The sequence below is a fragment of the Scyliorhinus canicula genome, unplaced genomic scaffold (genome assembly GCF_902713615.1).
Source record: "Scyliorhinus canicula unplaced genomic scaffold, sScyCan1.1, whole genome shotgun sequence".
Classification (NCBI taxonomy): Eukaryota; Metazoa; Chordata; class Chondrichthyes; order Carcharhiniformes; family Scyliorhinidae; genus Scyliorhinus; species Scyliorhinus canicula.
The window spans coordinates 4519997-4591883 of NW_024055500.1; the positions used below are offsets into that span (position 1 = coordinate 4519997).

General features: G+C 52.5%; 3 protein-coding genes across 4 annotated transcripts in view; all 3 read left to right on the forward strand.

The window, feature by feature from the left end:
- Positions 1 to 5477: 5477 nt before the first annotated feature.
- On the forward strand, positions 5478 to 39407 carry LOC119960430 (gastrula zinc finger protein XlCGF8.2DB-like). Of its 2 annotated transcripts, none has more exons than XM_038788152.1 (2): positions 5478 to 5583; positions 37296 to 39407. In XM_038788152.1, the coding sequence occupies exon 2, from the start codon at positions 37303 to 37305 to the stop codon at positions 38323 to 38325; it is 1023 nt and encodes a 340-aa protein (XP_038644080.1). In that variant the 5' UTR covers positions 5478 to 5583; positions 37296 to 37302; the 3' UTR covers positions 38326 to 39407. The 2 variants fall into 2 exon arrangements, with proteins under 2 accessions (XP_038644080.1, XP_038644079.1); XM_038788151.1 differs by lacking the exon at positions 5478 to 5583 and adding an exon at positions 20370 to 20583.
- Positions 39408 to 53957: 14550 nt separating this feature from the next.
- LOC119960432 (gastrula zinc finger protein XlCGF64.1-like) lies at positions 53958 to 56541 on the forward strand. Its single transcript, XM_038788153.1, has 2 exons — positions 53958 to 54098; positions 55431 to 56541. Exon 2 carries the CDS (start codon positions 55538 to 55540, stop codon positions 56522 to 56524), a length of 987 nt encoding a protein of 328 aa, XP_038644081.1. The 5' UTR covers positions 53958 to 54098; positions 55431 to 55537; the 3' UTR covers positions 56525 to 56541.
- Positions 56542 to 66651: 10110 nt separating this feature from the next.
- The window catches only part of LOC119960429 (zinc finger protein 239-like), a 15320-nt gene continuing 10084 nt past the window's right edge, over positions 66652 to 71887 (forward strand). The window contains exon 1 of the mRNA XM_038788150.1: positions 66652 to 66732. The gene's annotated coding sequence lies outside the window, so the exon portion shown is untranslated. The remainder of the gene's footprint in view (positions 66733 to 71887) is intronic.

Genomic DNA, 71887 nt, shown 5'->3' on the forward strand with positions numbered 1-71887 from the left:
CGACGTATCTGCTCCTCTCTCTCCCCCTGGTTGTTGGGAGGTCTGTAGTAAATCCCCCAACATTGTGACCGCCCCTTCCCATTCCTGAGCTCTACCCACAATGCCTCGCTGTATCCGCCCTCCGAGGTGTCCTCCCGCGGTACAGCTGTGATATTCTCTTCAACCAGTAGCACAACGCCACGAACACTAGCTAGATGGATAAAGAACTGGCTGGGCAACGGGAGACAGAGAGTAGTGGAGGAAGGGAGTGTCTCAAAATGGAGAAGGGTGACTAGTGGTGTTCCACAGGGATCCGTGCTCGGACCACTGCTGTTTGTGATCTACATAAATGACCTGGAGGAAGGTATAGGTGGTCTGATTAACAAGTTTGCAGATGATACTAAGATTGGTGGTTGCAGATAGCGAGGAGGACTGTCAGAGAATACAGCAAAATATAGATAGATTGGAGAGTTGGGCAGAGAAATGGCAGATGGAGTTCAATCCAGGCAAATGCGAGGTGATGCATTTTGGAAGATCAAATTCAAGAGTGGACTATATGGTCAATGGAAGGGTCTTGGGGAAAATTGATGTACAGAGAGATCTGGGAGTTCAGGTCCATTGTACCCTGAAGGTGGCAAAGCAGGTGGATAGAGTGGTCAAGAAGGCATACAGCATGCTTGCCTTCATCGGACGGGGTATTGAGTACAAGAGTCGGCAGGTCATGTTACAGTTGTATAGGACTTTGGTTCGGCCACATTTGGAATACTGCGTGCAGTTCTGGTCGCCACATTACCAGAAAGATGTGGATGCTTTGGAGAGGGTGCAGAGGAGGTTCACCAGGATGTTGCCTGGTATGGAGGGTGCTAGCTATGAAGAAAGGTTGAGTAGATTAGGATTGTTTTCGTTGGAAAGATGGAGGTTGAGGGGATCCTGATTGAGGTCTACAAAATTATGAGAGGTATGGACAGGGTGGATAGCAACAAGCTTTTCCCAAGAGTGGGGGTGTCAGTTACAAGGGGTCACGATTTCAAGGTGAGAGGGGGAAAGTTTAAGGGAGATGTGCGTGGAAAGTTTTTTACGCAGAGGGTGGTGGGTGCCTGGAACGCTTTGCCAGCGGAGGTGGTAGAGGCGGGCACGATAGCATCATTTAAGAGGCATCTAGACAGGTATATGAACGGGCGGGGAACAGAGGGAAGTAGACCTTGGAAAATAGGAGACAGGTTTAGATAAAGGATCTGGATCGGCGCAGGCTGGGAGGGCCGAAGGGCCTGTTCCTGTGCTGTAATTTTCTTTGTTCTTTGTTCTAACCCCTTTCACATCCCCGTCTATCCCGCCTGAAACATCTGGAACGTTAAGCTGCCAATCCTGTCCTCCCCTCAACCAGGTCTCTGCGATGGCAACAACATCGTAGCTCAAATGACTTGGACGAGGGAACTAAATGGAATAGCTCCAAATTTGCAGACGATTCAAAGCTGGGTGGGAGGGTGAGCTGTGGGGAGGATGCAGAGATCCTGCAGTGTGATTTGGACAAGTTGAGGTGGGTGGGCAAATGAACGGCAGATGCAGTTTAGTGCGGATGGATGCGAGGTTATCCACTTTGGAAGCAAAAACAGGAAGGCAGATTATTACCTGAGTGGCTATACAGAGAGTGGCGACTTGGGAATTTTCACAGTAACGTCATTGCAGTTTTCATGTCAGCCTACTTGTGACAATAATAAAGATTATTATTATAGATTAGGAGAGGGGAGTGTGCAGCGAGACCTGGGTGTCCTTGTACACCATTCGCTGAAGGTAAGCATGCAGGTGCAGCAGGCAGTAAAGAAGGCTAATGGGATGTTGGCCTTCATTGCGAGAGGTTTCGAGTATAGAAGCAGGGATGTGTTGCTGCAATTGTACAGGGCCTTGGTGAGGCCACACCTGGAGTATTGAGGGCAGTTTTGGTCTCCTTCTCTGAGGAAGGATGTCCTTGCTCTCGAGGGAGTGCAGCAAAGGTTTACCAGACTGATTCCAGGGGTGGCGGGGCTGTCATATGGGGAGAGGCTAAATTGGTTAGGATTACCTACAATGGAGTTTAGAAGAGCGAGAGGGGATCTCATAGAAACTTACAAAAGTCCAACAGGATTAAAGATTCAGAATGAATGTGACCGACGGTGGAGGAGTCGAGACGTCAGCCAGAGGGTGGGTGAATCTGTGGAACTCTTTGCCGCAGAAGGCTGTGGAGGCCAAATCACTGAGTGTCTTTAAGACAGAGATAGATAGGTTCTTGATTAATAAGGGGATCAGGGGAGAAGGCAGGAGAATGGGGATGAGAAACTATCAGCCATGATTGATTGGCGGAGCAGACTCGATGGGCCGAGTGGCCTAATTCTCCTCCTATGTCTTAAGGTTTTACCAGGGGTCATAGTTTGGGGATAAGCCACGCTTTGGAGTACAGTGTTCAATTCTGGTCGCCACACTACCAGAACATAGAAGATAGAACAGTACAGCACAGAACAGGCCCTTCGGCCCTCAATGCTGTGCCGAGCCATGATCACCCTACTCAAACCCACGTATCCACCCTATACCCGTAACCCAACAACCCCCCCCCCTTAACATTACTTTAATTAGGACACTACGGGCAATTTAGCATGGCCAATCCACCTAACCTGCACATCTTTGGACTGTGGGAGGAAACCGGAGCACCCGGAGGAAACCCACGCACACAGGGGGAGGACATGCAGACTCCACACAGACAGAAGGATGTGGAGGCTTTAGAGAGGGTGCAGAAGAGATTTACCAGGATGTTGCCGGGTATGGAGGGCATTAGCTATGAGGAGCGGTTGAATAAACTCGGTTTGTTCTCACTGGAACGACGGAGGTTGAGGGGCGACCTGATAGAGGTATACAAAATTATGAGGGGCAGAGACAGAGTGGATCGTCAGAGGCTTTTCCCCAGGGTAGAGGGGTCAATTACTAGGGGGCATAGGTTTAAGGTGCGAGGGGCAAGGATTAGAGGAGATGTACGAGGCAAGTTTGTTTACACAGAAGGTAGTGGGTGCCTGGAACTCGCTGCCGGAGGAGGTGGTGGAAGCCGGGACGATAGTGACGTTTAAGGGGCATCTTTACAAATACATGAATAGGATGGGAATAGAGGGATACGGACCCAGGAAGTGTAGATTTTAGTTTGGACAGGCAGCATGGTCGGCACGAGCTTGGAGGGCCGAAGGGCCTGTTCCTGCTCCTATTCTCTGTGTTTCTATTCTCAAGCCTGTGGGAGAAGAAATCCTTCCTCATCGCAGAGTCAAAAGGAAAAAATAAATGTTAGATGGAGCAGAAGCCATTTTGTCCTGTTATGGGCCAGGGTTTAGAGAGCCCCAAAGTGTATCATGGAGTTCACCTGACCCACAACTTTTACTAGATTGTGGTATGGGGAGCACACGGCCCACTCTACAGGTGTGGGACAGCAGAAATGGAAAAGTATTTTTTAAAGCAAAACAACGTTTATTCTATGAACTCAAGTTAACCTTTTCAAAACATAGTGAACATCTTAGCAACCATCAATTCAAATACAACCCTCAAAGAAAACAACACTAAGTAATGATTAAACTGTCCCTTAAACATCCGTAAGACTTCAAACACCTTTTACCAGAAGCACATCCGGTTAAAGTCACCACTGTTATTAGTTTGAAATCACCAGGATCGATTTACAGTCTTTCGATTACAGAGAGAGATTCCTACACTTTCTGGCTGTGACTGCAGCTACCCAGCTCCGAAAACGAAACTAAAACACACCCTGCAGCAAACAGCCTAAAACGAAAGTAAAAAGCTGACAGACAGCCCAGCTCCACCCACTCTCTGACATCACTGCAGTAGTAAACACACTTTTCTTAAAGGTACTCTCACTACAGATATTTATATACACACCATTCATAAACACCCATTTATTAAAGGTACTCTCACTAGATATTTATGTACGCATCCATTTATAAACACCCATTTCTTAAAGGTACTCTCACTACAGACATTTATATCCACACACATTTATCAACACCCATTTCTGAAAGGTACTCTCACATGACAGCCCTTCGAGCCTCCTCTGCCATTCAAGATCATCGAGGAAGCGAGCACCCGCACGATTTGAAATTTGCAATTCAGAAGAAGGCCATTCAGCCCATCGAGTCTGCACCGGCTCTTGGAAAGAGCACCCTACCCAAGGTCAACACCTCCACCCTATCCCCATAACCCAGTAACCCCACCCAACACTAAGGGCAATTTTGGACACTAAGGGCAATTTATCATGGCCAATCCACCTACACATCCTGCACATCTTTGGACTGTGGGAGGAAACCGGAGGAAACCCACCCAGACACGGGGAGAACGTGCAGACTCCGCACAGACAGTGACCCAAGCCAGGAATCGGACCCGGGACCCTGGGAGCTGTGAAGCAATTGTGCTATCCACCATGCTACCGTGCTGCCCTGAGAATTAGAATGGTAAGGGTCGCTACAGCGCAGAAAGAAGCCATTCAGCCCATCGAGCACCCCCCTTCCCCATTCAATTTGCAACCGCCCCCATATACTCACGTGAGGGAAGGAGTGATGGGAGGGCTACCTCCTTCCAGATTGGCTGCACACTCACACACACACCCCCAGGGGGAGGAGGGTGGGGATAGAAGAGACTACTGGTGGGTGGGGTGGGGGGCTTATTCTGTTGTCTTCCTCTGCAAAGTTAAAGAGAGAGACAGAGAGGTCAGTCAGTGTTGCTTTTGGGTGACTGCAATGCATGTCAATTGGGCAAAGCAGGCTGGTGCATGGGGTTGCAATGCTGGGGTTAGTTCCCCCTGCCCCATTGCAGGATTGCAAGAGCCTTACCCCTGCACCCCAGGCACCCCTCTGCTGCTTGCACCCACTCAGGGACAATGCAGGTTCTGCAAAGCAGGGGCCTCTGCAAAGCTGGCCTGCAAAACTGGGCTGCTTTGCTACACTGCTGTAGCCCCGCCCCCTCCAATGATTGGCTGGAGGACTACTCGGTCCTCCAGTGGCCCTAATTGGCGGAGACGCCTGTCAATCAGGCAGATGGGTGCTGTCGGGGTGAAGGGGGGAACAATGGGCTCGACGCTGATTGGCGGGAGGACCACCATCTATGCCGTTCCCATTGGTCGGTGGACAACAATCGGGAAGACGGCGGTTGGTGGGAGGACTGCGTGGTCCTCCAATCACGCTCCCTTACCCGCGTCCTCTCTCGCCTCTGATTGGTCGAGGCTCACGTCAGTCAGCTCGATGGGGGGGGACGGGGAAAACAATGGGCTGGACGCTGAATGCTGGGAGGACCCAATGGTCCTCCAATCCCGCCCCCTTCCGCCGGGTCCTCCCAGGCATCCGATTGGCCACGGTGGAACGTCAGTCACGTGGCTGGGGCGGAAGGGACAACAATACGCTGGACGCTGATTGGCAGGAGGACCCTGTGGTCCTCCAGGCCCGTCCCCTCAGCCGCGTCCTCCGAGATTGGTCAGCGTGCACGTCAATCAAATGCCCTCCATGACGGGCACACAACAACAATTTAGGCCAATGTTTGATGGTCGCGGAAACGAGCGCCCGCACGATTTGAAAAGTGCTTCACCGGCAGGTAACTTTATGAAGGGGGGGGGAAATAAAAAATCAGTGTATTCTTTCGAATGGAATTAAAAACCGTTAGGAGGGAGAGGCGCGCCTGCGCCCTCCCCTCCCCCGCTCATCAGGGCGCATGCGCCGGATCCGCTGCCTCAACGGTCAAGGGCGCGCGCGGCGGAGGCCCCACCCCTCCCATTGTCCGCTCCGCCAATCGCGGCGCGGCGGAGAGGCCGCCCACTGCGAGGGGGGGCACCGCGAGCCGCGCGCACGCGCGACGGGAGGACAATCGCCTGGGCGGCCTCCCCGCGGTAACCCGAGTCAATACCTGCACCCCCCCTCTAGCGGGCAATTGAGCAAGCCCCCCCTAGCGGTGGCGCAGCGGATTAGCGCCCCTACCCAGCAGCCCCCAAGGTGGCGGGTTCGAGTCCAGTCCCGGCCCCACCACCACATTGCACTAATTGGGTGTTTCTTCCCCTTTATTTGCAGCCAGTGGCAGGCAGTCACTATTGCACTAATTCACTATCACCCCCCTCCTCACTATGTCTGCCACATCTGTAATTAAGGCGTCGGAAAAGTGGTCTCATCTTTTTTTTTGTAAACCCATTTATTGGTTTGCAGAGCATGTCTTTTTTTTAAAATTATTTATTCATTCCCCTTTCATCAGGGCAGCGCGGTGAAAATGAAAATGGCTTATTGTCACGAGTCGGCTTCAAATGAAGTGACTGTGAAAAGCCCCTAGTCACCACATTCCGGCGCCTGTTCGGGGAGGCCTGTATGGGAATCAAACCTGTGCTGCTGGTCTGCCTTGGTCTGCTTTGAAAGCCAGCAATTTAGCCCAGTGTGCTAAACCAGCCCCTGCTAACAGTGGTTAGCATTGTTGCTTCATAGCGCCAGGGTCCCGGGTTACTTTTTAAGGCAGTACGGTAGCACAAGTGGACAGCACTATGGCTTCACAGCGCCAGGGTCCCAGGTTCAATTCCCCGCTGGGTCACTGTCTGTGAGGAGTCTGCACATTCTCCCCGTGTGTGTGTGCGTGGGTTTCCTCCGGTTACCTCCCACAGTCCAAAGATGTCCAGGTTAGGTGGACTGGCCATGATATATTGCCCTTAGTGACCAAAAAAGGTTAGGAGGGGTTATTGGGTTGCGGGGAATGGGGTGGAAGTGAGGGCTTAAGTGGGTCGGTGCAGACTCGATGGGCCAAATGGCCTCCTTCTGCACTATATGTTCTATGTTTTCACATTTTCTCCCAAATTTACACCCACCAACAGTAAACAATAATCAGTAACAAATATGTCAATCCCCAGATCAATAACAACGATCCCATCCTCCTACCAAACCCCAAACATTCGCCCGCATGGTCACACGAACAAATGACAAAAAGGAATCAGGAATCACCCATAGTCACCATTAACATACACCGCCCCCCCCTCCCCCCAACCCTCCCACCCACCCCCCCCCAACTAATGTTCGATGTGATCCAGTTCTTGAAAGTGCATGATGAATAATGCCCATGAATTGTAGAACCCCTCCATCCTTTCCCTCAGTTCAAACTTAACCTTCTCAAGAGTCAAGAATTCCAACAGGCCCCCCCGCCACGCCAGGGCACAGGGTGGAGAGGCTGATCTCCATCCCATCGGGATCCGCCTTCGGGCGATCAATGAGGCGAAGGCTACGACATCTGCCTCCGCCACCGTTTCCAACCCTGGCTGGTCCGACACCCCAAATATGGCCTCCCGGGGGCCCAGGTCCAGTTTCACATGCACCACGTTAGAAATTACCTTAAAAAACCTCCTTCCAGTAATCCTCCAGCTTTGGACAGGACCAAAACATATGAAGGTGATTAGCGGGGCCCCCCCTGCAGAGAGGGGCAATTTAACGTGGCAAATCCACCTCACCCTCACATCTTTTTACTTGTGGGAGGAAATGGCTTGGGTCACTGTGCGGAGTCTGCACGTTCTCCCCGTGTCTGCGTGGGTTTCCTCCGGGTGCTCCGGTTTCCTACCACAAGTCCTGAAAGACGTGGTGTTGGGTGAATTGGACATTCTGAATTCTCCCTCTCTATACCCGAACAGGCGCCGGAGTGTGGCGACTAGGGGTTTTTCATAGTAACTTCATTGCAGCGTTAATGTAAGCCTACTTGTGACAATAATAAAGATTATCATTCTATTGTTAATGGAAAGGAAGTTCACCGGAAGTCGCTAATTAATGAAGGATGGTGTTTCGTCGTGGCTGAGCGGGTTAAGGGACACCTTAGTGGGATACAGATGATTATTGGGGGGGAGCCAGGTCTGTCTGTACGTTTTGGCAGTTTTGCCATAGACAAGACAGGCGGATTTTCAGATTATTTCTGAATGGGTTTCTCTCTGCAAAGTGGACGCCAAGTAACCCCGATTGCTAACTTTATTCTTGAGTGCATTTTGAACGGTATCGGGGGTTGCTTAGTTGGAATGTTTACTCTGGTACGTTGATAGATCTACCACACGGTTTCAGCAGCACTTTGCAATTACTGGAATTCATTTTTTAAAAAAATATTTTTATTCTCCTTTTCCACAATTTTTCTCCCGAATTTACACCCACCAACAACAACCAATAACCAACAACAAATCCCTCAAACCCCATAACAGTAACAGCGATCCCATCCTCCCACCATGCCCAGTCATCAGCCCGCATGTTAACATAAACAAAGGACAAAAAAGGAGTCAGGGATTACCCATAGCCATCTCTAACATACACAGCCCCCCTCCCCCTGCACCCCACCCACCCTACCCCCCCATCGCACACCCCACCCACCCTCCCCCCCCCCCACCCCGCCCCGCAACGTTCACACGCATCTTCTACCCCTTCAAAGAATCGGCTCATCCTCTCCCTCGTGAGATATGCTCTGTACACCACCTTCAGCTGAATCAGCCCCAACCTCGCACACGAGGTGGAGGCATTCACTCTCCGGAGCACCTCACACCAGACCCCCTCCTCTATAACCTCTCCCAACTCTTCCTCCCACTTCGCTTTGATCCCCTCCAGGGGTGCCTTATCCTTTTCCCACATAGCTCCGTGCGCCGCTGCCCCGGTCCCCTTCTCCAGTCCACTTGCCGCCAGCACCTCCTCCAACAACGTAGAGGCCGGTTCCTCCGGGAAGCTCTGTATCTCCTTCCTGGAACTCAGTAGGAATTCAAGTTGAAACTTCTCGGGTGGAAATAGGAATTGTTTTATTTGTCTCCTATTGATTACGCTTGAAAGTCATTTAAAAGACAACTCGTAGACAGTTTGAAGCTTTCAAAGAATCACAGAAATGATCTTCTTGCTTCGGCAAACAGTTCGCAAAAACTTTAGAAGTCAAAGTCTGAAAATGAAATATGAAGACAGGGAGACAGTGAATAGTTCAGATCAAAGTATAGATGATTCATCAAAGAGAGAGAGCGAGAAATCTAGCTAATGATCCAGCTCCAGCTCAAAATGGCCGACCGAAACTTCACAGCTATCCTGTTTCATATCTGTCTTCAGCCATCTAATCACACCCCAATATAATCCTAATTGGTTTGGGTTAGATTCAAACACATTTAACGGCAAGCTGTCAATCTTTAATATGCAACATTAGTTCTAATTGTTTTGTGTCTGCATACTTGTGTATGTTAAAGAATGCGCTATTGTGCTATTTTGGCCAGTTGGATAACGAACTAGCTAACCGATAGAAGTCAGGGAGTGGTGGTGGATGGCAAATATTCAGCCTGGAGCCCAGTTACCAGTGGCGTACCGCAGGGATCAGTTCTGGGTCCTCTGCCGTTTGTGATTTTCATCAATGACTTGGATGAGGGAGTTGAAGGGTGGGTCAGTAAATTTGCAGACGATACGAAGATTGGTGGAGTTGTGGATAGTGAGGAGGGCTGTTGTCGGCTGCAAAGAGACATTGATGGGATGCAGAGCTGGGCTGAGAAGTGGCAGATGGAGTTTAACCCTGAAAAGTGTGAGGTTGTCCATTTTGGAAGGACAGATATGAATGCGGAATACAGGGTTAACGGTAGGGTTCTTGGCAATGTGGAGGAGCAGAGAGATCTTGGGGTCTATGTTCATAGATCTTTGAAAGTTGCCACTCAAGTGGATAGAGCTGTGAAGAAGGCCTATGGTGTGCTAGCGTTCATTAGCAGAGGGATTGAATTTAAGAGCCGTGAGGTGATGATGCAGCTGTACAAAACCTTGGTCAGGCCACATTTGGAGTACTGTGTGCAGTTCTGGTCGCCTCATTTTAGGAAGGATGTGAAAGCTTTGGAAAAGGTGCAAAGGAGATTTACCAGGATGTTGCCTGGAATGGAGAGTAGGTCTTACGAGGAAAGGTTGAGGGTGCTAGGCCTTTTCTCATTAGAACGGAGAAGGATGAGGTGACTTGATAGAGGTTTATAAGATGATCAGGGGAATAGATAGAGTAGACAGTCAGAGACTTTTTCCCCGGGTGGAACAAACAAGGGGACATAAATTTAAGGTGAATGGTGGAAGATATAGAGGGGATGTCAGAGGTAGGTTCTTTACCCAGAGAGTAGTGGGGGCATGGAATGCACTGCCTGTGGAAGTAGTTGAGTCGGAAACGTTAGGGACCTTCAAGCGGCTATTGGATAGGTACATAGAGTACGGTAGAATAATGGAGTGTAGATTAATTTCTTCTTAAGGGCTGCACGGTAGCATTGTGGATAGCACAATTGCTTCACAGCTCCAGGGTCCCAGGCTCGATTCCGGCGGATTCTGCACATCCTCCCCGTGTGTGCGTGTGTGTTCCCTCCGGGTGCTCCGGTTTCCTCCCACAGTCCAAAAATGTGTAGGTAAGGTGGATTGGCCACGATAAATTGCCCTTAGTGTCCAGAATTGCCTTTAGTGTTACTGGGTTACGGGGATAGGGTGGAGGTGTTGACCTTGGGTAGGATGCTTGAGCCGGTACAGACTCGATGGGCCGAATGGCCTCCTTCTGCACTGTAAATTCTATGATAATCTATGATTAATCTAGGACAACGTTTCGGCACAACATCATGGGCCGAAGGGCCTGTTCTGTGCTGTATTTTTCTATGTTCTATTGTGCTGTTATCAAGTCCAGTTTGAACTGGTCTTTTGCTGACTTAGCTGTTATAACAGTAGAGCCTTCATGTTGTGTCGTTGCTATGCTGTTGCTATGGAGCCTGCCCCGCCCTTGGATACTGTCTTGAAAAATGTATTCATTAGTCCAGTTGAAGTGTTTGTTTTAACCTCTACTACTTTTGCATGTATCAGGTTGTCTTGTGTTTCTATCGTTTTTATGTTATCATAGATTATCATGGAATTTACAGTGCAGAAGGAGGCCATTCGGCCCATCGAGTCTGCACCGGCTCTTGGAAAGAGCACCCTACCCAAGGTCAACACCTCCACCCTATCCCCATAACCCAGTAACCCCACCCAATTTTAGACACTAAGGGCAATTTTAGACACTAAGGGAAATGTATCATGGCCAGTCCACCTAACCTGCACATCTTTGGACTGTGGGAGGAAACCGGAGCACCCGGAGGAAACCCACGCACACATGGGGAGGACGTGCAGACTCCGCACAGACAGTGACCCAAGCCGGGAATCGAACCTGGGACCCTGGAGCTGTGAAGCAATTGTGCTATCCACAATGCTACCGTGCTGCCCTTGTTGTACTGTCTTGCTAGAATACTGGAGCTCAGTAAAGTGAATTACGCTGGTGTTATGCTGTTTTGTAAACCGTATGTTTTGAGATGACCTGAGGATCTGAGAGTGTTGAAATCCTGAATTTAAAATGGGTAAAACTGGGGCTAAATATTTATCCTAAATCGCTATCTTTTACCGATCAGGTGTATGAGGAAATAGTTGACTTCTACATACGTGTAAACAGTGAGATAAAGTTTATCCTTTTCTCTTTGAGAGCTTGTTTACTGTCAATTGGAAGGTGGTTCACAGGAGGTTTACTGGATCGATACCGCGGGGTGTCTCACGAAGAAAGGTTGGACAGACGAGCTTGTTTAAGTGAAGGTTAAGTGAATGGGCTAGGGTCTGGCAGATGGAATACAATGTTGACAAATGTGAGGTTATCCATTTTGGTAGGAACAACAGCAAACTGGATTATTATTTAAACAATAAAATATTAAAGCATGCTGCTGTGCAGAGAGACCTGGGTGTGCTAGTACATGAGTCACAGAAAGTTGGTTTACAGGTGCAGCAGGTAGTTAAGGTGGCAAATGGAATTTTGTCCTTCATTGCTAGAGGGATGGAGTTTAAGACTAGGGAGGGTATGCTGCAATTGTATAAGGTGTTAGTGAGGCCACACCTGGAGTATTGTGTTCAGTTTTGGTCTCCTTACCTGAGAAAGGACGTACTGGCGCTGGAGGGTGTGCAGAGGAGATTCACTAGGTTAATCCCAGAGCTGAAGGGGTTGGATTATGAGGAGAGGTTGAGTAGACTGGGACTGTAATCGTTGGAATTTAGAAGGATGAGGGGGGATCTTATAGAAACATTTAAAATTATGAAGGGAATAGATAGGATAGATGCGGGCAGGTTGTTTCCACTGGCGGGTGACAGCAGAACTCGGGGGCATAGCCTCAAAATAAGGGGAAGTAGATTTAGGACTGAGTTTAGGAGGAACTTCTTCACCCAAAGGGTTGTGAATCTATGGAATTCCTTGCCCAGTGAAGCAGTTGAGGCTCCTTCATTACATGTTTTCAAGGTAAAGACAGATAGTTTTTTTGAAGAATCAAGGGATTAAGGGTTATGGTGTTCGGGCCGGAAAGTGGAGCTGAGTCCACAAAAGATCAGCCATGATCTCATTGAATGGCGGAGCAGGCTCGAGGGGCCAGATGGCCGACTCCTGCTCCTAGTTCTTCTTTCACAAGTGGGCTTCAAATGAAGTTACTGTGAAAAGCCCCTAGTCACCACATTCCGGCGCCTGTTGGGGGAGGCCGGTGCGGGAATCGAACCGTGCTGCTGGCCTGCCTTCAAAGCCAGCGATTTAGCCCAGTGTGCTAAACCAGCCCCTTTAACTTTAACTCTGTTGCACTACACCTGTAGAGTGGGCCGTGTGCTCCCCATAACCACCATCTATTAAAAGTCGTGGATCAGGTGAACTCCGTGGATACACTTTGGGGTTCTCTAAACCCTGGCCCAGAACATTATGAACAAGAACGGCCTTTGTTCATCAGCGTGACCAGGTCCCAAGCTCTCAGCGTTTAATGATCCAATCCCCTCTCCCTCAAATACATCAACTTCATTCTTAATCTCAGTCACCCACTGTGGTCGGGAGTTCCACAACCTCCCCGGATTTTGTTTATTGTCACATGTACCGAGGTACAGTGAAAAGTATTTTTCTGTGAGCAGCTCAACAGATCATTCAGTACATGGGAAGAAAAGGGGATAAAAGAAAATACATAATAGGGCAACACAAGGTACACAATGTAACTACATAAGCACCGGCATCGGATGAAGCATACAGGGTGTAGTGTTAATGAGGTCAGTCCATAAGAGGGTCGTTTAGGAGTCTGGTAACAGCGGGGAAGAAGCTGTTTTTGAGTCTGTTCGTGCGTGTTCTCAGACTCCTGTATCTCCTGCCCGATGGAAGAAGTTGGAAGAGTGAGTAAGCCGGGTGGGAGGGGGGGTCTTTGATTATGCTGCCCGCTTTCCCCAGGCAGCGGGAGGTGTAGATGGAATCAATGGATGGGATGACCAAAAAGTATTTCACATATTCTGTTCATTTACCCGAGCAGGTCAGAGGCTGGGAATCCTGCGGAGAGTAACTCACCTCCTGACCCCCCCCCCCCCTCCCAAAGCCTGTCCACCATCTACAAGGACACAAGTCAGGAGGGCGATGGGAGACTCTCCGCTTGCCTGGATGAGCGCGGCTCCCAACCGCACTCGAGAAGCTGGACACCATCCAGGACAAAGCAGCCCCGCTCGATCGACACGCTGACCACCGACATTCACTCCCTCCACCCCCCCCCCCCCCCCCCCCCGACGCACAGCGGCAGCCGTGTGCACCGTCTACAAGACGCCCCGCGGGAACTCACCGACCACAACACATAGGGGCAGAAGTAGGTCATTCGGCCCATCGAGTCCCGCCCCGCCTCATTTCCCCCCCCCCCATTGCGGTAAAATGGTCAACAGCCTGAATCCTAGGCCCGATACCGAATCGGACATTTTAAATTGAGAAGTGGAGGTTTAAAATTAAAACCGCAGGCAGGTCTGAGGGGGAAGTCAAGCAGCCGAATCGAAATCCAGTGGACAGAGAAGAAGACCGCCCCCACCCAGCGAGAACTCGATGGCGGACCAGAGGCCAAAGACGTGCGAGACCCAGCTTCGCGAAAGAGGGCCCTGGGACAACTCAGGTTCAGTGGATTGGACACAGATCACGTTTATCGGCAAGGCTGGGTTGAGAATCTTGGGCAGAGAATATTGGGGAGAATAACAGTTTCATTGTCTTTGTCAAGAAATTTTGGGTTGAATTTGTCCTGGGTAAAATGTTTTAAAAATAACCTGGTCGAACCGCCTGATGATTTACAGACACCAGGGCCGGGATTCTCCCCTGCCCGGCGGGGCGGGGGGTCCCGGCGTAGCGGAGTGGCACCAACCACTCCGGCGTCGAGCCTCCCCAAAGGTGTGGAATTCTCTGCACCTTTAGGGGCTAGGCCCGCGACGGAGTGGTTACCGCTACGCCGACTGGCGCCAAAACCGGCGCCAACAGCCTTTGGCACTACGCTGCTGATGTCACGACCGGCGCATGCGTGGTAGGGGGGGGGGTCTCTTTCGCATCCGCTATGGTGGAGGCTGTGGCGGCGGGGATCGGGGCCCGGGGTCCGATCTCCCCGCGCCCCCCCCCCCCCCCAGGACCCCGGGGGCCCGCTCGCGCCGCCAATCCCGCCTCCCGCCGGCACCAGAGGTGGTTTAAACCACGTTGCCGGGAGAGGCCTGTCAGCGGCGGGACTTCGGCCAATCGCGGGCCGGAGAATCGCCGCCGGGGGGGGGGGGGGGGGGGGGGCACGCCGATCGGAGGGCCGTGATTCCCGCTCCTGCCGATTCCCGGGTGGCGGAGAATCCCGGCCACGGCGGGGCCGGGATTTAAGCCGGCCCCGGGCGATCCGCCGACCCTACGGGGGGGGGTCGGAGAATTCAGCCCCATGACCGGCGACTCCCGCACTGACTAAACATCTGTCTCTCTCAACCGTGAACAGAGTTAAAGGCCCGGCCTCCACTGCTCTCTGCGGTAATGAATTCCACAGATTCATTACCCTCGGGGAGAAGAAATTCCTCCGCATGTGTGTGTGTGAACTGGGTGACTCCTTACTCTGAGATTACGCCCTCTGGCCCGCAACTGTCCCACAAGAGGAAACAACCACTCAGCATTGACACTGTCAACCCCCCCTGAGAGTCCGACGTGTCTCAGAATCTGATGGAGCGCCGCACTGTCAGAGGGTCAGTACTGAGGGAGTGCCACACTGTCAGAGGGTCAGTACTGAGGGAGGGCCGCACTGTCAGAGGGTCAGTACTGAGGGAGTGCCGCACTGTCGGAGGGTCAGTACTGAGGGAGTGCTGCACTGTCAGAGGGTCAGTACTGAGGGAGTGCCGCACTGTCGGAGGGTCAGTACTGAGGGAGTGCCGCACTGTCAGAGGGTCAGTACTGAGGGAGTGCCGCACTGTCAGAGGGTCAGTACTGAGGGAGTGCCGCACTGTCAGAGGGTCAGTACTGAGGGAGTGCCGCACTGTCAGAGGGTCAGTACTGAGGGAGTGCTGCACTGTCAGAGGGTCAGTACTGAGGGAGTGCTGCACTGTCAGAGGGTCAGTACTGAGAGAGTGCCGCACTGTCAGAGGGTCAGTACTGAGGGAGTGCCGCACTGTCAGAGGGTCAGTACTGAGGGAGTGCCGCACTGTCAGAGGGGTCTATACTGAGGGAGTGCCGCACTGTCAGAGGGTCAGTGCTGAGGGAGTGCCGCACTGTCAGAGGATCAGTACTGAGGGAGTGCTGCACTGTCAGAGGGTCAGTACTGAGGGAGCGCCGCACTGTCAGAGGGTCAGTACTGAGGGAGTGCCGCACTGTCAGAGGGTCAGTACTGAGGGAGTGCTGCACTGTCAGAGGGTCAGTACTGAGGGAGTGCCGCACTGTCAGGGGGTCAGTACTGAGGGAGTGCCGCACTGTCAGAGGGTCAGTACTGAGGGAGTGCCGCACTGTCAGAGGGTCAGTACTGAGGGAGTGCCGCACTGTCGGAGGGTCAGTACTGAGGGAGTGCTGCACTGTCAGAGGGTCAGTACTGAGGGAGTGCCGCACTGTCGGAGGGTCAGTACTGAGGGAGTGCCGCACTGTCAGAGGGTCAGTACTGAGGGAGTGCCGCACTGTCAGAGGGTCAGTACTGAGGGAGTGCCGCACTGTCAGAGGGTCAGTACTGAGGGAGTGCCGCACTGTCAGAGGGTCAGTACTGAGGGAGTGCCGCACTGTCAGAGGGTCAGTACTGAGGGAGTGCTGCACTGTCAGAGGGTCAGTACTGAGGGAGTGCTGCACTGTCAGAGGGTCAGTACTGAGAGAGTGCCGCACTGTCAGAGGGTCAGTACTGAGGGAGTGCCGCACTGTCAGAGGGTCAGTACTGAGGGAGTGCCGCACTGTCAGAGGGTCTATACTGAGGGAGTGCCGCACTGTCAGAGGGTCAGTGCTGAGGGAGTGCCGCACTGTCAGAGGATCAGTACTGAGGGAGTGCTGCACTGTCAGAGGGTCAGTACTGAGGGAGCGCCGCACTGTCAGAGGGTCAGTACTGAGGGAGTGCCGCACTGTCAGAGGGTCAGTACTGAGGGAGTGCTGCACTGTCAGAGGGTCAGTACTGAGGGAGTGCCGCACTGTCAGGGGGTCAGTACTGAGGGAGTGCCGCACTGTCAGAGGGTCAGTACTGAGGGAGTGCCGCACTGTCAGAGGGTCAGTACTGAGGGAGTGCCGCACTGTCAGGGGGTCAGTACTGAGGGAGTGCCGCACTGTCAGGGGGTCAGTACTGAGGGAGTGCCGCACTGTCAGAGGGTCAGTACTGAGGGAGCCATACTGTCAGAGGGTCAGTACTGAGGGAGTGCTGAGGGAGCACCACATTATCAGCTGGGAAAGTCCCTCCCCCACACACCCAGGGCCCCTGCAGAGAAATCTCCTCCCCCCCCCCCCCCCCCACACACACACACCCAGGGCCCCTGAAGGGAAATCTCTACCCCCCCCCACACACCCAGGGCCCCTGCAGGGAAATCTCTACCCCCCCACACACCCAGTACTCCTGCTGGGAAAGTCCTCCCCTTCCCCCACACACCCTGTACCCCTGCTGGGAAAATCCTCCCCTCCCCCCCCACACACCCAGTACCCCTGCTGGGAAAGTCCTACCCTTCCCCTACACACCCCCTGTACCCCGACTGGGAATGTGCTCCCCTCCTCCCACACACCCAGTACCCCTGTTGGGAAATCCTCCACTCACCCAGAACCCCTGCTGGGAAATCCTCCCCCTCACCCCACACACCCAGTACCCCTGCTGGGAAATCTTTCCCACTCCCACACACCCAGTACCCCTGCTGGGAAATCTTCCCCCTCCCCCCAAACACAGTAACCCAGATGGGAAATCTCTCCCCCCCCACCCCCCCACACCCTGCTGCCCCTCCCCTGCACATACCCAGTACCACTGCTGGGAAATCCTCCCCTCGCCCCACACACCCAGTACCCCTACTGGGAAATTCTCCCCTCGCCCCACACACCCAGTACCCCTGCTGGGAAACCTCCCCCCTCCCCCACACACCCAGTACCACTGCTGGGAAATTCCTCCCCTCCCCCACATACCCAGTACCCCTGCTGGGAAATCCTCCCCTCCTCCACATACACCCAGTACCCCTGCTGGGAAACCCCACTCCCCACACACACCCAGCACCCCTGCTGGGAAAGTCCTCCTGTCCCGCACATACCCAGACCCCTGCTGCGAAAGTCCTCCCCGCCCCCACACACCCAGTACCCCTGCTGGGAAATCCTCCCCCACACACCCAGTACCCCTGGTGGGAAATCTCCCCCTACCCCCATACACCCAGTACCCCTGCTGGGAAAGTCCTCCCCTCCCCCACACACTCAGTACCCCTGCTGGGAAATCCTCCCCCACACACCCAGTACCCCTGGTGGGAAATCTCCCCCTCCCCCACACACCCAGTACCCCTGGTGGGAAATCTCCCCCTACCCCCATACACCCAGTACCCCTGCTGGGAAATTTCCCCCTCCCCCACACACCCAGCACCCCTGCTGGGAAAGTCCTCCTGTCCCGCACATACCCAGACCCCAGCTGCAAAAGTCCTCCCCGCCCCCACACACCCAGTACCCCTGCTGGGAAATCCTCCCCCACACACCCAGTACCCCTGGTGGGAAATCTCCCCCTACCCCCATACACCCAGTACCCCTGCTGGGAAAGTCCTCCCCTCCCCCACACACCCAGTACCCCTGCTGGGAAATCCTCCCCCACACACCCAGTACCCCTGGTGGGAAATCTCCCCCTCCCCCACACATCCAGTACCCCTGGTGGGAAATCTCCCCCTACCCCCATACACCCAGTACCCCTGCTGGGAAATTTCCCCCTCCCCCACACACCCAGTACCCCTGCTGGGAAATTTCCCCCTCCCCCACACACCCAGTACGCCTGCTGGGAAATCCTCCCCTCCTCCACATACACCCGGTACCCCTGCTGGGAAATTTCCCCCTCCCCCACACACCCAGCACCCCTGCTGGGAAAGTCCTGTCCCGCACATACCCAGACCCCTGCTGCAAAAGTCCTCCCCGCCCCCACACACCCAGTACCCCTGCTGGGAAATCCTCCCCCACACACCCAGTACCCTTGGTGGAAAATCTCCCCCTACCCCCATACACCCAGTACCCCTGCTGGGAAAGTCCTCCCCTCCCCCACACACCCAGTACCCCTGCTGAGAAATCCTCCCCCACACACCCAGTACCCCTGGTGGGAAATCTCCCCCTCCCCCACACACCCAGTACCCCTGGTGGGAAATCTCCCCCTACCCCCATACACCCAGTACCCCTGCTGGGAAATTTCCCCCTCCCCCACACACCCAGTACCCCTGCTGGGAAATTTCCCCCTCCCCCACACACCCAGTACGCCTGCTGGGAAATCCTCCCCTCCTCCACATACACCCAGTACCCCTGCTGGGAAATTTCCCCCTCCCCCACACACCCAGCACCCCTGCTGGGAAAGTCCTCCTGTCCCGCACATACCCAGACCCCTGCTGCAAAAGTCCTCCCCGCCCCCACACACCCAGTACCCCTGCTGGGAAATCCTCCCGCACACACCCAGTACCCCTGCTGGGAAATCCTCCCCCACACACTCAGTACCCCTGGTGGGAAATCTCCCCCTACCCCCATACACCCAGTACCCCAGCTGGGAAAGTCCTCCCCTCCCCCACACACCCAGTACCCCTGCTGGGAAATCCTCCCCCACACACCCAGTACCCCTGCTGGGAAATCCTCCCCCTCCCCCACACACCCAGTACCCCTGGTGGGAAATCTCCCCCTACCCCCATACACCCAGTACCCCTGCTGGGAAATTTCCCCCTCTTCCACACACCCAGTACGCCTGCTGGGAAATTTCCCCCTCCCCCACACACCCAGTACGCCTGCTGGGAAATCCTCCCCTCCTCCACATACACCCGGTACCCCTGCTGGGAAATTTCCCCCTCCCCCACACACCCAGCACCCCTGCTGGGAAAGTCCTCCTGCCCCGCACATACCCAGACCCCTGCTGCAAATGTCCTCCCCGCCCCCACACACCCAGTACCCCTGCTGGGAAATCCTCCCGCACACACCCAGTACCCCTGGTGGGAAATCTCCCCCTACCTCCATACACCCAGTACCCCTGCTGGGAAAGTCCTCCCCTCCCCCACACACCCAGTACCCCTGCTGGGAAATCCTCCCCCACACACCCAGTACCCCTGGTGGGAAATCTCCCCCTCCCCCACACACCCAGTACCCCTGGTGGGAAATCTCCCCCTACCCCCATACACCCAGTACCCCTGCTGGGAAATTTCCCCCTCCCCCACACACCCAGTACCCCTGCTGGGAAATTTCCCCCTCCCCCACACACCCAGTACGCCTGCTGGGAAATCCTCCCCTCCTCCACATACACCCGGTACCCCTGCTGGGAAATTTCCCCCTCCCCCACACACCCAGCACCCCTGCTGGGAAAGTCCTGTCCCGCACATACCCAGACCCCTGCTGCAAAAGTCCTCCCCGCCCCCACACACCCAGTACCCCTGCTGGGAAATCCTCCCCCACACACCCAGTACCCTTGGTGGGAAATCTCCCCCTACCCCCATACACCCAGTACCCCTGCTGGGAAAGTCCTCCCCTCCCCCACACACCCAGTACCCCTGCTGAGAAATCCTCCCCCACACACCCAGTACCCCTGGTGGGAAATCTCCCCCTCCCCCACACACCCAGTACCCCTGGTGGGAAATCTCCCCCTACCCCCATACTCCCAGTACGCCTGCTGGGAAACGCCCCTGTCAAGCACAGCCGCGGCCCCGCCCTCCCCATTGTCCTCCGATGACGCGTCTCGCCCGGCCGCTCGGCCCCGCTCCCCTGTCAGTCACACAGCCCCGGGCCCCGCCCCATTCTCCTGACTGGGGCAGCGCTCGAATGACGCGTCTCGCCGAGCCGCGCAGCCTCGCCCCCCAACCCCTGTCTGTCACCCAGCCGCGGCCCCGCCCCCCCATTGTCCTCCGATGACGCGTACCGCTCAGCCCCGCCCCCCCAATCGACCGTCACCCAGCCGCGGCCCCGCCCCATATTGTCCTCGGAAGACGCGTGCCGCCGAACCCGCTCCGGGCCCGCCACCCTTTGTCCTGCGATGACGTATCCCAGCGGCCCGCCCCCTCCCGCTCAGGTCACGTGTGTTGCCGAAGCGGGTGGCCGGCCTCCGATGAGCGGAATCCGCCCGGGCCGCCGGGCCTTATTTTTTTTTTAACAATAACTCTTCCTACGCCGGGACACCACTGGCAGGTTGGTCATTTTTAATTTATCCTATTTGGCATCTCTCCAAACACTCACTTCCCGTCCACCGTTACCGGCGGACGACCGTTATCGGGGCCCAAGCGGTGACTGCGCATGCGCACCGGCGCTGGCATCCCGGGCATGCGCATTTGGCAGCTGGTCTCCCTCGGGCATGCGCTCTTGGCAGCTGGTCTCCCTCGGGCATGCGCTCTTGGAAGCTGGTCACCCTCGGGCATGCGCAGTGGTAGCCGGCACCCCGGGCATGCGCAGTGGCAGCTGGCAACCCGAGCATGCGCAGTTTCTATCCCAGGCAGTGTTGACCCAGGGGGCAATAAGACAGGATGTTTTGTTGGCCCCTTTTTTTTTACAAACAGCTCAGAATTTCATAGCATTTACAGTGCAGAAGGAGACCATTCGGCCCATCGAGTCTGCACCGGCCCTTGGAAAGAGCACCCTACTCCCTACCCAAGTTCCACACCTCACCTTATCCCCATAACCCAGTAACCCCACCCAACACTAAGGTCAATTTTGGACCCTAAGGGCAATTGATCACGGCCAATCCACCTAACCTGCACATCTTTGGACTGTGGGAGGAAACCGGAGCACCCGGAGGAAACCCACGCACACACGGGGAGAACGTGCAGACTCCGCACAGACAGTGACCCAAGCCGGAATCAAACCTGGGACCCTGGAGCTGTGAAGCGATTGTGCTATCCACAATGCTACCGTGCTGCCCTTAAATGTGGCGACTAGGGGCTTTTCACAGTCACTTCATTTGAAGCCTACTTGCGACAATAAGCGATTTTCATTTTTTTCACATGTTCGTTTCGAACACTAGCTTTCGGAGCACTGCTCCTTCCTCGGGTGAATCAGGAGCTGCGTTCCGAAAGCTGGAGTTTGTAAACAAACCTGTTGGACTTTAACCTGGTGTTGTAAGACTGCTCACCCCAGTCCAACGCCGGCATAAGGGTCTGTTTAGCACACTGGGCTAAATCGCTGGCTTTGAAAGCAGGCCAGCAGCACGGTTCAATTCCTGTACCAGCCTCCCCGAACAGGCGCCGGAATGTGGCGACTAGGAGCTTTTGACTGTAACTTAATTTGAAGCCTATTTAGAACATAGAACAGTACAGCACAGAACAGGCCCTTCGGCCCTCGATGTTGTGCCGAGCAATGATCACCCTACTCAAACCCACGTAACCCGTATACCCGTAACCCAACAATCCCCCCATTAACCTTACACTACGGGCAATTTAGCATGGCCAATCCACCTAACCCGCACATCTTTGGACTGTGGGAGGAAACCGGAGCACCCGGAGGAAACCCACGCACACACGGGGAGGACGTGCAGACTCCACACAGACAGTGACCCAGCCGGGAATCGAACCTGGGACCCTGGAGCTGTGAAGCATTGATGCTAACCACCATGCTACAGTGAGGCCCTATTTGTGTCAATAAGCGATTTTCATTTCATTTTCATTCATCTCCACATCACCCCTCCAATTCAGCTGACCCCGAATCTTAAATCCATGCTCTCCAGATTACCGACCCCTCCATCCCCGGCAACATCCTGGTGAATCTCCTCTGCACCCCCTCCGGTGCAAACCCCTCCTTTCTATAATGTGGCGACGAGAACGTCACTCAGTACGCTAGCTGTGGCCTAACCAGCGTTTTATACAGCTCCATCGTAACCTCCCTGTACTGATACCTCGGCTAATAAAGACCACAAGCCTTCTCAGCCACCTTATCTCCCTGTCCTGCCGTCTTCAGGGAGCTATTGTTATGGGCCAGGGTTCAGAGAACCCCAAAGTGAATCATGAAGTTCACGTGATCCACAACTTTGAATAGATTGTGGTATGGGGAGCACACGGCCCACTCTACAGGTGTGGTAGAGCAGAAATGGAAAAGTATTTTTTAAAGCAAAACAATGTTTATTCTATGAACTCAAGTTAACCTTTTTAAAACACACAGTGAACATCTTAGCAACCCTCAATTCAAATACAACCCCCAAAGAATACAACACTAAGTAATCCTTTAAGCTTTCCTTTTAACACCCAGCAGACTTAAAAAACAAAACCTTTTTTACACCTTACAGATTACACCAGCTCCTCCTCCCTCCCCCGGCACCAGCGGGTTCACACCGGGGAGAGGCTGTACACTTGCACCGAGTGTGGCAAGGACTGTACCCGCTCCGCCTCGCCTCTCCGGCACCAGCGCAGTCACACAGCGGAGTAGCTGCCGTGCCTGGGCTCGCCCCCCGGCGCCCACCCACCATCCCCCAGCGCGCTGCCACACTGCGCAGAGGACACCCAGACTGAATCGGGTTGCAATCTAGGTCCAATCGCCATTTCCAGACATGCCAACCTCTGATCTAATCTCCCCCTCAATCTCCTTCCCTCACTCCAACAACCTTATCCTCGTGGCTAAAATCCCACTCACCTCCATTCCGAATCACCCTCTCAAGGACTGTCTGCAAATCCTGCGGAGAGTAACTCACCTCCTGACCCCCCCCCCCCCCTCCCAAAGCCTGTCCACCATCTACAAGGACACAAGTCAGGAGAGCGATGGGAGACTCTCCACTTGCCTGGATGAGCGCGGCTCCCAACCGCACTCGAGAAGCTGGACACCATCCAGGACAAAGCAGCCCCGCTCGATCGAGACGCTGACCACCAACATTCACCCCCCCCCCCCCCCCGACGCACAGCGGCAGCCGTGTGCACCGTCTAGAAGACGCCCCGCGGGAACTCCTCCTCCGACAGCACCATCCAAACCCACGGCCCGTTACTGTCTAGAAGGACGAGGGGGGGGCAGCAGACACCCGGGGAAACCCCCTCACCACCTGGAGGTTCCCCTTCGAGTCACTCCCCACCCCGACTGGGGAATATATCGGCCGTTCCTTCACTGGGGCTGGGGTCAGAATCCCGGAGCTCCCTCCCTAACAGCACGGTGGGTGTATCCACCTCACACGGGTTCAAGGCCCCTCGTAACTACAGTTTTCAAGCCAATCGATCAGACAGGTCAGATGTGAAACTGCACGATACATACCACAATATGAAGGGAACCATTCGGCCCCTCTCGAGCCTGCTGCGCGAGGCATTAAGCTCACGGCTGATCCCTTTGCGTGCCGAATTCTTCATTCCCCATCGACCCCGATATCCTTTCAACCCTCGTCTGACGAGAATCTAACTCCCCTCCCTCAAACTATTCCGTGACTCCCTCTCTGTCCTCCCATCCTCCTCCTGGGGCGAGTTTTCTAAAGTTACACCCCCCTCGTGTCCCTCCTCTACACTGTCCCCATCAAACACTCCCCGGACAGGTACAGCACGGGGTTAGATACAGAGTAAAGCTCCCTCTACACTGTCCCCATCAAACACTCCCAGGACAGGTACAGCACGGGGTTAGATACAGAGTAAAGCTCCCTCTACACTGTCCCCATCAAACACTCCCAGGACAGGTGCAGCACGGGGTTAGATACAGAGTAAAGCTCCCTCTACACTGTCCCCATCAAACACTCCCAGGACAGGTACAGCACGGGGTTAGATACAGAGTAAAGCTCCCTCTACACTGTCCCCATCAAACACTCCCAGGACAGGTACAGCACGGGGTTAGATACAGAGTAAAGCTCCCTCCACATTGTCCCGATCAAACACTCCCAGGACAGGTACAGCACGGGGTTAGATACAGAGTAAAGCTCCCTCTACACTGTCCCCATCAAACACTCCCAGGACAGGTACAGCACGGGGTTAGATGCAGAGTAAAGCTCCCTCTACACTGTCCCCATCAAACACTCCCAGGACAGGTACAGCACGGGGTTAGATACAGAGTAAAGCTCCCTCTGCACTGTCCCCATCAAACACTCCCAGGACAGGTACAGCACGGGATTAGATACAGAGTAAAGCTCCCTCTACACTGTCCCCATCAAACACTCCCAGGACAGGTACAGCACGGGGTTAGATACAGAGTAAAGCTTCCTCTACACTGTCCCCATCAAACACTCCCAGGGCAGGTACAGCACGGGGTTAGATACAGAGTAAATCTCCCCTACACTGTCCCCATCAAACACTCCCAGGACAGGTACAGCACGGGGTTAGATACAGAGTAAAGCTCCCTCTACACTGTCCCCATCAAACACTCCCAGGACAGGTACAGCACGGGGTTAGATACAGAGTAAAGCTCCCTCTACACTGTCCCCATCAAACACTCCCAGGACAGGTGCAGCACGGGGTTAGATACAGAGTAAAGCTCCCTCCACACTGTCCCCATCAAACACTCCCAGGACAGGTACAGCACGGGGTTAGATACAGAGTAAAGCTCCCTCTACACTGTCCCCATCAAACACTCCCAGGACAGGTACAGCACGGGGTTAGATGCAGAGTAAAGCTCCCTCTACACTGTCCCCATCAAACACTCCCAGGACAGGTACAGCACGGGGTTAGATACAGAGTAAAGCTCCCTCTACACTGTCCCCATCAAACACTCCCAGGACAGGTACAGCACGGGGTTAGATACAGAGTAAAGCTTCCTCTACACTGTCCCCATCAAACACTCCCAGGGCAGGTACAGCACGGGGTTAGATACAGAGTAAAGCTCCCTCTCGAGTAGGGATTACGGGGATTATGGCTGCAGGGTGACCAGGGTTGGGAACTGAATGTCTCGGGATATTCAGTATTTAGGAGGGACAGACAATAAGAAAAAGGTTGTGCAGAAGCATTGCTGGTTAAAGGAAAATTAATGCTTTAGTGAGGAAGGGTATTCGCTCCGAAAATGTGGGATATACATGGGTCGAGCTGAGAAACACCATTCCGTCCAGATTGTCGGAGATAAAGATTAGGAGGTCATTCAGCCCTTCAGTACCTCTCCTGTCCACTCAGATCGTGGCTTTATTTGTACCTCACCATTTACCCACCTTCGCTGTGCCACACTTCACATCTTGGGCTGGGAAACATACCAGCTAGCATATTTCAAATGATTCACCGAGCTGGTACCTGCTGCATCTATTGTACCCCAGAGACCGCGTGATGTAGGGACAGGAGATCACCTTCCATTCTTCTATATTCCAACGGGTAGAGTCCCGACCCTGTTTAACCTTTGCTCCTAAGACAATCCCTCCCGACTGGGGTCATCCTCGGGCGCCTACTCTGAACCCCCTCCAATCCAACAATACCTTTCTGGAAATAAGGAGACCAAAACTGCTCCCAGTGCTCCAGATTTGATCTCACCAGTACCTTGTACAGTTGCAGCAAACCTCCCGATTTATACTCCAACCCCCTTGAAATAACGTTCCATTACCCTTCCCGATTACCTGCTGTCCCTGGGTGCGAGCCTCCTGTTTTGTGCACACGTCCCAGCTTTCTGCTGTTTTTCTCCATTTCAATAATTCCCTGTTCTGTTCTCTCCTCCAAATGGGAACAACCCCAGTCGCCCACATTTCTGCCCGCTTCACCGATCGGTACCTCTTTGCCGTTTTGTCTGTACCCCTCTCGCAACTTGCCCTCCCACCTCTCTCTGTCTGCAAATGTGTCCTTCCCAAGACCTGAAACCTGACCGTCTGCTGCCGCCCGCCCCCGAATTGCCCTCGAGAAGGTGGGGGGTGATGGGGGTTGGGGGTGGGGGGGGGGGGGGGGCGTTGGAGAGGGTGCAGTGTCTAACACAGCAGCACATTCCCGAGCGAATCGGGCGCCATTCGTCCTCCCCTTGGTGGACGGGAGGGCTCAGCCGCTCTGGGACCCGCTCCAGGTTCATGTTTGAGGAACTGCGTCGACTTTTATTTCCTTCCGACAAACCCCCCCCCCCCCCCCCCCCCCCCCCGGCACCCCCTTGCCAGCAGCACCGTTAGCTGAGCTGCAGGATGTCGCGATTCCTGGCTGCGTGTCTGCGAACGCTTGTCAGCATGTCTCAGGACAATGGGCCCAAAATAGCGAGGGGAAGTAAAGCAGAGAGGGACACAGGAAACAGGGTCAGGAGGAGAGTGCTCCGCCGTTCGTCACCATCATGGCTGATCAACTCAATCCCGCTTCTCCCCCGCCCCCCCCTCCCCAATTTCCTCTCATCCCCTAAGTGCTTTATCTCACTGCTTCCTGAAAACTTTCGACTCGGCTACTTCCTGTGGTAATGAATTCCACAGGCCGACCACTCACTGGGTGTAGAAATGTCTCCCCATCTCTGTCAGAAAGGGTCAACCCTGTATCCTCAGACTGTGACCCCTGGTTCTGGGCTCCCCGACCATCGGGAACATCCTCCCTGCGTCTGCCCAGGTTGGCTCAGTGGTTAGCACTGCTGCCTCACAGCGCCAGGAACCCAGGTCCAAATCCGGCCTTGGGTGTCTGTGCGGAGTCTGTACTTTCTCCGCGTCTGTGCGTGCGTTTCCTCCGGGTGCTCCTGTTTCCTCCCACAGTCCCAAGACGTGCAGGTTAGGTGGATTGGCCAAGATAAATTGTCCTAAGTGACCAAAGATGTACAGGTTAGGTGGATTGGCTGTGCTAAATTGTCCCTTAGTGTCCAAAAAGGTGCAGGTTAGGTGGATTGGCTGTGCTGAATTGTCCCTTAGTGTCCAAAGATGTACAGGTTAGGTGGATTGGTTGTGCTAAATTGTCCCTTAGTGTCCAAAGATGTGCAGGTTAGGTGGATTGTTTGTGCTAAATTGTTCCTTAGTGTCCAAAGATGTGCAGGTTAGATGGACTGGCCGTGTTAAATTGCCCTTAGTGTCCAAAGATTTGCAGGTTAGGTGGATTGGCCATGCTAAATTGCCCCTTAGTGTTCAAAGATGTGCAGGTTAGGTGGATTGGCCGTGCTAAATTGTCCCTTAGTGTCGAAAGATGTACAGGTTGGGTGGATTGGCCGTGCTAAATTGTCCCTTAGTGCCCAAGGATGTGCAGGTTGGGTGGATTGGCCGTGCTAAATTGACCCTTAGTGTCCAAAGATGTACAGGTTAGGTGGAACGACTGTGCTAAATTGTCCCTTAGTGTCCAAAGATGTACAGGTTAGGTGGATTGGCCGTGCTAAATTGCCTCTTAATGTCCAAAGATGTACAGGTTAGGTGGATTGGCCATGCTAAATTGACCCTTTAGTGTCCAAAGATGTAAGGTTAGATGAATTGGCCGTGCAAAATTGTCTCTTAAAGTCCAAAGATGTACCAGGTAGTTGGGGTTACAGGGATAGAATTTACAGTGCAGAAGGAGGCCATTCAGCCCATCGAGTCTGGCGGATAGGGCAGGCGAGTGGGCCGAGGGCGGGTGCTCTCTCAGAGAGTCGGTGCAGATTTCATAGACCGAATAGCCTTCTTCTGCACAATTATCTGAATGGGCATAAATTAAGGGAGGGGAATGTGCAACGAGACCTGGGTGTCCTCGTACACCAGTCACTGAAGGTAAGCATGCAGGTGCAGCAGGCGGTAAAGAAGACGAATGGGATGTTGGCCTTCATTGCGAGAGGTTTCGAGTATAGAAGCAGGGATGTGTTGCTGCAATTATACAGGGCCTTGGTGAGGCCACACCTGGAGTAGTGTGCGCAGTTTTGGTCTCCTTCTCTGAGGAAGGATGTTCTTGCTCTCGAGGGAGTGCAACAAAGGTTTACCAGACTGATTCCTGGGATGGTGGGGCTGACGTACGGGGAGAGATTGAATTGGTTAGGATTATATTCGCTGAAGTTCAGAAGAATGAGGGGGGTAATCTCATAGAAACCTATAACGCTCTAACAGGACTAACAGGTAAATGCAGGAAGGATGTTCCCGATGGTGGGGGTGTCCAGAACCAGGGGTCACAGTCTGAGGATACGGGGTAGACCATTTAGAACAGAGATAGGGCAAAATTTCTTCACCCAGAAAGTGGTCGGCCTGCGGAATACATTACCACAGGAAGTAGTTGAGTCCAAAACATTGTATGGTATTAAGAAGCAGTTAGATATCGCATTCAGGATCGAAGGGGATGAAAAGCGGGATGAGGATATTGAGTTGGATGATCAGCCATGATCGCAATGAATGGCGGAGCCGGCTCAAATTTGTTCTATGTTTCTATTCCCCCCTCTCCTAATCTATGGCCATTCAGATAATCTTCCTTCCAGTTTTTGCTTCCAAAGTGGATAACCTCGCATCCATCCACATTAAACTGCATCTGCCATTCACTTGCCCACCCACCTCAACTTGTCCAAATCACACTGCAGGATCATAGAATTTTACAGTGCAGAAGGAGGCCATTCGGCCCATCGAGTCTGCACCGGCTCTTGGAAAGAGCACCCTACCCAAGGTCAACACCTCCACCCCATCCCCACAACCCAGCAACCCCACCCAACACTAAGGGCAATTTTGGACACCAAGAACAATTTATCATGGCCAATCCACCTAACCTGCACATCTTTGGAATGTGGGAGGAAACCGGAGCACCCGGAGGAAACCCACGCACACACGGGGAGGATGTGCAGACTCCGCACAGACAGTGACCCAAGCCAGAATCGAACCTGGGACCCTGGAACTGTGAAGCAATTGTGCTATCCACAATGCTACCATGCTGCCCAATCTCTGTATCCTCCCCACAGCTCACCCTCCCACCCAGCTTTGAATCATCTGCAAGTTTGGAGATGTTACATTTAGTTCCCTCATCCAAATCATTAATATATATTGTGAATAGCTGGGGTCCCAGCACCGATCCCTGTGGTACCCCACTAGTCACTGACTGCCAATTTGAAAAAGACCCATTAATTCCTACTCTTTGTTTCCTCTCTGCCAACCAGTTTTCGATCCATCACAATACAGTTCCCCCAATCCCATTTTATTTTACATGCTAATCTGTTACGCGGGACTTTGTCAAACGCCTTCTGAAAGTCTAAATATACCACATCCACTGGCTCCCCCTCATCACCTCTCCCAATTACATCCTCAAAGAATTCCAGTCGATTCGTCAAGCATGGTTTCCCCGTAATAACTCCATGCTGACTCTGTCCGATCCTGTCACTGGTTTCTAAGTTGTCTGTGATCACATTTTTGAGAATGGATTCTGGAACTTTCCCCACGACTGACGTCAGGCTGACTGGTCTAGAATTCCCTGTTTACTCTCGACCTCACTTTTAATAATAATAATCTTTATTGTCGCAAGTAGGCTGACATTGGACACAGAACCGGCTCGGTCATAGAAGGCAGAGAGTAGCAATGGAAGGATGCTTTTCTGATTGGAGGGCTGTGACTAGTGGTGTTCCACAGGGATCAGTGCTGGGACCTTTGCTGTTCGTAGTGTATATAAATGATTTGGAGGAAAATGTAACTGCTCTGATTAGTAAGTTTGCAGACGACACAAAGGTTGGTGGAATTGCGGATAGCGATGAGGACTGTCAGAGGATACAGCAGGATTTAGATCGTTTGGAGACTTGGGCGGAGAGATGGCAGATGGAGTTTAATCCGGACAAATGTGAGGTGATGCATTTTGGAAGGTCTAATGCAGGTAGGGAATATACAGTGAATGGTAGAACCCTCAAGAATATTGACAATCAGAGAGATCTAGGTGTACAGGTCCACAGGTCACTGAAAGGGGCAACACAGGTGGAGAAGGTAGTCAAGAAGGCAGACGGCATGCTTGCCTTCATGGGCTGGGGCTTTGAGTATAAGAATTGGCAAGTCATGTTGCAGCTGTATAGAACCTTAGTTAGGCCACACTTGGAGTATAGTGTTCAATTCTGGTCGCCACACTACCAGAAGGATGTGGAGGCTTTAGAGAGGGTGCAGAAGACATTTACCAGGATGTTGCCTGGTATGGAGGGCATTAGCTATGAGGAGCGGTTGAATAAACTCGGTTTGTTCTCACTGGAACGAAGGAGGTTGAGGGGCGACCTGATAGAGGTCTACAAAATTATGAGGGGGATAGACAGAGTGGATAGTCAGAGGCTTTTCCCCAGGGTAGAGGGGTCAATTACTAGGGGGCATAGGTTTAAGGTGCGAGGGGCAAGGTTTAGAGGAGATGTACGAGGTAAGTTTTTTACACAGAGGGTAGTGGGTGCCTGGAACTCGCTGCCGGAGGAGGTGGTGGAAGCCGGGACGATAGTGACGTTTAAGGGGCATCTTGACAAATACATGAATAGGATGGGAATAGAGGGATACGGACCCCAGAAGATTTTAGTTTCGATGGGCAGCATGGTCGGCGCAGGCTTGGAGGGCCGAAGGGCCTGTTCCTGTGCTGTGCTTTTCTTTGTTCTTTGTTATTAACACTGCAATGAAGTTACTGTGAAAAGCCCCTAATCGCCACATTCCGGCGCCAGTTCGGGTACACAGAGGGAGAATTCGCAATGTCCAATTCACCTAACAGCACGTATTTTGGGACTTGTGGGATGAAACCGGAGCTCCCGGAGGAAACCCACGCAGACACGGGGAGAACGTGCAGACTCCGCACAGACAGTGACCCGAGCCGGGAATCGAACCTGGGACCCTGGAACTGTGAAGCAACAGTGCTAACCACTGTGCTACCGTGCCACCCATTTCAATAGTGGAGTGACATTAGCCAAATTGCAGGGACTGTTCCAGAGTCTATAGAATCCTGAATGATGACCAGCAATGCATCCACTATTTCCGGAGCCACTTCCTTCATTGCCTTCATTGGCCGGGACATTGAGTATAAGAATTGGCAAGTCATGTTGCGGCTGTATAGAACCTCAGTTAGGCCACACTTGGAGTATGGTGTTCAATTCTGGTCGCCACACTACCAGAAGGATGTGGAGGCTTTAGAGAGGGTGCAGAAGAGATTTACCAGGATGCACTCTGGGATGCAGATTCTCAGGCCCTGGGGATTTATCCGCCTTCAATCCCATCAGTTTTCCCAGCACCATTTCTCTACTAATATTGATCTCCCTCAGTTCTTCCCTCTCAGTGAACCCTGAGCTCCCCAACACGTCTGGTATCTGATTTGTGTCCTCATTGTGAAGACACGTGCTCCACCATTTCTTTGTCCCCTATTAAATGCTCCCCTGTTTCTGACTGTAAGGGTCCTACATTGATCTTCACCAAACTTTTTCTCTTCACCCCCTGATAGAAACATTTGCAGTCAGTCCCTGCAAACTTACTCTCGTACTCTATTTTCCCCTCCTTAATCAATCCCTTCGTCCTCCTTGGCTGAATTCTAAACTGCTCCCAATCCTCAGACCTGTTATTTTTCTTGGCCAATCTGTATGCGTCTTCCTTGGATCGAATACTATATCTAATTTCCCTTTGTGAGCCATGGATTGGCCCTCTTACCCCCTTTGCTTTTGTGCCAGACAGGAATGAACAGTTGCTGTAGTTCCCCCATGCGTTCCTTGAATGTTTGCCGTTGTCTACCCACTGTCATCCCTTTCAGTAACATTCCCCAATCGATCATAGCCAATTCGCGCCTCATACCGTAGTTTCCTTTATTACGATTCAGGATCCTAGTCTCCGAATCAACAACATCACTCTCCACCTTGATAAAAAATTCTACCATGTTATGATCGCTCTTCCCCAAGGGGTCTCGAACAGCCAGATTGGCAATGATTCCCTTCTCGTTGCACAGTACCCAGTCTAAGATGGCCGGCTCTCTAGTTGGTTCCTCCACGTATTGATCCTCAAAACCATCCCGTGTACACTCCAGGAATCCCTCCTCTGTAGTGTTGTGGCGAATTTGATTTGCCCAATCGGTATGCAGATTACGGCTCAGTAGTTAGCACTGCTGCCTCACAGCGCCAGGGACCTGGGTTCCATTCTGTCCTTGGGTCACTGCCTGTGCGGGAGTCTGCACGTTCTCCCCATGCCTGTGTGGGTTTCCTCCCACGGTCCAAAGATGTGCAGGTTAGGTGGATCGGCCGTGCTAAATTGCCCTTGATGTCCAAAAACTTTGAAGGGGTTACAAGAATAGGGTGTGGTGATGGTCTAGGCAGGGAGCTCTTTCAGAGGTTCGGTTAGACTCGATGGGCCGAATGGCTTCTGACTTTGTAGGAATTCTAGTAAAGTCACCCATAATTACAGATGTACATTGATCACGTTTGTCTCAAATTTCCTGTTTAATGCCATTCCCGACCTCACCACTGCACTTTGGGCGTCTACTAATCCTTTTTGGCCCTTGCTGTTTCTCAGCTCTACCCACAACAGACTCCACATTGTCAGAGCTAATATCCTCCCTCACCCTTGTGTTAATTTTCTCTTTAACCAGCAATGTAGCCTCACTTCCTTTTCGTTGTTGTCTGTCCTTCCTAAATACTGAATACCCCTGGGACATTCAGTTCCCGTCCCTGGTCACCTTGCAACCATGTCTCCGCAATCCCGATGATATCAAACCTGTTTACATCTCATTTGTGCGATTAACTCACCTGCTTTATGGCAAATTCTCCCTCTGTTCAGGCACAAAGCCTTGAAACTTGTCTTTTTAACATCACTCCCAATATTTTTCACTCTGGCCTTGTTTGAATCTCAGCCTATGACTTTTCTTATTCCCCCCTTCTGTCTTTTGTCCTTGTTTCTTCCTCCTCTGACTCCTCGCATAGGTTCCCACCACCCCCCGCCATATTAGTTTAAAGCCTCCCCAAACACTCTGGCAAATACTTCCCCTAGGACATCAGTCCCGGTCCTGCCCTGGTGTAACCCGTCCAGCTTGTACGGGTCCCACCTCCTCCAGAACAGGTCCCAATGCCCCAGGAATCTGAAACTCCTCCCTGACACCATCTCTCCAGCTGCCTATATATCCGATATATCCTGTCATTTCTACTCTGACTAGCACGTGGCACCGGTAGTAATCCTAAAATCACTTTCTTTGAGGTCCGATTTCTTAACTTCTTTCCTAGCTCCCTGTATTCCGCTTTTAGGACCTCATCCCTTTTTTTAACCTATGTCGCACCACGACCACTGGCTGTTCACCCTCCACCTCCTGTACCCGCTCCGAGACATCCTTGACCCTAGCACCAGGCAGGCAACATACCATCCTGGAGTCTCGTTTGCGGCCACAGAAACGCCTGTCTATTCCCCTTAAAATTGAATCCCCAATAACTATAGCACTGTCACACTTATCACTCCTCCCCTCTGCAGCAGAACCAACTATTTCCCCCTGAGAGGCCATTCCCCTCAACAGTATCCAAAACGGGATATCTGTTCTGCATGGGAATGGCCACAGGAGATTCCTGCACTGCCTGCCCCGCTCTCTTGCTCTGTCTGGTGGTCACCCATTCCCTTCCTGCCTGCGGAGTCCGAGCCAGTGGCGTGACCACCCCTCTATGTGTGCTAGCCACGATGCTGAATCGACTGGCGGATGCTCCACAGTGTCCCCAGCCACAGCTCTGAAACTCAAGCTTCCAGGAGCTGCAACTGGAGACACTTCCAGCGCACATGGTGGCCCCGGGCACTAGAAATGTTCCCTGCTTCCCACGCGGAGCAAGAGGAGCAAACCAAGGCATTCAGCTCTCTTGCCTTGACTGACCCCTTTAAATTAAACCTTTGGCAGATGTTAGATTACATCCAATTCTCTATTGCCCTTCTTTCCATGTCCTCGTTACGACCAATTAGAGCCCTTACATATTATAACCCATAAAAAGTATTTTCAGACTTATAAGTGATAAAAGTTGTCAAGACCTTGCGACCTTACCCACTGCTTACCAATTAGCTCTATCCCTTGTTGCCTCAGCTGCAGCAGGGCAAGACCCCTCTCTGAAGATTTGAAAAGTTACAAAGCAGGGAGAGAAAACACCTCTTCCCGCTCGGCACAGAATTCCCACACGGCTTCAAATTCCCGGCACCCACACCCTCTCTGACAGAGTCACGCTCAGGAAGCGTTCTCTCTCACTGCTTGTGCGCAATGCTCACTGTGAGGGCATTTTGAAGCCCTCTTTTTAATAAAGAGTTGAGACGACTGCATTGACAGTGCAGAAGGAGGCCATTCGGCCCATCGAGTCTGCACCGGCTCTTGGAAAGACCACCCTACCCAAGGTCAACACCTCCACCCTATCCCCATAACCCAGTAACCCCACCCAACACTAAGGGCAATTTTGCACGTTAAGGGCAATTTATCGATGTAGGGTACTCTTTCCAAGAGACGGTGCAGACTCGATGGGCCGAAGGTCCTCCTTCTGCACTGTCAATTCTATGGACGTTAAGGGCCATTTATCATGGCCAATCCACCTAACCTGCATATCTTTGGATTGTGGGAGGAAACTGGAGCACCCGGAGGAAACCCACGCACACACACAGGGAGAACGTGCAGACTCCGCACAGACAGGGACCCAGCGGGGAATCGAACCTGGGACCGCCCCCCCCCCCCCCCCCCCCCCCCCGCTAACTGCCCCTTGAGCCGAATGGCTGGCTCGGCCACTTCGGAGGGGCAGTTAAGGGTCAACCTTAACTCGGCCAGGCCAGGCAAACAACGGCAGATTTCCTCCCCTACAGTCCCAGAGGGGGATATTTGAAACGCCTTCTCTCCAACACTTCAAAAGCACCAGTTCCAGTAGCCTGCCCAAACCGCCCCAGCCAGTAACAACTTCCAATTAGTTTTAAATGACCGGATTTGCTCGACGTTGCAACTTTTGTGCGACGTGAGGAACATAGAACAGCACAGAACAGGCCCTTCGGCCCTCGATGTTGTGCCGAGCCTTGTCCGAAACCAAGATCAAGCTATCCCACTCCCTGTCATTCTGCTGTGCTCCAGGTGCCTATCCAATAACCGCTTGGAAGTTCCTAAAGTGTCCGACTCCACTATCACAGCAGGCAGTCCATGGGTCTTCACAGCAATCGACGGCAGCTGTCAGAGCTATTTTTTTTTACAGCGAGGCCCTTTGGCCCATCACTGAGACTATCTTGATCATTCCAGATTTTATTCGTCATTCGTTGGATTGTCATTGGTGTCGCGTTCATCCAGGCAAGTGGGGAGTGTTCCCGCACGCTCCTGACTTGTGTCCTGTAGGCGGTGGTGGTCAGGCTGTGAGAAGGCGGTGGTGGGGGGTTGAAGGGAGGGAGTCAGGAGGTGGCAGAAAGATAAATTGAAAGGCTCCGTTGAGGCGGCAGGAATGAGAGAATGGCGGGCAGTCTGGACACTTTTCTTGAATTCAGATTGTTGCTCGGTGGCACGGATCTCGAGTCTTGCCGATAAAAGACAAGGCCGTCAAAGTTTTTCATCTTGCACTCATCAGGCGAAAGAATGGCCAGTCTCAAAGGGAGCAACAGATTATCCTGCTTCAGGAAAGGGTGACAATTGGTTGGCAAGGCGACTAATTGGTTAAGACGTTGCCATGGAGAATGCACCCCCCTTCCCCCCACACACACTGTGTTTTGCGAATGCTTCAAAAAAAGGCGCGACGTCTGGACCTGTCCCTCTTGCCTGCATAGGTAGCTTCACGACTTGATACCCTTAAATTGGTTGTTGGGTGCAAATCGGAGCACGCTCAGGATTGTTCAGCAAGTACCGTCCAGTGATGGAATGGCATCTAACGTTAGTTATTATGCTCTGGGCTTTGCCTGCATGGTCAAATACACTCCGGGTTTTGCAAGCATGATCAGTACTGTGGACAGCAACGCCTCGACCTTGCACCCTTTTCTCAGGCTGTTTGAAGAGTTGCTCCCTCTGAAACGACCAAAACGACAGCGATCGTCATCGACTTCAGGAAGCGTAGAGGAGAACACGCCCCTGTCTACATCAATGGAAACGGAGTAGAAAGGGTCGAGAGCTTCAGGTTTTTAGGTGTACAGATCACCAACAGCCTGTCCTGGTCCCCCCATGCCGACACTGTAGTTAAGAAAGCCCACCAACGACTCTACTTTCTCAGAAGACGTAAGGAAATTTGGCACGTCAGCTACGACCCTCACCAACTTCTACAGATGCACCATAGAAAGTATTCTTTCTGGTTGTATCACAGCTTGGTATGGATCCTACTCTGCCCAAGACCGCAGGAAACTACGAACGGTTGTGAATGTAGCCCAGTCCATCACGCAAACCAGCCTCCCATCCATTGACTCTATCTATCATTCCCGCTGCCTCGGAAAGGCAGCCAGCATAACTAAGGACCCCACGCACCCCGGACATACTCTCTTCCATCAGGAAAAAGATACCAAAGTTTGAGGTCACGTACCAACCGACTCAAGAAAAGCTTCTTCCCTTTGAATGGACCTACCTCGTATTTAGAATTTAGAACAGTACAGCACAGAACAGGCCCTTCGGCCCTCGATGTTGTGCCGAGCCATGATCACCCTACTCAAACCCACGTATCCACCCTATACCCGTAACCCAACAACCCCCCCCTTAACCTTACTTTTTAGGACACTACGGGCAATTTAGCATGGCCAATCCACCTAACCCGCACATCTTTGGACTGTGGGAGGAAACCGGAGCACCCGGAGGAAACCCACGCACACACGGGGAGGACGTGCAGACTCCACACAGACAGTGACCCAGCCGGGAATCGAACCTGGGACCCTGGAGCTGTGAAGCATTGATGCTAACCACTATGCTACCGTGCTGCCCTAAGTTGATCTTTTCCCTACACCTTGCTAAAACTGTAACATTATATTCTGCCGTCTCTCCATCCTTCCCTGTGTACGGTATGCATTGTTTGTGCAGCATGCAAGAATAATACTTTTCGCTGTATATTAATACATGTGACAATAATAAATCAAATCAAAAATGTGGTATTCAGACCCGTGTCCTGATGAGTGCAAGTGAAAAGCTTCGACAGCCCGTTTCTTTTTTACAAAATGTCTTTGAATGAAGGGGGTTGTTTGCTTGGCTCCCTCGTAACCCTTTCTCGACTCATTTCCATTTCAGAGAGACGATGCTTCAGTTAACGGCAGGAAGCTCGAAGGCGCCGTCAGGCCACGCCTCCCCGGGACCGGAGGGGAGGGGAGGGGAGGGCAGCCCCCGAGGGGAGGCCCGACACGAGTGCGACGTTTGCGGGAAGACCTTCGCCTACACGTCGTCGCTGTCGCGGCACAAGAGCAGCCACGGCGGCGGGGCGTGGCATGAGTGCGGGGACTGCGGGAAAGGCTTCACCTACCTGGCCAAGCTCAACACGCACCGGCGGACGCACGACCAGCGGCGGCTGTACCAGTGCGAGGACTGTGGCAAGGGTTATCTCCACCCCTCGGTGCTGGAGGCACACCGCCGAGTCCACACGGGCGAGCGGCCCTTCACCTGCCCGGTGTGCGGGAAGGGCTTCGCGCAGTCCTCCGCCCTCTGGTCCCACCGGCGTGTCCACAGCGAGGAGCGGCCCTTTGGGTGCGGCGAGTGCGGCAAGAGTTTCAAGAGCGCCCAGTGCCTGATGAAGCACCAGCGGGTACACACCGGGGAGAGGCCCTTCGCCTGCCCGCTCTGCCTCAAGCGTTTCGTCAGTGCCGGGGGACTGCTAACCCACCAGCGGGTCCACACCGGCGAGAGGCCCTACCCCTGCCCCGCCTGCGGGAAGCGGTTCGCCCACGCCTTCAGCCTGCGCACCCACCAGCGGGTCCACACCGGCGAGAGGCCCTACCCCTGCCCCGTCTGCGGCAAGCGCTTCACCCAGTCGTTCAGCCTGCGCACCCACCGGAGGGTCCACACGGGCGAGCGGCCCTTCACCTGCCCCGAGTGCGGCAAGGGCTTCACCTACTCCTCCAGCCTCCTGGGGCACCGGCGCACCCACACGGGCGAGCGGCCCTTCACCTGCTCCCAGTGCGGCAAGGGCTTCACCTACCTCTCCAACCTCCTGGCCCACCGGCGCACCCACACGGGAGAGAGGCCCTTCACCTGCCCTGTCTGCGGGAGAGGATTCAGCCAGGCCTCCAAGCTCCTCAGCCACCAGCAAGCCCACAGCGGACAGTAAACCGAGTCCCCAGGGAGCAGCGGCCAGAGAACCCAGCCTCCGTCGCTTCCCGGGAGAAAGTTTTCCAAAGACTCGCAACTCTCTGGGAGAAGAAATTCTCAAACGGGCCACCTCTTATCCCGCGACTCTGCCCTCTGACCCTACACTCTCTCAACAAAGCCCCCCCCCCCAACATTTACCCCCCTCCCGAGAATCTTCCCTTTCAATCAGAGCACCTCTCATTCTCCTCAACGCCCAACGAGTACAGACCCGATCTTTCCTCATATGGCGCACCCTTCCGTCTGCGTAAACCTTCTCCGCACTGCCTCCGATGTTTGTATTTCTTTATTTAAATCAGGGGATCAAAACTGTACGCAGTATTCCAGGGAAACGATCGGGGGGGGGGGGAATTCTGAAGGAGGAAACCAGTCTCCACGTGGAGAGGCGAGGTTTGATCGGGGGACAGTCAGAGGGGATGGAACGATTGTTTTCGCCGCGGTGATTGGGTGTGTCGATGAGGGGAGTGTAGTTGATGTAGTTCATCTGGATTTCAGCAAAGCTTTCGACAAGGTTCCACACGGCAGACTGATTTAGAGGGCGAAGGCACGTGGGATCTTGGCAGTTCCGGATCCAAAACCAGATTGATTCTGGGCAGAAAAGGGTTGACGTATGACGAGGGATTAAACAGTTTGTGCTCGGAATCGCAGGAGTTTCAAAGGATGAGATTAGTAAATTCGCGGACAACACAAAAATTGCGGATAGTGAAGAGGATTGTCAGAGGATACAGCAGGATATAAACTGTAGTCTTGGGCAGAGAGACGGCAGACACAGTTTAATCCGGACAAATGTGTGAGGTAGTGCACTTTAGAAGGTCTAATGCTTGTAGGAATGACACAATACACGGTAGAACTCTTGCGAGTACTGACGGGCAGAGAGATCTGGGCGCGCATGCCCACCGATCACTGATCGGTGGATGGCACATGGAGAAGGTGGTCAAGTAGGCATACGGCATGCTTGCCTTCATCGTCCGGGGCATTGAGTATAAGAATTGGCAAGTCATGTTGCAGCTGTATAGAACCATAGTTAGGCCACACTTGGAGTGTAGTGTTTAATTCTGGTCGCCACACTACCAGAAGGATGTGGAGGCTTCAGAGAGGGTGCAGAAGAGATTTACCAGGATGTTGCCTGGTATGGAGGGCATTAGCTATGAGGAGAGGTTGAATAAACTCGGTTTGTTCTCACTGGAACGACGGAGGTTGAGAGGCGACTTGATAGAGGCCTACAAAATTATGAGGGGCATAGACAGAGTGGATAGTCAGAGGCTCTTTCGTAGAGTAGGAGAGCCAAGTACACGGGGACATAGGTTTAAAGTGCATGGGGAAAATATATTAGAACAGATGTGAGAGGCAAGTGTTTTACACAGTGGGTGGGGTATATAATCATGGCGTTGATTGTAAGAGCATGTTGGAGTTGTGTCGAACTTTTGTGAGGCCACAGTGCTGTGTGCAGTTCTCGTCGCCACATTATAGGAAGGATGTGACTGCGCTGGAGGGGGTGCAGAGGAGATTCACCAGGATGTTGGCCTGGGATGGAGCGTTTCAGCGATGGAGAGAGGCTGGATAGGCTTGGGTTGTTTTCGCTGGAGCAGAGAAGACTGAGGGGGGCCCTGATCGAGGTGGACAGGATTACGAGGGGGAGTGGACAGGGTGGATAGGGAGCAGCTCTTTCCCTTAGTTGAGGCAGCAGTGCTAACCACTGTGCAACCGTGCCCCCCCCCCCAACCGATGGGCCATTCTGTTCTGTATGATTCTAAATGTGGCCTCCTTCGTACCTTGTACAGTTGTAGAAAAACCTCTTTAGTTTTATAACTCGAGCCCCCTTGAAGTAAGAAGGCGGCATTCCATTGGCATTCCCTATTCCTGTCTGTCCCTGTTCGCTCGCTTTCTGAGTTTCATTAACAAGGACACCCCCCCCCCAAGTCTCTTTGCGCTACGACTTTCTGCAACCTCTCTCCATTTAATTAATAATCCGCCTTCTCCTTTCTTCCAAATGGAAGCTCTCACATTTTCCCCTCAACGTCTGTAAAAATATTTATCCCCCTCCTTCCAGCTACAAAACTCTGGCCATCCCGAGACTCAAATGGGCTCGATGGCGGAGTATTCGCGAACCCTCCGGGAGGGCGAACCCTTTGAGCGAAGAGATGTCTCCTCGGCCCGATCCAAAATGGCCGACTCCTTATTCTGAGACTGTCTCCGCCCCATACCCCTTCCCCCCCGAGCTGTGGAATCTCCCAGCTCCACCCTGTCAGAATCCTGCAGTTCCCAACGAGGTGGCCTGCCCGTTCTTCCAAACTCGCCGTGTGGCATCGCTGGCAGGTCACCGAGCGGCACGTTCGCCCGCCAAGCCGAGCCTCCGAAGCGGCCCTCCAAGGACGGCGGATCGAGAGGCCAGCTCACCGCCAGCGGATGGCAACGCGTCCAGATCCAGGAGCGCTCGTCACCTTGAACCCTCAGATACCGCGCAAACTCCAGGAACACGGAGCAGAGTGTCTACATGGTAACAGGAAGGGAAGGAGATCCCGCAACACTCTCCAACACTGCTTCTACACGCTTCCAGGACTGAACCGTGCTAATATCAGCCCACAGTGGGGGAGGGGATGGGGGGGGTTGTAGCCCCAACTCTGGGGCTGGATGTCAATATCCTGTATACAATAAATCATGTTTCTTTTAAACACACTTCGGTCCTTGTTTCTAAGATAATCTGAGAATTGACTGATGACATGATGTTCCACCTACTGTTAATTGCTGTCCCTGGAAGGGGTGTGGATGGGTCAGGCACGAATTTGGTTATATACAGAGTAGAGCTACATCGACACCATCCCCATCAAACACTCCCAGGACAGGTACAGCACGGGGTTAGATACAGAGTAAAGCTCCCTCTACACTGTCCCCATCAAACACTCCCAGGACAGGTACAGCACGGGGTTAGATACAGAGTAAAGCACCCTCTACCCTGTCCCCATCAAACACTCCCAGGACAGGTACAGCACGGCGTTAGATACAGAGTAAAGCTCCCTCTACACTGTCCCCATCAAACACTCCCAGGACAGGTACAGCACGGGGTTAGATACAGAGTAAAGCTCCCTCTACACTGTCCCCATGAAACACCCCCAGGACAGGGACAGCACAGGGTTAGATACAGAGTAAAGCTCCCTCCCCACTGTCCCCATCAAACATGCCCAGGACAGGTACAGCACGGGGTTAGATACAGAGTAAAGCTCCCTCTACACTGTCCCCATCAAACACTCCCAGGACAGGTACAGCACGGGGTTAGATACAGAGTAAAGCTCCCTCTACACTGTCCCCATCAAATACTCCCAGGACAGGTACAGCACGGGGTTAGATACTGAGTAAAGCTCCCTCTACACTGTCCCCATCAAACACTCCCAGGACAGGTACAGCACGGGGTTAGATACAGAGTAAAGCTCCCTCTACACTGTCCCCATCAAACACTCCCAGGACAGATACAGCACGGGGTTAGATACAGAGTAAAGCTCCCTCTACACTGTCCCCATCAAACACTCCCAGGACAGGTACAGCACGGGGTTAGATACAGAGTAAAGCTCCCTCTACACTGTCCCCATCAAACACTCCCAGGACAGGTACAGCTCGGGGTTAGATACAGAGTAAAGCTCCCTCTACACTGTCCCCATCAAACACTCCCAGGACAGGTACAGCACGGGGTTAGATACAGAGTAAAGCTCCCTCTACACTGTCCCTATCAAACACTCCCAGGACAGGTACAGCACAGGGCTAGATACAGAGTAAAGCTCCCTCTACACTGTCCCCATCAAACACTCCCAGGACAGGTACAGCACGGGGTTAGATACAGAGTAGAGCTACATCGACACCATCCCCATCAAACACTCCCCGGACAGGTACAGCACGGAGTTAGATACAGAGTAAAGCTCCCTCTACACTGTCCCCATCAAACACTCCCAGGACAGGTACAGCACAGGGCTAGATACAGAGTAAAGCTCCCTCTACACTGTCCCCATCAAACACTCCCAGGACAGGTACAGCACGGGGTTAGATACAGAGTAAAGCTCCTTCTACACTGTCCCCATCAAACACTCCCAGGACAGGTACAGCACGAGGTTAGATACAGAGTAAAGCTCCCTCTACACTGTCCCCATCAAACACTCCCAGGACAGGTACAGCACGGGGTTAGATACAGAGTAAAGCTCCCTCTACACTGTCCCCATCAAACACTCCCAGGACAGGTACAGCACGGGGTTAGATACAGAGTAAAGCTCCCTCTGCACTGTCCCCATCAAACACTCCCAGGACAGATACAGCACGGGGTTAGATACAGAGTAAAGCTCCCTCTACACTGTCCCCATCAAACACTCCCAGTACAGGTACAGCACAGGGTTAGATACAGAGTAAATCTCCCTCTACACTGTCCCCATCAAACACTCCCAGGACAGGTACAGCACGGGGTTAGATACAGAGTAACGCTCCCTCTACACTATCCCCATCAAACACTCCCAGGACAGGTACAGCACGGGGTTAGATACAGAGTAAAGCTCCCTCTACACTGTCCCCATCAAACACTCCCAGGACAGGTACAGCACGGGGTTGGACACAGAGTAAAGCTCCCTCTACACTGTCCCCATCAAACACTCCCAGGACAGGTACAGCACGGGGTTAGATACAGAGTAAAGCTCTCTCTACACTGTCCCCATCAAACACTCCCAGGACAGGTACAGCACGGGGTTAGATACAGAGTAAAGCTCCCTCTACACTGTTCCCATGAAACACTCCCAGGACAGATACAGCACGGGGTTAGATACAGAGTAAAGCACCCTCTACACTGTCCCCATCAAACACTCCCAGGGCAGTTACAGCACAGGGTTAGATACAGAGTAAAGCTCCCTCTACACTGTCCCCATCAAACACTCCCAGGACAGGTACAGCACGGGGTTAGATACAGAGTAAAGCTCCCTCTACACTGTCCCCATCAAACACTCCCAGGACAGGGACAGCACGGGGTTAGATACAGAGTAAAGCTACCTCTACACTGTCCCCATCAAACACTCCCAGGGCAGGTACAGCACGGGGTTAGATACAGAGTAAAGCTCCCTCTACACTGTCCCCATCAAACACTCCCAGGACAGGTACAGCACGTTGGTTAGATACAGAGTAAAGCTCCCTCTACACTGTCCCCATCAAACACTCCCAGGACAGGTACAGCACGGGGTTAGATACAGAGTAAAGCTCCCTCCACACTGTCCCCATCAAACCCTCCCAGGACAGGTACAGCACGGGGTTAGATACAGAGTAAAGCTGCCGCTACCCTGTCTCCATCAAACACTCCCAGGACAGGTACAGCACGGGGTTAGATACAGAGTAAAGCTCCCTCTACACTGTCCCCATCAAACACTCCCAGGACAGGTACAGCACGGGGTTAGATACAGAGTAAAGCTCCTTCTACACTGTCCCCATCAAACACTCCCAGGACAGGTACAGCACGAGGTTAGATACAGAGTAAAGCTCCCTCTACACTGTCCCCATCAAACACTCCCAGGACAGGTACAGCACGGGGTTAGATACAGAGTAAAGCTCCCTCTACACTGTCCCCATCAAACACTCCCAGGACAGGTACAGCACGGGGTTAGATACAGAGTAAAGCTCCCTCTGCACTGTCCCCATCAAACACTCCCAGGACAGATACAGCACGGGGTTAGATACAGAGTAAAGCTCCCTCTACACTGTCCCCATCAAACACTCCCAGTACAGGTACAGCACAGGGTTAGATACAGAGTAAATCTCCCTCTACACTGTCCCCATCAAACACTCCCAGGACAGGTACAGCACGGGGTTAGATACAGAGTAACGCTCCCTCTACACTATCCCCATCAAACACTCCCAGGACAGGTACAGCACGGGGTTAGATACAGAGTAAAGCTCCCTCTACACTGTCCCCATCAAACACTCCCAGGACAGGTACAGCACGGGGTTGGACACAGAGTAAAGCTCCCTCTACACTGTCCCCATCAAACACTCCCAGGACAGGTACAGCACGGGGTTAGATACAGAGTAAAGCTCTCTCTACACTGTCCCCATCAAACACTCCCAGGACAGGTACAGCACGGGGTTAGATACAGAGTAAAGCTCCCTCTACACTGTCCCCATCAAACACTCCCAGGACAGGTACAGCACGGGGTTAGATACAGAGTAAAGCTCCCTCTACACTGTCCCCATCAAACACTCCCAGGACAGGTACAGCTCGGGGTTAGATACAGAGTAAAGCTCCCTCTACACTGTCCCCATCAAACACTCCCAGGACAGGTACAGCACGGGGTTAGATACAGAGTAAAGCTCCCTCTACACTGTCCCTATCAAACACTCCCAGGACAGGTACAGCACAGGGCTAGATACAGAGTAAAGCTCCCTCTACACTGTCCCCATCAAACACTCCCAGGACAGGTACAGCACGGGGTTAGATACAGAGTAGAGCTACATCGACACCATCCCCATCAAACACTCCCCGGACAGGTACAGCACGGAGTTAGATACAGAGTAAAGCTCCCTCTACACTGTCCCCATCAAACACTCCCAGGACAGGTACAGCACAGGGCTAGATACAGAGTAAAGCTCCCTCTACACTGTCCCCATCAAACACTCCCAGGACAGGTACAGCACGGGGTTAGATACAGAGTAAAGCTCCTTCTACACTGTCCCCATCAAACACTCCCAGGACAGGTACAGCACGAGGTTAGATACAGAGTAAAGCTCCCTCTACACTGTCCCCATCAAACACTCCCAGGACAGGTACAGCACGGGGTTAGATACAGAGTAAAGCTCCCTCTACACTGTCCCCATCAAACACTCCCAGGACAGGTACAGCACGGGGTTAGATACAGAGTAAAGCTCCCTCTGCACTGTCCCCATCAAACACTCCCAGGACAGATACAGCACGGGGTTAGATACAGAGTAAAGCTCCCTCTACACTGTCCCCATCAAACACTCCCAGTACAGGTACAGCACAGGGTTAGATACAGAGTAAATCTCCCTCTACTCTGTCCCCATCAAACACTCCCAGGACAGGTACAGCACGGGGTTAGATACAGAGTAACGCTCCCTCTACACTATCCCCATCAAACACTCCCAGGACAGGTACAGCACGGGGTTAGATACAGAGTAAAGCTCCCTCTACACTGTCCCCATCAAACACTCCCAGGACAGGTACAGCACGGGGTTGGACACAGAGTAAAGCTCCCTCTACACTGTCCCCATCAAACACTCCCAGGACAGGTACAGCACGGGGTTAGATACAGAGTAAAGCTCTCTCTACACTGTCCCCATCAAACACTCCCAGGACAGGTACAGCACGGGGTTAGATACAGAGTAAAGCTCCCTCTACACTGTTCCCATGAAACACTCCCAGGACAGATACAGCACGGGGTTAGATACAGAGTAAAGCACCCTCTACACTGTCCCCATCAAACACTCCCAGGGCAGTTACAGCACAGGGTTAGATACAGAGTAAAGCTCCCTCTACACTGTCCCCATCAAACACTCCCAGGACAGGTACAGCACGGGGTTAGATACAGAGTAAAGCTCCCTCTACACTGTCCCCATCAAACACTCCCAGGACAGGGACAGCACGGGGTTAGATACAGAGTAAAGCTACCTCTACACTGTCCCCATCAAACACTCCCAGGGCAGGTACAGCACGGGGTTAGATACAGAGTAAAGCTCCCTCTACACTGTCCCCATCAAACACTCCCAGGACAGGTACAGCACGTTGGTTAGATACAGAGTAAAGCTCCCTCTACACTGTCCCCATCAAACACTCCCAGGACAGGTACAGCACGGGGTTAGATACAGAGTAAAGCTCCCTCCACACTGTCCCCATCAAACCCTCCCAGGACAGGTACAGCACGGGGTTAGATACAGAGTAAAGCTGCCGCTACCCTGTCTCCATCAAACACTCCCAGGACAGGTACAGCACGGGGTTAGATACAGAGTAAAGCTCCCTCTACACTGTCCCCATCAAACACTCCCAGGACAGGTACAGCACGGGGTTAGATACAGAGTAAAGCTCCTTCTACACTGTCCCCATCAAACACTCCCAGGACAGGTACAGCACGAGGTTAGATACAGAGTAAAGCTCCCTCTACACTGTCCCCATCAAACACTCCCAGGACAGGTACAGCACGGGGTTAGATACAGAGTAAAGCTCCCTCTACACTGTCCCCATCAAACACTCCCAGGACAGGTACAGCACGGGGTTAGATACAGAGTAAAGCTCCCTCTGCACTGTCCCCATCAAACACTCCCAGGACAGATACAGCACGGGGTTAGATACAGAGTAAAGCTCCCTCTACACTGTCCCCATCAAACACTCCCAGTACAGGTACAGCACAGGGTTAGATACAGAGTAAATCTCCCTCTACACTGTCCCCATCAAACACTCCCAGGACAGGTACAGCACGGGGTTAGATACAGAGTAACGCTCCCTCTACACTATCCCCATCAAACACTCCCAGGACAGGTACAGCACGGGGTTAGATACAGAGTAAAGCTCCCTCTACACTGTCCCCATCAAACACTCCCAGGACAGGTACAGCACGGGGTTGGACACAGAGTAAAGCTCCCTCTACACTGTCCCCATCAAACACTCCCAGGACAGGTACAGCACGGGGTTAGATACAGAGTAAAGCTCTCTCTACACTGTCCCCATCAAACACTCCCAGGACAGGTACAGCACGGGGTTAGATACAGAGTAAAGCTCCCTCTACACTGTTCCCATGAAACACTCCCAGGACAGATACAGCACGGGGTTAGATACAGAGTAAAGCTCCCTCTACACTGTCCCCATCAAACACTCCCAGGGCAGTTACAGCACAGGGTTAGATACAGAGTAAAGCTCCCTCTACACTGTCCCCATCAAACACTCCCAGGACAGGTACAGCACGGGGTTAGATACAGAGTAAAGCTCCCTCTACACTGTCCCCATCAAACACTCCCAGGACAGGGACAGCACGGGGTTAGATACAGAGTAAAGCTACCTCTACACTGTCCCCATCAAACACTCCCAGGGCAGGTACAGCACGGGGTTAGATACAGAGTAAAGCTCCCTCTACACTGTCCCCATCAAACACTCCCAGGACAGGTACAGCACGGGGTTAGATACAGAGTAAAGCTCCCTCTACACTGGCCCCATCAAACACTCCCAGGACAGGTACAGCACGGGGTTAGATACAGAGTAAAGCTCCCTCCACACTGTCCCCATCAAACCCTCCCAGGACAGGTACAGCACGGGGTTAGATACAGAGTAAAGCTGCCGCTACCCTGTCTCCATCAAACACTCCCAGGACAGGTACAGCACGGGGTTAGATACAGAGTAAAGCTCCCTCTACACTGTCCCCATCAAACACTCCCAGGACAGGTACAGCACGGGGTTAGATACAGAGTAAAGTTCCCTCTGCACTGTCCCCATCAAACACTCCCAGGACAGATACAGCACGGGGTTAGATACAGAGTAAAGCTCCCTCTACACTGTCCCCATCAAACACTCCCAGGACAGGTACAGCACAGGGTTAGATACAGAGTAAATCTCCCTCTACACTGTCCCCATCAAACACTCCCAGGACAGGTACAGCACGGGGTTAGATACAGAGTAACGCTCCCTCTACACTATCCCCATCAAACACTCCCAGGACAGGTACAGCACGGGGTTAGATACAGAGTAAAGCTCCCTCTACACTGTCCCCATCAAACACTCCCAGGACAGGTACAGCACGGGGTTAGATACAGAGTAAAGCTCCCTCTACACTGTCCCCATCAAACACTCCCAGGACAGGTACAGCACGGGGTTGGATACAGAGTAAAGCTCCCTCTACACTGTCCCCATCAAACACTCCCAGGACAGGTACAGCACGGGGTTAGATACAGAGTAAAGCTCTCTCTACACTGTCCCCATCAAACACTCCCAGGACAGGTACAGCACGGGGTTAGATACAGAGTAAAGCTCCCTCTACACTGTTCCCATCAAACACTCCCAGGACAGATACAGCACGGGGTTAGATACAGAGTAAAGCTCCCTCTACACTGTTCCCATCAAACACTCCCAGGACAGGTACAGCACGGGGTTAGATACAGAGTAAAGCTCACTCTACACTGTCCCCATCAAACACTCCCAGGGCAGGTACAGCACGGGGTTAGATACAGAGTAAAGCTTCCTCTACACTGTCCCCATCAAACACTCCCAGGACAGATACAGCACGGGGTTAGATACAGAGTAAAGCTCCCTCTACACTGTCCCCATCAAACACACCCAGGACAGGTACAGCACGGGGTTAGATACAGAGTAAAGCTCCCTCTACACTGTCCCCATCAAACACTCCCAGGACAGGTACAGCACTGGGTTAGATACAGAGTAAAGCTCCCTCTACACTGTCCCCATCAAACACTCCCAGGACAGGTACAGCACGGGGTTAGATACAGAGTAAAGCTCCCTCTACACTGTCCCCATCAAACACTCCCAGGACAGGTACAGCACGGGGTTAGATACAGAGTAAAGCTTTCTCTACACTGTCCCCATCAAACACTCCCAGGACAGGCACAGCACAGGGTTAGATACAGAGTAAAGCTCCCTCTACACTGTCCCCATCAAACACTCCCAGGACAGGTACAGCACGGGGTTAGATACAGAGTAAAGCTGCCGCTACCCTGTCTCCATCAAACACCCATATCAAATGCCTGTCCATATCCAAATGCAGCACGGCCTGGGCAATATCCAGGCTTCTTCTGACAAGTGAAAAGTTACATTTGTGTCACACAAGCCCCCAGGCAATAACCATCCCCTACACGAGAGGATCTAACCATCGCCCCCTTGACCATTCAATGGCGTTACCATCGCTGAATCCCCCACATCCTGGGGGTTACCATTGATCAGAAACTGAACTGGACCCAGCCATATAAATACTGTGGCTACCAGAGCAGGTCAGAGGCTGGGAATCCTGCGGAGAGTAACTCACCTCCTGACCCCCCTCCCAAAGCCTGTCCACCATCTACAAGGACACAAGTCAGGAGTGCGATGGGAGACTCTCCACTTGCCTGGATGAGCGCGGCTCCCAACCGCACTCGAGAAGCTCGACACCATCCAGGACAAAGCAGCCCCGCTCGATCGACACGCTGACCACCGACATTCACTCCCTCTACCCCCTTCACCGACGCACAGTGGCAGACGTGTGAACCGTCTAAAAGATGCCCCGCGGGAACTCCTCCTTCGACAGCACCTTCCAAACCCAAAGCCCGTTACCGTCTAGAAGGACGAGGGGGTGCAGCAGACACACGGGGAACCCCACCCACCTGGAGGTTCCCCTCCGAGTCACTCACCATCCCGACTGGGGAATCTATCGGCCGTTCCTTCACTGGGGCTGGGGCAACATCCTGGAGCTCCCTCCCTAACAGCACGGTGGGTGTACCTAAACCTTAGGTTAGCACTGTTGCTTCACAGATCCAGGGTCCTGGGTTCGATTCCCAGCTTGGTCACTGTCTGTGCGGAGTCTGCACGTTCTCCCAGTGTCTGCGTGGGTTTCCTCCGGGTGCTCCGGTTTCCTCCCACAAGCCCCGAAAGACGTGCTGTTGGGTGAATTGGACATTCTGAATTCTCCCTCTGTGTACCCGAATAGGCGCCGGAGTGTGGGGACTAGGGGCTTTTCACAATAACTTCATTGCAGTGTTAATGTAAGCCTACTTGTGACAATAACTATTACTATTAAAGTTCTCTCTATATAAACACATATACAATATGACGTGAAGTTCTCTCTCCAAATGGACACATATACAATATGATGTGAAGTTCTCTCTATATTGGCACATATACAATATGATGTGAAGATCTCTCTATATTGGCACATATACAATATGATGTGAAGTTCTCTCTATATTGGCACATATACAATATGATGTGAAGTTCTCTCTATATTGGCATATATACAATATGATGTGACGTTCTCTCTATATTGGCATATATACAATATGATGTGAAGTTCTCTCTATATTGGCACATATACAATATGATGTGAAGTTCTCTCTATATTGGCACATATACAATATGATGTGAAGTTCTCTCTATAGGCACATATACAATATGATGTGAAGTTCTCTCTATATTGGCACATATACAATATGATGTGAAGCTCTCTCTATATGGACACATATACAATATGTGATGCTCTCTCTATATGGAGACATATACAATATGATGTGAAGTTCTCCCTCTCTATGGACACATATATATGACGTGAAGTTCTCTCTCTATATGCACACATATACAATATGATGTGAAGCTCTCTCTCTATATGAACATATATAAAATGTGATGTGAAGTTTTCTCTCTATATGGACACATATACAATATGATGCAAAGTTCTCTATATGGACACATATACAATATGATGTGAAGTTCTCTCTCTAGATGGACACATATACAATATGATGTGAAGTTCTCCCTCTATATGGACACATATACAATATGTGAAGTTCTCTCTCTAGATGGACACACATACAATATGATGTGATGTTCCCTCTATATGGACACATACAAAATGATGTGAAGTTCTCTCTCTATATGGACACATATACAATATGATGTGATGTTCTCTCTATATGGACACATATACAATATGATGTGAAGTTCTCTATATGCACACATATACAATATGATGTGATGTTTTCTATGTGGACACATACAATATGATGTGTTCTCTATACGGCCACATATACAATGTGATGTGAAGTTTTCTCTCTATATGGACATGTACAATATGTGAAGTTCTCTCTATATGGACACATATACAATATGTCAAGTTCTCTCTCTATATGGACTCATATACTATATGATGTGAAGTTCTATCTCTATATGGACACATATACAATATGATGTTAAGTTCTCTATATGGACACATACAATGTGTTGTGAAGTTCTCTATGTGGACACATACAATATGACGTGAAGTTCTCTCTATATGGACACATATACAATATGATGTGACATGACAAATGTGAGGTTATCCATTTTGGTAGGAATAACAGCAAACGGGATTATTATTTAAACGATAAAATATTAAAGCATGCCGCTGTTCAGAGAGACTTGGGTGTGCTAGTGCATGAGTCACAGAAGTTTGGTTTACAAGTGCAACAGGTGATTAAGAAGGCAAATGGAATTTTGTCCTTCATTGCTAGAGGGATGGAGTTTAAGACTAGGGAGGTTATGTTGCAATTGTATAAGGTGTTAGTGCGGCCACACCTGGAGTATTGTGTTCAGTTTTGGTCTCCTTACTTGAGAAAGGACGTACTGGCGCTGGAGGGTGTGCAGAGGAGATTCACTAGGTTAATCCCAGAGCTGAAGGGGTTGGATTATGAGGAGAGGTTGAGTAGACTGGGACTGTACTCGTTGGAATTTAGAAGGATGAGGGGGATCTTATAGAAACATTTAAAATTATGAAGGGAATAGATAGGATAGATGCGGTCAGGTTGTTTCCACTGGCGGGTGAAAGCAGAACTAGGGGGCATAGCCTCAAAATAAGGGGAAGTAGATTTAGGACTGAGTTTAGGAGGAACTTCTTCACCCAAAGGGTTGTGAATCTATGGAATTCCTTGCCCAGTGGAGCAGTTGAGGCTCCTTCATTACATGTTTTTAAGGTAAAGATAGATAGTTTTTTGAAGAATAAAGGGATTAAGGGTTATGGTGTTCGGGCCGGAAAGTGGAGCTGAGTCCACAAAAGATCAGCCATGATCTCATTGAATGGCGGAGCAGGCTCGAGGGGCCAGATGGCCGACTCCTGCTCCTAGTTCTTATGTTCTTATATATGGACACATATACAATATGATGTGAAGTTCTCGATATGGACACATATACAATATGATGTGAAGTTCTCTATATGAACACATATACAATATGATGTGAAGTTCTCCCTATATGGACACATATACAATATGATGTGAAGTTCTCTCTCTATATGGACACATATACAATATGATGTGAAGTTCTCTCTATATGGACACATATACAATATGTCAAGTTCTCTCTATATGGACACATATACAATATGATGTGAAGCTCTCTCTCTATATTGACACATATACAATATGATGTGAAGCTCTCTCTCTATATGGAGACATATACAATATGATGTGAAGTTCTCTCTCTGCATGAACACATACAATATGTGAAGTTCTCTCTCTATATGGAGGCATATACAATTTGGTGTGACGTTTTCTCTCTCTATGGACACGCATACAATGTGATGTGAAGTTCTCTCTATCTGGACTCATACAATATGATGTGAAGTTCCCTCTCTATGTGGACACATATACAATGTGACGTGAAGTTCTCTCTCTATATGGACACATATAAGAACATAAGAACTAGGAGCAGGAGTCGGCCATCTGGCCCCTCGAGCCTGCTCCGCCATTCAATGAGATCATGGCTGATCTTTTGTGGACTCAGCTCCACTTTCCGGCCTGAACACCATAACCCTTAATCCCTTTATTCTTCAAAAAACTATCTATCTTTACCTTAAAAACATGTAATGAAGAAGCCTCAACTGCTTCACTGGGCAAGGAATTCCATAGATTCACAACCCTTTGGGTGAAGAAGTTCCTCCTAAACTCAGTCCTAAATCTACTTCCCCTTATTTTGAGGCTATGTCCCCTAGTTCTGCTGTCACCCGCCAGTGGAAACAACCTGCCCGCATCTATCCTATCTATTCCCTTCATAATTTTAAATGTTTCTATAAGATCCCCCCTCATATACAATATGATGTGAAGTTCTCTCTCTATGGACACATATACAATATGTGAAGTTCTCTCTCTAGATGGACACATGTACAATATGATGCAAAGTTCTCTATATGGACACATATACAATATGATGTGAAGTTTTCTCTCTATATGGACACATACACAATATGATGTGAAATTCTCTCTGTATATGGACACATATACAATATGATGTGATGTTCTCTATATGGACACATATACAATATGATGTGAAGTTCTCTCTCTATATGGACACATATACAATATGATGTGAAGTTTTCTCTCTATATGGACACATATACAATGTGATGTGAAGTTCTCTCTCTATATGGACACATACAATATGATGTGAAGTTTTCTTTCTCTATATGGACACATATACAATATGATGTGAAGTTTTCTCTCTATATGGACACATATACAATATGATGTGAAGTTTTCTTTCTCTATATGGACACATATACAATATGATGTGAAGTTTTCTCTCTATATGGACACATATACAATATGATGTGAAGTTTTCTCTCTATATGGACACATATACAATGTGATGTGAAGTTCTCTCTCTATATGGACACATATACAATATGATGTGAAGTTTTCTCTCTATATGGACACATATACAATATGATGTGAAGTTCTCTCTCTATATGGACACATATACAATATGATGTGAAGTTCTCCCTCTATCTGGACGCATATACAATGTGATGTGAAGTTCTCTCTCTATATGTACTCAATGACGCTGCTTGGAGCCGGGCGCAGCGGCGCCTGCGGCCGGGAGGAGGAGGTGCAGCCGGACAGACGGGGACCGGTGAGTCCTCCCAGTTCTGGAGGGGCGGGCCGGGAGGACCGCCTCCTGATTGGCTGTCGAGTGTCAGGTGGTTCGGGGAGGAGGTGCCGCTCGCCGCCCGTTGAAGAGGACGGAGCCGCCGCCGCCGCCGCCATCCCCGGGTTGGTATCGGTTCGTGTCGGTGGTGCCCGCAATGGCCGATCCCCTCCCCCCTGGACAGTACTGCGCAGGCGCTGCCAGCCGCCGTCCTTCATACTGCGCAGGCGTTGCCGGCAGCTCCCTCCCTGGACAGTATTGCGCAGGCGCTTCCAGCACTGCCTGGACAGTACTGCGCAGGCTCAGCTGCCGGCAGCTCCCTACCTGGACAGTACTGCGCAGGCGCGGCCTGCAGCTCACGCCCTAGACTGCACTGCGCAAGCTCCGCTGCCGGCAGCTCCCTCCCTCGACAGTACTGCGCAGGAGCTGCCATCACTCCCGGGACAGTACTGCGCAGGCGCCTCCGGCAGCCAAACCCCAGGGATTGGGCGCTGTCCCGCGCCCGGGGCATTCTGGGTGGGGCAGTCCACCATATGCCCAGTAGGAGGTTCCCACTGGTGTCAACTCCAATCAGAAGCACAGCACCCAGTGCAGGAGGGTGGTACCCTACCCAGGTTCACTCCCTCCCCTAATTCAACCCCCTGGACCCCACCCACCCCCCCCCCCCACACACACACAGTGCAGAATGGCTATTCGACTAATCAAGTCTGCACCCACTTTCCAAAAGTGCGCCCTGCCCAGCCCCACTCCGTCACCCACCCTATCACGGCTGCTTCACCCTCACCCCTCCAGCGTCACTTGCCTCCAACAATAAAAATAATCTTTATTGTCACAAGTAGGCTGACATTAACACTGCAATTAAGTTACTGTGAAAAGCATAGAACATACAGTGCAGAAGGAGGCCATTCGGCCCATTGAGTCTGCACCGACCCACTTAAGCCCTCCCTTCCACCCTATCCCCGTAACCCAATAACCCCACCTAACCTTTTTTGGACACTAAGGACAATTTATCACGGCCAATCCATCTAACCCGCACATCTTTGGACTGTGGGAGGAAACCGGAGCACCCGGAGGAAACCCACGCAGACATGGGGAGAACGTGCAAACTCCGCATAGTGACCCAAGCCGGGAACCGAACCTGTGACCCTGGCGCTGTGAGGCAGCAGTGCTAATAACTGTGCTGCCCAATGGGGGCTATGGGAAAGCAACGGGAAATTATAGGCTTCCAACACTCCTGGGCAATTAACAATGGCGCAAGGCTCCTTTTGTTTGTGGAGAATGGGGGCTTGGGTGTGAAGGGGCTCAACAGATCATCTTTAATTTGTCGTTAGTGTGGCTGTTACGGCACTCAGGATTGCTCAGCGGGTGGTGCCCAATCGGGGAATGGTTTGATTTGAATTATTAACTGTGTAACCGGAGGGCCCTGTTGTTTGATTCCTTCTCCGCTCGCTTTGCAGGGACGTCGATGTAGGACACTCGCGGGTGGGGATCTCCGAACGGACGTCGTGCCAGGATCTGACGGACGTCGCTCGATTCGTTGGGAACGCCGTCGGCCCCGTCGTGGATGGAAGGGGAGAGCAGCGGCGGCGCGGACGCAGAGCACGCCTGCTCCCGGTGTGGACTCTCCTTCCGGCAGCCCACCTCCCCGGAGGGACACGCGTGCGAGCTGGACCCCGGGGGGGAGGCGGAACCCAGCCCGGCCGCGCGGGGGGCGAGCCCCTTCCCCTGCGCGGTGTGCGGCAAGGGCTTCGCCTACCCCTCCTGCCTGCGTGTCCACCAGCTGGCCCACACCGATGAGAGGCCCTGCCAGTGCGTCGACTGCGGCAAGCGCTTCAAGAGCCCCCAGGAGCTGCGGCGGCACGGGCGCCTGCACTCGGGTCAGCGTCCCTACGCCTGCTCCGCCTGCGGCAAGCGCTTCGCCCAGTCCTCCAACCTGCTGGCCCACCAGCGGGTCCACACGGGTGAGCGGCCCTTCACCTGCCCCGTGTGCGGCCGCGACTTTGCCCGCTCCTCCCACCTCCTGCGCCACCGCCTGGTGCACACGGACGAGACCCCCTACGAGTGCTTCGACTGCGCGAGGTCCTTCAAGACCTCGCAGGAGCTGAAGAGGCACCTGCAGGAGAAAGCGGGCGAGCGGCCCTTCAGCTGCGCCGTTTGCGGCCGGGGCTTCATCCGCTCGTCCAACCTGCAGGCGCACCGGCGGCTCCACACCGACGCCCGGCCCTTCCAATGCGGGGCCTGCGGCAAGAGCTTCAAGTTGGCCAAGTACCTGTCCAGGCACCAGGCCAGCCACGGCGGGGCGGGCCGGCGGCCCTGCGTTTGCTCGCTGTGCGGCAAGGCCTTCGCCCTGCCCTCTTCCCTGTTGGCCCACCGAGAGATCCACACCGACGAGACGCCCTTCCCCTGCCCCGCCTGCGGCAAGAGCTTCAAGCTGGCCAAGTACCTGAATAGGCACCGGTCCAGCCGCCGCTGTGACGGGGGGCTCGCTCGCTCCATCTGCGGGTCACCCGCCCTGCGTGGGCACCGGCAGAACACAGCAGGACCCGAGTAGCTCGCTCCCCCCCTACCCCCCCCCCCCCCCCCCCCCCCCCCTCCCGAACCACTTCTGGAAAGATCGACCCCAGTGCGACCTCCAAACTCCAGAGAACCGAAACTCCATTAATTTGGCCTCCCACCCTCCGGACCCGCCCTCATCCCCAGGGACCAATCTCAGCTGGTCCCCATTCCCAGGCGAGTCGATCCTTCCTTCGATATGGGGGCTGAAAACCGGAGACGGATGTCCCAAATGTGCAATCAGAAGAACTCTGTCCAACCGCAGCGAGATTTATTTATGCCTGTTCTCCAGTCTCCAGCCTGACAATAAAGGCCCAACCGGCCATTTTCCTTCCTTACCTCTTGCCATATCTGCGTGCTCACTTTCTGCGTTCTTTATTCCATCCCAACCTCTCTGAACCTCAGCCTCTCACAACCTTTTCAGAAGGTCATCTGTATTCCCAGTGAATAAGTTTGCAGATGCTACAAAGATCTGTGGAGGGGCAGGTGGTATTGAGGAAGCAAGAAGGACAAGCTAGGAGAGTGGGCAATGAAGTGGCAGACGGAATACAATGTGGGAAAGTGTGAGGTTATGCACTTTGGAAGGAGGAATTTAGGCACGGACTATTTTCTAAATGGGGAAATGCTTCGGAAAGCAGGAGCACAAAGGGACTTGGGAGTCCTTGTTCACGATTCTCTTAATTCTCTTAACGTGCAGGTTTAGTCGGCAGTTAGGAAGGCAAATGCAATGTTAGCATTCATGTCGAGAGGGCTGGAATACAAGACCAGGGATGTACTTCTGAGGCTCTGGTCAGACCCCATTTGGAGTATTGTGAGCAGTTTTGGGCCCCGTATCTAAGGAAGGACGTGCTGGGGCCTTGGAAAGGGTCCAGAGGGAGGTTCACAAGAACGATCCCTGGAATGAAGAGCTTGTCGTATGAGGAACGGTTGAGGGTTCTGGGTCTGTACTCGTTGGAGTTTAGAAGGATGAGGGGGGATCTTATTGAAACACAGAATACTGCGAGGCCTGGATAGAGTAGACGTGGAGAGGATGTTTCCACTTGTAGGAAAATCTAGAAGCAGAGGATTCACCATCTCAGACTAAAGGGACGAACAGAGATGAGGAGGAATTTCTTCAGCCAGAGGGTGGTGAATCTGTGGAACTCTTTGCCACAGAAGGCTGTGGAGGCCAAATCACTGAGTGTCTTTAAGACAGAGATAGATAGGTTCTTGATCAATAAGGGGATCAGGGGGTTATTAGAATTCCATACAGTGCAAAAGGAGGCCATTCGGCCCATTGTCGCTGCCCCGGCTCTCCAAGCAAGCATCGTGCCTCAGTGCCATTCCTGTCTTTTCCCCTCACCCCTATTCTGTTCAAATAAGCATCCAACGCCCTCTTGAATGCCTCTAATTGAACCAGCCTCCACCACACTCACAGACAGTGCGTCCCAGCCCAGAACCGCTCGCCATGTGAACAAGCCCCGTCTCATGTCACGTTTGACCCTTTTACAAATCACTTGAAACCTGCCCCTTCCCGTTCTCCTTTTACTCGGGGGAAAGAGCATCGCCCCATCTTCTCTGTCCAGCCCACTTCGTGATTTAGAACATCTCGAACAAATCTCCTCCGTCTTCTTCTCTCCCAGGAGAACAGCCCCATAGATCCTCACAGCATTAAAGGTGCAGAAGGAGGCCATTCGGCCCAGCGCGTTTGCACTGGCCCTTGGAAAGAGCACCCTATTTCAGCCCACGCCTCCACCCTATCCCAGCAACCCCACCTCCCACCTCACCTATTGGACATTAAGGGGCAATTTAACACGGCCAATCCACCTCACCTCACATCTTTGGACTGTGGGAGGAAACCGGAGCACCCGGAGGAAACCCACGCAGAAGCGGGGAGAACGTGCAGACTCCGCACAGACAGTGACCCAGCGGGGAATCGAACCCGGGTTCCTGGTGGTGTGAGGCAATAGTGCTCACCACTGTGCCACCCATGAACAATTCCTGTAAATCTCCTCTGCTGTCTCTCCAATATCTTCACAGCTGGGGCAACACGGTAGCATGGTGGTTAGCATAAATGCTTCACAACTCCAGGGTCCCAGGTTCGATTCCCGGCTGGGTCACTGTCTGTGCGGAGTCTGCACGTCCTCCCCGTGTGTGCGTGGGTTTCCTCCGGGTGCTCCGGTTTCCTCCCACAGTCCAAAGATGTGCGGGTTAGGTGGATTGGCCATGCTAAATTGCCCGTACTGTCCTAAAAAGTAAGGTTAAGTGGGGGGGGGGGGGTTGTTGGGTTACGGGTATAGGGTGGATACGTGGGTTTGAGTAGGGTGATCATTGCTCGGCACAACATCGAGGGCCGAAGGGCCTGTTCTGTGCTGTACTGTTCTATGTTCTATGTTCTACATCCTTCCTATAGTGTGGTGCCCAGGATTGTGCTCAATATTCCAGTTCCTGTACTCTGTGACCCTGTTAATAAATCCCAGACGTCTATCTGCTTTATTAACTGGGCTCTCCACCTATCCTGTCACCTTTAATGATCGGGACACAAATATACCCAGGTCCCTTGGATCCTGAAGCCCCTTAACGTATCTGCATTGAACTTCATCTGCAACTGTCTGCCAACTTCTGTGTCCTTTTGTAATTCTACACTGTCCTCACATTTTACAACACATCTAAGTTTTGTATTGTGGCGAATGTGATTCACACGGGATTATAATCTGTATATATATGTGTCTATATTGTAAGTGCAGTTGCACTACCTGACCACCAGGGGGAGTAGCTCTGGGAATGCTCGAGAGTTGTACTTGGTTTCTCCCTTGGCTCCGCCCAGGACCCCTCCCCGGGAGCTGCTGTATAAAGATCAGTGCCACAGGGTCAGCCGGCCAGTTCACCGAAAGCTCAACGGCTAACAGGCTGGCTCTGTTGTAAGTATATTAAAACCACTATTCTAATCCTACAAGCACGTGTCCGTAGAATTGTTGGTTCCAACATGTATCATCCGCCAACTTCAAAACAGGTCCCCTGCGCACCAAGATAGAAGTAATTTATGCAAAACAAAGAGAAAAGTACAGCACAGGAACAGGCCCTTCGGCCCTCCAAGCCCGTGCCGACCATGCTGCCCGTCTAAACTAAAATCTTCTACACTTCCGGGGTCCGTATCCCTCTATTCCCATCCTATTCATGTATTTGTCAAGATGCCCCTTAAACGTCACTATCGTCCTGGCTTCCACCACCTCCTCCGGCAGCGAGTTCCAGGCATCCACTACCCTCTGTGTAAAAAACTTACCTCGTACATCTCCTCTAAACCTTGCCCCTTGCATCTTAAACCTATGCCCCCTAGTAATTGACCCCTCTATCTGGGAAAAAGCCTCTGACTATCCACTCTGTCTATGCCCCTCATAATTTTGCAGACCTCTATCAGGTCGCCCCTCAACCTCCGTCGTTCCAGTGAGAACAGACCGAGTTTATTCAACCGCTCCTCATAGCTAATGCCCTCCATACTAGTTAACATCCTGGTAAATTTCTTCTGCACCCTCTCTAAAGCCTCCACATGGGCAGCACGGTAGCTCAAGTAGATAGCACTGTGGCTTCACAGCACCAGGCTCCCAGGTATGATTCCCCGCTGGTTCGCTGTGCGGAGTCTGCACGTTCTCCTTGTGTCTGCGTGGGTTTCCTCCGGGTGCTCCGGTTTCCTCCCACAGTCCAAAGACGTGCAGGTTAGGTAGATTGGCCATGATAAATTGCCCTTAGTGACCAAAAAGGTTAGGGGATAGGGTGGAAGTGAGGGCTTAAGTGGGTCGGTGTAGATTCGATGGGCTGAATGGCCTCCTTCTGCACTGTATGTTCTATGTTCTAGTGTCCAAATGTGGCCTAACTAAGGTTCTATACATCTGCAACATGACTCGTCAATTCTTATGCTCAATGCCCCGGCCAATGAAGGCAAGCATGCCGTCTGCCTTCTTGACTACCTTCACCGCCTGTGTCGCCCCTTTCAGTGACCTGTGGACCTGTACACCTAGATCTCTCTGACTGTCAATACTCTACCATTCACTGTATATTCCCTACCTGCATTAGACCTTCCAAAATGCATTACCTCACTTTTCCCCGTCCTGAAAAACAGGGATACACCATTACAAACCTTCCTCCAGCCCTCCCCTTCGGCCAATGTTGCCTCTGTCCCATTTACTCCACGCTCCGTGACCTTTCTGGCAAGTCTGTTGTGTGGCACTGTATCGAGTGCCTTCTGAAAGTCCATGTACACCACACCAACCGCGTCACCCTCATCGACCCTCTCTGTCAAAAAACTCCAGCCGGTTTGTGACGCACGATTTCCCCTTTAGAAAACCACGCTGGCTCTTCCTAATCCGCCCACATTTGCACATGTCGCGACTGCTAAGTCTCTCCCGAATAATTCTTCCAAAAGCTTGCCCACGAATAATTTAAGCTGACTTGTCTGAAATTGATGGGTTTAGCCTTTAAACTTTTTTTTTGAGGGGGGGGGGGGAACATGGGCGTGACACTTGCAATTCTCCCATCCTCTGGTACGTCCCGCCAGTCGAGAGCAGAATCATGGCCAGTTTCGTTGCTCTGTTTCGGTCCCAGCAGTATCTCTAATACTGTGGCTATTTCTGTTTATCTTCGTGAACCACTTATATCGATCAAATGACCACACAACCAGTTAGTTAGTTCAAAAGATGGTTTACTTACAGACACGAGAGTTACCTTAACATGCAAACACAATATCTACTGCGAGTTAAATTACACCTCCCAGCTACAATAGCCTATACTAAACTTCAGGGTGACCGGCACTGTGCAAATGGATAAGGCCTTTATCTGGATTTCACTTAGCTGGTTCGAAGAAAGTGGGCGCGATTCTCCACTCCCCACGCCACGTGGGAGAATTGTGGGAGGGCCCCCCGATTGTGGGAGGGCACCCCCAGCGATTCTCCCCCCCCCCCCCCGCTCGGAAGAATCGGCGCTCGCCATATTTCACGGGTAACGGCGATTCTCCGACCCGGGTGGGCCGAGCGGCCTGCCGTTCACGGCCGTTTCAACACGGCGGCAACCACACCTGGTCGTTGCCGTCGTGGAAACAGCGAGATATGCCCGTTTGGGGCTTGCTGGGGGGAGCACGGGGCTCAGAGCACCACGACTGTGCTCGGGAGGGGACAGGCCCGCGATCGGTGCCCACCGATCGTCGGGCCGGCGTCCCAATCGGACGCACTCTTTCCCCTCCGCCGCCCCGCAAGATCAAGCTGCCACGTCCTGCGGGGCGGCTGAGGGGAAAGACGGCCGCGCATGCGCAACGTCAGCCGCGCATGCGCAGGTTGGAACTGGCTAATCTGCGCATGCGCAGCTGACATCACATTGGCGCCGCCGTCGCGTCACTCGTGGCGCGCTGCCCGGCAGCCGCGAGTTACGGAGCGCCGCTCCTAGCCCCGCCGGGAGGGGAGAATAGGGGGCGAGGAGCGGCCTCCGAGGCCGTCGTGAGACTCGGCCGAGTTCACGACGGCCCTCCCGACTTCGGGCAGGAGCGGAGAATTCCGCCCAGTAGCTTTATCTCTGCTGGGCTCATCTGTCAGGTGAACTTGAACTTTGCTGGCTGTTCCTGCTGCAATTGGGTTGGCACAGGGCGGATCCAAAAGAGACAGAACACATGGCCGTGTCCTCTTTTATCCCTCCAGGATTTTGCAATCTTTGGGGCGGTCCTTAACCTTGGACACAATACTTTGACAGGACTCTGATCGCTCTCTTCAATTTCCACCAATAAAGGGGCCTTGGTAGCTGGGCGGGTCCTTAGCGGTCATTGACCGCTTTCTGAGTAAAGGGGAGTGGCGCCGATCAATCTGTGGCTGTACCGGTTGCTTGATTGGATTCCTATTGTCCTTGGAAAATGGGCCATTAAAGTGCAAATGAGCGGGGGTTTCAATCAGGTTTGGTTACCTGTGTGTTAGAAACACATACGCTGTATATCTGTCTGTGCTGAGTTGGCCATAATTCCCATGGTCCTTTGCAGGCGGCCTTCTTAGATGGCTACACCCAGTAGTTTCAATTCTCATATTCTTCAATATCCTTGGCTGCCTTTGATGTGGTCCAGGTTCCCTTTAAGTACCGACAAGTCTTTGGGGCAGCACGGTAGCATGGTGGTTAGCATAAATGCTTCACAGCTCCAGGGTCCCAGGTTCGATTCCCGGCTGGGTCACTGTCTGTGTGGAGTTTGCACGTCCTCCCCGTGTGTGCGTGGGTTTCCTCCGGGTGCTCCGGTTTCCTCCCACAGTCCAAAGATGTGCGGGTTAGGTGGATTGGCCGTGATAAATTGTCCGTAGTGTCCTAATAAAAGTAAGGTTAAGTGGGGGGTTGTTGGGTTACGGGTATAGGGTGGATACGTGGGTTTGAGTAGGGTGATCATGGCTCGGCACAACATCAAGGGCCGAAGGGCCTGTTCTGTGCTGAACTGTTCTATGTCTATGTCTATTCAGCAATTACTTCCCAGCCCCAGACTTATGCGATCCAGCTCACAACGAATAAAAAAAGATTATAAATTTAAGTGCAAACACTTAAACCGCTCCAGTTCGTCACAGTCTCGTCGTCTAAATAGTGAAGAAAGATTATGAATCGCGGAGGTCCCAGTACTGACCCCTTGCAGTGCTTCATCTGTGACAGCCCTCCAACTGAACCCTGGAAACTCTGACCATTTGAGCCATCCTCGATGTGCCTCCTGCCTGCGGAGTCAGACTGCGGGTCTCCAGTTCCACTCCAGCAATCCTGGCCATCTACGGGGCACAAAAGCTCCCATTTCTCTCTCTCGCCAGACCTGCTTCCATCCTTGTTTCGATTTCCAACGCCCGCCGTAATCCGCTCTGCGTTGACGGACTGTAGATCTCTCTTTGCCAGCCTCTCCCCCTCCCTCACCGTTACCTCTTGGCATCGATCTATGGCCCGAGCACCCCCACCACCCCCCCACCCCCCGCCACTCCACCACCCGACTCCCATTTCACATCTCCACGCTGCCACCATGTGACGTCATCCAAAAGCACAGTGTTAAATCTGCGCAGGGATTGGCCACGCCTCTCCTCTCGATTCCTTCTCTCTATTCCTCTGACTTTCCAGGCCCGCACCAGCAGAAATTCCCTCCCAATTAAATATCGGGAGGGCGGACGCCGCACGTATCCCGCGCTCCCATATTCCACTGCGAGCGCCAATGAAGACGCAAGGAAGCACTTGCCGCAAAGCTCAGTTTGCTGATTCGACAGAGGCGGGGAGCAAGTCGTGGGGCTCATCCTGAAGATTACAGGTCACATACGCGACTCAGCGATCCGTTGCTGCGTCCACTGGGGCTCAGCGATCCGTTACTGGGTCCACTGGGGCTCTGTGATCAGCTCATGAACAGATGGGCTGCTACATCCCTACATCCCCATCCTATCTCTGTAACCTCCTCCAGCCCCAACAACCCTCCTTATCTCTGTAACCTCCTCCAGACCCTACAACCCTCCCTATCTCTGTAACCTCCTCCAGCCCCTACAACCCTCCCTATCTCTGTAACCTCCTCCAGCCCCAACAACCCTCCCTATCTCTGTAACCTCCTCCAGCCCCCTACACCCCTCCCTATCTCTGTAACCTCCTCTAGCCACGACAACCCTCCCTATCTCTGTAACTTCCTCCAGCCCCTACAGCACCCCATCTCTGTAACCTCCTCCAGCCCCCACAACCCTATCTCTGTAACGTCCTCCAGCCCCCTACACCCCTCCCTATCTCTGTAACCTCCTCCAGTCCCTACAACCCTGCCTCTCTCTCTCTGTAGCCTCCTCCAGCCCCAACAACCCTCCTTATCTCTGTAACCTCCTCCAGCCCGACAACCCTCCATATCTCTGTAACCTCCTCCAGCCACGACAACCCTCCCTATCTCTGTAACCTCCTCCAGACCCTACTACACTACCTCTCTCTCTGTAACCTCCTCCAGACCCTACAACCCTCCCTATCTCTGCAACTTCCTCCAGCCCCTACAGCACCCCATCTCTGTAACCTCCTCCAGCCCCTACACCCCTCCCTATCTCTGTAACCTCCTCCAGCCCCTACAAGCCTGCCTCTCTCTGTAACCTTCTCCAGCCCCTACACCCCTCCCTATCTCTGTAACCTCCTCCAGCCCCTACAACCCTGCCTCACTCTGTAACCTTCTCCAGCCCCTACACCCCTCCCTATCTCTGTAACCTCCTCCAGCCCCTACAGCACCCCATCTCTGTAACCTCCTCCAGCCCCTACACCCCTCCCTATCTCTGTAACCTCCTCCAGTCCCTACAACCCTGCCTCTCTCTGTAACCTCCTCCAGCCTCCTACAACCCTCCCTATCTGTAACCTCCTCCAGCCCCCACTACCCTAGCTCTGTAACCTCCTAAATAAATAAATAACCACGTATTGTCACGAGTAGGCTTCAAATGAAGTTACTGTGAAAAGCCCCTAGTCGCCACATTCCGGCGCCTGTTCGGGGAGGCCGGTACGGGAATTGAACCCGCGCTGCTGGCCTTGTTCTGCATTACAAGCCAGCTGTTTAGCCCACTGTGCTAAACTAGCTCCTGGTACCTGGGTCGGGGGAAGGGCTGCTAAGGGAGGCCCTGCTGAGCAGGCTGTTAGGTGTCTACAACTGGCCTATATTGAAGAAGGTACTCAAGGTAGATCATCAGCTAAACTCCATGATGCCTCACAATTCGTTACACTATTTCACTTTGGGTCAAACAATGACAGTGGGTATATAGAAAATAATATGCATATAGTTAGACATATACATTGCTGCTTTCTCTGAACTGGGCTCACTCCAACGCCACTCTCCCGTATTCCACTCTCCGTAAACTTCGCTTCCTCCGGAACTCCGCTGCCACCATGTGCTATCTCCCGACAAGTGCTGCTCCCTCGTCAGACACCCAACTCTCTGCCAGTTACTGCTGTGACTGACTGGCTGAGATATTGGGTGGTGTGGATCGGTAGGTTACTCAGCGCTCCAGGTTGCCGGTTGCGGACAACACGTATCCGGAAGGAGCAAGTCAGGAAAGGGGAGATTGTTCACTCTCTCCGTGTGTAAAACATTCACTCAGCTGTCCCACTGATGGGGATTCCTGAAGGTTCGGGGCAGTAAGAGATGTCAAAGGTACAGCATGAGGTTAGATACAGAGTAAAGCTCCCTCTACACTGTCCCCATCAAACACTCCCAGGGCAGGTACAGCACGGGGTTAGATACAGAGTAAAGCTCCCTCTACACTGTCCCCATCAAACACTCCCAGGACAGGTACAGCACGGGGTTAGATACAGAGTAAAGCTCCCTCTATACTGTCCCCATCAAACACTCCCAGGACAGGTACAGCACGGGGTTAGATACAGAGTAAAGCTCCCTCTACACTGTCCCCATCAAACACTCCCAGGACAGGTACAGCACGGGGTTAGATATAGAGTAAAGCTCCCTCTACACTGTCCCCATCAAACACTCCCAGGACAGGTACAGCACGGGGTTAGATAGAGAGTAAAGCTCCCTCTACACTGTCCCCATCAAACACTCCCAGGACAGGTACAGCACGGGGTTAGATACAGAGTAAAGCTCCCTCTACACTGTCCCCATCAAACACTCCCAGGACAGGTACAGCACGGGGTTAGATACAGAGTAAAGCTCCCTCTACACTGTCCCCATCAAACACTCCCAGGACAGGTACAGCACCGGGTTAGATACAGAGTAAAGCTCCCTCTACACTGTCCCCATCAAACACTCCCAGGACAGGTACAGCACGGGGTTAGATACAGAGTAACGCTCCCTCTACACTGTCCCCATCAAACACTCCCAGGACAGGTACAGCACGGGGTTAGATACAGAGTAACGCTCCCTCTACACTGTCCCCTTCAAACACTCCCAGGGCACTACGTCACGGCGGAGTGGGGGGGGGGGGGGGGTTTGATACACATTTAAACTGATACAGTCTGAGGGGCAGCCGCAGCGCGGATTGGCCAGGACGTGGCCACCCATTGTCTCTCGGCCGGCCAATCAGAGACAATGGGAGTGGGCGGGTCCACAGTTTGTCGCGGCGCAGCCTCTAATTGGTTGGAGGACCGTCGCGGCAGAGCGGTCCTCCCGATGACGCCCCAGCCCCCTCCTGCGAGCGCCGCCGCCGGTTGGCCCAGCGGCGCTGTCAATCACGCGTTGCCCCGGGAGGCGGGGAGGCAGCGGCCCGTTCACTGCGGCGGAGAAGCTGGGTGAGTGTCTTTCAGGGGTGCGCACCCCTAAACTCCTTCTCCCCTTCCCCCCCCCCCTTCTGATGAGTCATTGTTGGGGTGCACGCGAGCGCACCTGCCCCGGGGGGCGGGGCCGGCTGGGCCATTGTTGTTGTCGCGCGAGCCCGGCCACCTGGCGCTGGCCCTTCCAGCCAGGGAGGCCATTCAGCCCCTCAGCCCTGCTGCCCCCCTCAATCACATTCTAGCCCATCTGAGGCCCCCGGAGCCCCCAAAGGGGGCAGAAAGCGTGGGGTTCTACCCGCCTTGCCCGCGCTGCCCACCCCAGCGCTCCCCGGTCCACCGCGGCATGCCAAGTGCCCGTCCCAACGCTTCCCATTCGTTGCGGGAGCTTCCGCCCCTCTCCGGCCGGAATTCCGCATTCCCGCCGGCCTCCAGGTGAAAAGAAAAGGTGTTCGTAGAATTTGCAGTGCAGAAGGCGGCCACTCGGCCCATCGAGTCTGAACCGGCTCTTGGAAAGAGCACCCTACCCACGGCTCCGCCCTATCTCCACAACCCAGTAACCCCACCCAACACTAAGGGCAATTTTGGATACTAAGGGCAATTTAGCATGGCCAATCCACCTAACCTGCTCATTTTCAGACTGTGGGGGGAAACCGGAGCACCCGGAGGAAACCCACGCACACACGGGGAGAACGTGCAGACTCCGCACAGACAGTGACCCAGCCGGGAATCGAACCTGGTACCCTGGGTCGGTGAGGCAGCAGTGCTAACCACTATGCTACCGTCTGCCTTTCGTCAAACCCCCTTCCCCCCTTTCCTCTCAATCCCGTACCACTCCCTTACCTCAAGTACCATGGGGCTGGTTTAGCACACTGGGCTAAATCGTTGGCTTTGAAAGCAGACCAAGGCAGGCCAGCAGCACGGTTCGATTCCCGTACCGGCCTCCCCGAACAGGCGCCGGAATGTGGCGACTAGGGGCTTTTCACAGTCACTTCATTTGAAGCCTACTCATGACAATAAGCTATTTTCATTTTCAAATACGGGGATCTGTACTCGATGGAGTTTAGAAGGATGAACAATCTGCCATGTGGGACATGGTCAAATGCCTTTCTAAAGTCCATGTATGCCACATGTACTGTGCTACCCTTATCGATCCTCCTTGTCACTTCCTCAAAGAATTTGATCAAATTTGTAATGCTTGACCTTCCAGTAACAAAGTTATCCCTGACTTCTGAGGCTGTATAAGGCTCTGGTCAGACCCCATTTGGAGTATTGTGAGCAGTTTTGGGCCCCGTATCTAAGGAAGGACGTGCTGGGGCCTTGGAAAGGGTCCAGAGGGAGGTTCACAAGAACGATCCCTGGAATGAAGAGCTTGTCGTATGAGGAACGGTTGAGGGCTCTGGGTCTGTACTCGTTGGGAGTTTAGAAGGATGAGGGGGGAGATCTTATTGAAACTTCCAGGATACTGCGAGGCCTGGATAGAGTGGACGTGGTGAGGATGTTTCCCACTTGTAGGAAAAACTAGAAGCAGAGGATTCACCATCTCAGACTGAAGGGATGATCCTTTCAAACAGAGATGAAGAGGAATTTCTTCAGCCAGAGGGTGGTGAATCTGTGGAACTCTTTGCCGCAGGAGGCTGTGGAGGCCAAATCACTGAGTGTCTTTAAGACAGAGATAGATAGGTTCTTGATCAATAAGGGGATCAGGGGTTATGGGGAGAAGGCAGGAGAATGGGGATGAGAAAAATATCAGCCATGATTGAATGGCGGAGCAGACTCGATGGGCCGAGTGGCCTAATTCTGCTCCTATGGCTTATGGTCTGAAATCTGCGACTCGCTGGATTTCTCTGAGATCTGCCGATATATCTGCCCTTCCGTCTCTCCCTGACTGGGGATCTCCGGTGCACTCCTAGTAACGCAATTGGCCCCTTTTTGCTTTTATCTTCTACCCATACAGCCTCAGTTGAGGAGCCAGTGGTTAGCACTGCTGCTTCACAGCTCCAGGGTCCCAGGTTCGATTCCCGGCTGGGTCACTATCTGTGCGGAGTCTGCACGTCCTCCCCGTGTGTGCGTGGGTTTCCTCCGGGTGCTCCGGTTTCCTCCCACAAATCCCGAAAGACGAGCTTGTTGGGTGAATTGGACAGTCTGAATTCTCCCTCTGTGTACCCGAACAGGTGCTGGAGTGTGGCGACTAGGGGCTTTGCACAGTCACTTCATTGCGGTGTTAATGTAAGCCTACTTGTGACACTAAAGATTATGTAGAGCGGACCGCAAAAATCCCTCTGCTGTCTTCATTCTGTCTTATCCCCATATTGGAGAAAATGGCGGAACAGGCTCTAAGGCCTCCTCCTGCTCCTATCTTCTATGTATCTGCGTATACCCCTCGATCCCCTCACTGATTAACAATCTGTCTCTCTCGGCCTTGAACATACTCAACGACCCGGCCTCTACAACGCTCTGCGGTAATGAATTCCACAGATTCACTCCCCTCTGAGAGAAGAAATTCCTCCTCATCCTCGTCTGAAATGGGTGACTCCTTACTCTGAGATTCTACCATCTGGTCTAAGCTCTCCCACGCGGGGAAACACCCTCTCAGCATTGACCCTGTCAAACCCCCTGAGAATCCGATACGTCTGAATCAGGTCCCCTCTCATTCTTCTAAACTCCGTTGAGTAACAGACCCGACCTACTCAACCTCTCCTCATGAGAAAATCCCTCCCTATCCGGGGTCAACCTTCTCTGGGCGGCCTCCATCGCCAGTACATCTTTCCTTCGATTATGGGACCAGAACTGTTCACGGTATTCCAGGTGGGGTCTAACTCATGCCCTGTGTAGATTCAGCAACACGTCCCTATTCTTACACTCCATTCCGTCTGAAATGAAGACCAGCATCTGACAGTGAGACGCTGACCCGGAATATTGTGCCCAGTTCTGGTCGCCTCATTATAGGAAGAATGTGGATGCTTTGGAGAGGGTGCGGAGGAGATTTACCAGGATGCTGCCTGGACTGGAGGGCATGTCTTGTGATGAAAGGGTGAGGGAGCTGGGGATTTTCTCACTGGAGCGAAGAAGAGGTGACTTGATAGAGGTGTACAAGGAGATGAGAGGCCTGGATAGAGTGGATAGCCAGAGACTTTTCCCCAGGGTGGAAAGGGCTGTCACGAGGGGACATCATTTTAAGGTGATTGGAGGAAGGTTAGAGGGCAGATGTCAGAGGTCGGTTCTTTACAGAGAGGGTGGGTGTGTGGAATGCACTGTCAGCAGAGGTGGTGGAGTCAGAGTCATTCGGGACATTTAAGCGACTCTTAGACAGGCACATGGACAGCAGTAACTTGAAGAGGTGTAAGGTTAGGTTGATCTTAGATGGAGGGTGAAGGGTTGGCACAACATCGTGGGCCGAAGGGCCTGCACTTTGCTGTACTGTCCTATGTTCTAACATTCACACTTCCCTTCCCAGTGACCTGCTGAACTGGCACGCTGGCTTTTTGTGATTTATACACGAGGACCCCCAGATCCCTCGCGACTTTCTGCATCCTGTCTCCATTTAAACACCAGGGGCTGGTTTAGCACACTGGGCTAAATCGCTGGCTTTGAAAGCAGACCAAGGCAGGCCAGCAGCACGGTTCAATTCCCGTCCCAGCCTCCCCAAAGATCTAACTCAAGAGCAGACTATATGGTCAATGGAAGAGTCCTGGGGAAAATTGATGTGCAGAGAGATCTGGGAGTTCAGGTCCATTGTACTCTGAAGGTGGCAACGCAGATTGATAGAGTGGTCAAGAAGGCATACAGCATGCTTGCCTTCATCGGACGGGGTATTGAGTACAAGAGTCGGCAGGTCATGTTACAGTTGTATAGGACTTTGGTTAGGCCACATTTGGAATACTGCGTGCAGTTCTGGTCGCCACATTACCAGAAGGATGTGGATGCCTTGGAGAGGGTGCAGAGGAGGTTCACCAGGATGTTGCCTGGTATGGAAGGTGCTAGCTATGAAGAAAGGTTGAGTAGATAAGGATTGTTTTCATTGGAAAGACGGAGGTTGAGGGGGGACCTGATTGAGGTCTACAAAATTATGAGAGGTATGGACAGGGTGGATAGCAACAAGCTTTTCCCAAGAGTGGGGGTGTCAGTTACAAGGGGTCACGATTTCAAGGTGAGGGGGGAAAAGTTTAAGGGAGATGTGCGTGGAAAGTTTTTTACGCAGAGGGTGGTGGGTGCCTGGAACGCTTTGCCAGTGGAGGTGGTAGAGGCGGGCACGATAGCATCATTTAAGATGCATCTAGACAGATATATGAGTGGGTGGGGAACAGAGAGAAGTAGATCCTTGGAAAATAGGCGACAGGTTTAGATAAAGGATCTGGATCGGCGCAGGCTGGGAGGGCCGAAGGGCCTGTTCCTGTGCTGTAATTTTTTTTGTTCTTTGTTGTTTGAACAGGCGCCGGAATGTGGTGACTAGGGGCTTTTCACAGTAACTTAATTTGAAGCCTACTTTTGACAATAAGCAATTTTCATTTCATTTTCATTTCAAATAATACTCAGCTCCTTTATTCACCCGACCAAAGTCACTAACTTCACATTTTCCTCCATTATATTCCATCTGCTCACTCACCCCAAACTTGGTCATGGGACATTTACTTGTCTGAGTCATTGATATATGTTGTGAATAATTGTGGCCCCAGCATTGATCCCTGTGGAGCTCCACGAGTTACAGCTTGCCACCCTGAAATTGCCCCTCTTATCCCAACTCTCTGTCCTCTATCTGTGCTAACACACTGACCCCAACACCATGGCCTCTTATTAAGTAGCCTTTTGTATGTCACCCTCTCAAACGCTTTTTGGAACTCCAAGTATATTACATCTACTGGTTTCCCTTTATCTATCCCCCTCAGAGTACTCTAATAAATATGCCAGGCGCGATTTCCCCTCCATTTAACCTCAGCTCGATTATATTGTGTAGGGAATATACAGTGAATGGTAGAACCCTCAAGAGTATTGACAGTCAGAGAGATCTTGGTGTACAGGTCCACAGGTCACTGAAAGGGGCGACACAGGTGGAGAAGGTAGTCAAGAAGGCATACGGCATGCTTGCCTTCATTGGCCGGGGCATTGAGTATAAGAATTGGCAAGTCATGTTGCAGCTGTATAGAACCTTAGTTAGGCCACACTTGGAGTATAGTGT

Excerpts from the sequence above, each read along its gene's own strand:
- LOC119960430 (XM_038788152.1), top strand. The coding sequence starts at position 37,303 with ATGCTTCAGTTAACGGCAGGAAGCTCGAAGGCGCCGTCAGGCCACGCC.
- LOC119960432 (XM_038788153.1), top strand. The coding sequence starts at position 55,538 with ATGGAAGGGGAGAGCAGCGGCGGCGCGGACGCAGAGCACGCCTGCTCC.